The sequence below is a fragment of the Oncorhynchus clarkii genome, chromosome 3, assembly GCF_045791955.1.
Source record: "Oncorhynchus clarkii lewisi isolate Uvic-CL-2024 chromosome 3, UVic_Ocla_1.0, whole genome shotgun sequence".
Classification (NCBI taxonomy): domain Eukaryota; kingdom Metazoa; phylum Chordata; class Actinopteri; order Salmoniformes; family Salmonidae; genus Oncorhynchus; species Oncorhynchus clarkii.
This window is the reverse complement of record NC_092149.1, coordinates 59700132-59765376: the sequence shown is the minus strand read 5'-3', so window position 1 is coordinate 59765376 and position 65245 is coordinate 59700132. Positions and strand designations below refer to the sequence as shown.

At 43.4% G+C, this 65245-nt stretch overlaps 4 protein-coding genes and 1 pseudogene across 4 annotated transcripts in view; 3 read left to right on the top strand and 2 right to left on the bottom strand.

The window, feature by feature from the left end:
- Positions 1-14990: 14990 nt before the first annotated feature.
- On the bottom strand, positions 14991-22851 carry LOC139406060 (cell adhesion molecule CEACAM1-like). Its single transcript, XM_071148524.1, has 10 exons — positions 22625-22851; positions 21021-21347; positions 20522-20785; positions 20052-20357; positions 19560-19859; positions 18162-18263; positions 17968-18042; positions 17177-17260; positions 17041-17066; positions 14991-15417 (listed from the first exon to the last, which is right to left on the bottom strand). The coding sequence occupies exons 1-10, from the start codon at positions 22761-22763 to the stop codon at positions 15382-15384; spliced, it is 1659 nt and encodes a 552-aa protein (XP_071004625.1). The 5' UTR covers positions 22764-22851; the 3' UTR covers positions 14991-15381.
- A 684-nt stretch (positions 22852-23535) lies between these two features.
- Positions 23536-26959, bottom strand: LOC139406059 (uncharacterized). Its single transcript, XM_071148522.1, has 7 exons — positions 26876-26959; positions 26203-26511; positions 25741-26001; positions 25185-25502; positions 24767-25072; positions 24479-24574; positions 23536-24180 (listed from the first exon to the last, which is right to left on the bottom strand). The coding sequence occupies exons 1-7, from the start codon at positions 26937-26939 to the stop codon at positions 24122-24124; spliced, it is 1413 nt and encodes a 470-aa protein (XP_071004623.1). The 5' UTR covers positions 26940-26959; the 3' UTR covers positions 23536-24121.
- A 9742-nt stretch (positions 26960-36701) lies between these two features.
- LOC139400155 (putative methyltransferase DDB_G0268948) lies at positions 36702-50636 on the top strand. The gene is made up of 8 exons (XM_071145185.1): positions 36702-37450; positions 39491-39736; positions 40167-40327; positions 40784-40958; positions 46012-46050; positions 46525-46625; positions 46963-47100; positions 49303-50636. The coding sequence occupies exons 2-8, from the start codon at positions 39626-39628 to the stop codon at positions 49391-49393; spliced, it is 816 nt and encodes a 271-aa protein (XP_071001286.1). The 5' UTR covers positions 36702-37450; positions 39491-39625; the 3' UTR covers positions 49394-50636.
- Positions 50637-52126: 1490 nt separating this feature from the next.
- Positions 52127-60855, top strand: LOC139400145 (putative methyltransferase DDB_G0268948; annotated as a pseudogene).
- A 1478-nt stretch (positions 60856-62333) lies between these two features.
- LOC139400125 (putative methyltransferase DDB_G0268948) overlaps positions 62334-65245 on the top strand; it is a 7356-nt gene continuing 4444 nt past the window's right edge. Inside the window, exons 1-4 of the mRNA XM_071145155.1 lie at positions 62334-62753; positions 63221-63442; positions 64209-64369; positions 65025-65238. Coding sequence (XP_071001256.1) covers positions 63332-63442; positions 64209-64369; positions 65025-65238 — 486 coding nt within the window. The 5' untranslated portion in view covers positions 62334-62753; positions 63221-63331. The remainder of the gene's footprint in view (positions 62754-63220; positions 63443-64208; positions 64370-65024; positions 65239-65245) is intronic.

The window sequence follows — 65245 nt, the reverse complement described above, 5'->3', positions numbered from 1 at the left end:
GATCTACAGCTGAGGTGGGAGACTCTGTCCATAGGACAACAATCAGTCGTATATTGCACAAATCTGGCCTTTATAGAAGAGTGGCAAGAAGAAAGCCATTTCTTAAAGATATCCATAAAAAGTGTTGTTTAAAGTTTGCCACAAGCCAACTGGGAGACACACCAAACATGTGGAAGAAGGTGCTCTGGTCAGATGAAACCAAAATTGAACTTTTTGGCAACAATGCAAAACGTTATGTTTGGCGTAAAAGCAACACAGCTGAACACACCATCCCCACTGTCAAACATGGTGGTGGCAGCATCATGGTTTGGGCCTACTTTTCTTCAGCAGGGACAGGGAAGATGGTTCAAATTGATGGGAAGATGGATGGAGACAAATACAGGACCATTCTGGAAGAAAACCTGATGGAGTCTGCAAAAGACCTGAGACTGGGACGGAGATTTGTCTTCCAACAAGACAATGATCCAAAACATAAAGCAAAATCTACAATGGAATGGTTCAAAAATAAACATATCCAGGTGTTAGAATGGCCAAGTCAAAGTCCAGACCTGAATCCAATCGAGAATCTGTGGAAAGAACTGAAAACTGCTGTTCACAAATGCTCTCCATCCAACCTCACTGAGCTCGAGCTGTTTTGCAAGGAGGAATGGGAAAAAATGTCAGTCTCTCAATGTGCAAAACTGATAGAGACATACCCTAAGCGACTTACAGCTGTAATCACAGCAAAAGGTGGCGCTACAAAGTATTAACTTAAGGGGGCTGAATAATTTTGCACGCCCAATTTTTCAGTTTTTGATTTGTTAAAAAAGTTTGAAATATCCAATAAATGTCGTTCCACTTCATGATTGTGTCCCACTTGTTGTTGATTCTTCACAAAAAAAGACAGTTTTATATCTTTATGTTTGAAGCCTGAAATGTGGCAAAAGGTCGCAAGGTTCAAGGGGGCCGAATACTTTCGCAAGGCACTGTACATTAACATATGGCCTACAACAGTACCTCAACTTCTATAGCTACTGTATCACCACAACCATTACTGACTATTACTACAAACCTTACAACCTAGACCATAATCACTATAAGTGTGTAACCTGCTATACAAGCTAATCAGTATGGTAATCAGTAATGGTATGGTCATGCAATACACCCAGTTCTCGTGAGTGAGTGATGTGATGTGATGGCCAGGCAGCATACTCAATGTTCAACAAACTCTCACAGTCTCACTGCAGACTTAGATGTTTTTGCACTTTTCTCCGAACATCAAATTTCAAAGTTGCTCCAAATGTCAAATTTCAAAGTTAAGGTTTAAGGTTTTAGATAGGGTTAAAACATGAAGTTTAGGCATTCATTCCGAATGGTTAAGTTATAAGTTCATGTTTGGGATAGGGTTAAAACAAGTGTCTACCACTGGGATTGCATGAGGACCAGACAGTGTGAAATTCACTGTCTAGAACGTGACCATTATTTGATTCTGGAAATGGTCCTCTCAGGTGCTCTACCAACCAGAATGTTGAATACAATTATATTTTAACTTACTCTGCCGATTGTCCATGGGGTTGGTCCTTCAGCTGCTTGAAATTTGAGATAAAATATCCACAGGAAAGTATTTTTTACCTGACTTATTAGATAACCGGTACTGAAGTTGAAATTTTGATCACCTGGCACTAGCGCAAATCCATGTAAACAGCTGTAAGATTTCGGTTAGTATGCATGGTTCATGTTCATGCACTTCTTTCTGTCTTGTGCACGTGCCTTCAGTCATGAGCAAAACATCTTGATTGCCGAACACATAGACCCAAGTTTTGAAGTCGGTTTAATCATACTTTCCTGAGGATATTTTGTCTCAAATTTAGAACCAATACCACGGACAATCGTCAGAGTACATTTAAATACAGTATATTCAAAATTTTTGACAGACAAGGGACGTTTACAATTTGTCAATGTAAATGTGCGTGGTGTTGTCTAGATCGTTTTCAGACATGGTCATATTTTGTACCTACTGTAGCACTGGGGTTGGAAACGTGATCTTCGGATCCAGAGTCACGGGATTACACCCATCCACCACCCTCGTCCACAATACCCAGTCATGGGTTTACACCCATCCACCACCCTCGTCCACAACACCCAGTCATGGGTTTACGCCCATCCACCATCCTCGTCACAACACCCAGGCAAAACCTAAGTTTACTTGATGATAAGAGCCCCTAGTAGCTAGTTTTATAGACATTTCCCAACGTCTTCAGGACATGGACAGACGGCCACTTTCGAAGTCAATCTTGAGCGATCTGGCTTTCAATGTTCTAGGACCAGCCAGCCAGACAGAAGGATGGCCATTAGGCAACATCCTTAAGGAACTCCATCCCACACAGGGCACATTAGCGCCCGTCCAGAGGTGTGACTGTTGAAAACGGGATCAGGTTGAGAGGTCACTTACACCGGAATCCCCCTCCGCACCCACCCAATGGCACACACAAGCACCCGAGCCTAACGCACACACATACACACACCAAATACACACACCCCACCCCCTCTCCTGAACAGGGAACAGGAGATGCTACGGAAGACACTCTTTCCTCCCCCTCCTCTTTCCCCTCGCCCTCTCCTCCTCTCTTCCTCCTGAACATCTGTGGTAGCTACAGACGGCACTGTGCTATCTCTGCAGTACAGGAAGAGGCTGAGCTGAGCTACTGAGCTCTGATTAGATTACACAACAGCAGAGTCACACAGCAAGTGTATGGAACCGGTACAGGAACACAGGCAGGGGGAGGTGTGTGTGTGCCTGCACATCCTTCAGGGTTACCACTTTCTAATACCACAGAGGAGGCATTGAATAACCCTCAGGAAGCCTTCTCCATACACACACACACACAGACAACATATTACTGTCTCCTCCAATGAGAATCAAAGTAAAACTTCTTCAACACTTAATAGAAATGCATCCTTCCTCCTTCCTCCTAGTCCTTATCACCATCTCCTAAGGAAGGAAGTAGAAAGACAGAACCCCTGTCTTTTCTGTTTGATTTACTTTGTTCATTCTGCTCTCTTTGGGGAGATAACATACTCTGTACTTTGTGGCTGTGTACGGATGGTGGGATGGAGTGATTGAGGGATGCGGAGTGGATAGAGATATGAAGAGTGGATGAGTGTTAAGGTAAGGCTGTAAAGGAAAAGGAGCTGTGGCCTGCCTGCTATTCTACCCGGGTCAGCAGATGTGTGACTCTGTGCTCCAAAGACCTCTGTCTATATCACTCTCTGTCTCAGGCTCTGTCCCACTTTCCAAGGCTAGCCAGAGAGGCTTGCTTCCTTCAGCCCAGAAAAGACAACACAGGTCTATCTATTTTCTTATCTCTTCCCTCTTCCCCTCTCTATCCCTTTCATTTCCTCTCCTCCTGCCTTTCCTTCCTGTAGCTTCCTGTAGCTTCCTCTTTTATCTGTTATCGCTCTTGCTCTAACTCTAACTCTCTCTCTCTCTCTCTCTCTCTCCCTCTCTCTCTCTCTCTCTCTCTCTCTCTCTCTCTCTCTCTCTCTCTCTCTCTCTCTCTCTCTCTCTCTCTCTCTCTCTCTCTCTCTCTCTCTCTCTCTCTCTCTCTCTCTCTCTCTCTCTCTCTCTCTCTCTCTCTCTCTCTCTCTCTCTCTCTCTCTCTCTCTCTCTCTCTCTCTCTCTCTCTCTCTCTCTCTCTCTCTCTCTCTCTCTCTCTGTAGAGGTGTAAAGAGCCAGGAAGGTTCAGATAGCTCTATCTCTCCCTACTCCAAGCTGTCAGCTCCAGCCGTTGCCACGGCGACTGACTATTGTCATGGCAACCCCGGTGGGTTGGAGGAGGAGGGAGCGAGAGGCTGAGTGGAAAGAAAAATGAGAGAGTGAGAAGTCACTGTTTTTTCTCATTAAACGATAAAGAAACCACTGTGCCTCTAATCTGTGTTTCGCTGCCACTATCAGCAAAAAATATCAGGGCTGCTTCCTTCAGAGTAAATAGCAATGGGCCAGTCCATTTGGTAGTCTAATGATAACCATTTATTAATAGTGATGCCAGAATTAACTGGGCCTCAGCATACATACAGCACTACTCAGGCAGACTTTTCACTATTTCTCATTGGTGCGTAATGAGAGAGACAGGAGGAACAGTCGTCATGTTTGGTTAGGCTCCTGTTCTTTTTTCCCTTCCTCTAAAGAGCAGGGCTTTCGTCCTGGGTTTCAATTGGGCCATAACAAGGGAGAAGGGATGCAGGTCAGTGGCTCTGTATAAATACGTTTAACCCCATTACCGGCTGTGTGAACGTGAATACAGCCAGCCTGAGTCCACCGCCACCCACACTCTCCCCAGGGATAACCTCGGCGCTCATACACACAGAGACACAGGCACACACACACAGGGATACACACATGCGCTCACACACATGTACACACAGAGGCACACACACAAAGGTATTCACATGCATTTATGCAAGCACAAAACACACACACACACACACACACACACACACACACACACACACACACACACACACACACACACACACACACACACACACACTAAGAGGCGCTCTTACATTGGTCCTTCACCAGAATAAAGTGCAAGTCAGGCATAGAAAATCAATATATGATACATTTTCTCATTCCGCACAGCTGGGGCAACACGGCTCAGTGCCCCCCCCCCCCCCCCCCCCCCCCCCCCCCCCTCTGTGTGTGTGTTTGTGTGTGATGTAGGCACTCTATGTTGAAATAGCACCTAATAGAAATGCATTAAAAAGACTTCCGAGCTGCGGCAACCGTGCAGGCAAAGGAATAAAAACAGATAACCTATTAGGAAGATTGATGGCTATACTGAGCGGACAAGTCTATTCTCTGTCTGGCCAGTGTCAGGTTATGCACAGTAAGAAAAGCCAAGCCTATTCTCTCTCTTTCTCTCTCTAGATTTGTTGTCTTAATGTCTTTTTTTTCTTCTTTTCGCTGAGTCCTTGACTTGCAGTCTCAGTCGCTGTGGTCTAATTTTGTTTCAACCCCCTCCACCTCTAAATAACATTGATTCCTTGGCCTCACACAGGAAAGGCAGGCCACTCTTATTCCTCAGTCTGTTCTATGATAGTCATTTCACAGCGCTGAAAGATAATTATACCGACTCCCCTAACAAGGTCAGGGCTGTCCCAAATGGCACGTTACACAGTGCACTACTTTTAGCGCACTACATCGGGAATAGGGTGCCATTTGGGACTATTCCCTACACAGTGCACTACTTTTAGCGCACTACATCGGGAATAGGGTACCATTTGGGACTATTCCCTACACAGTGCACTACTTTTAGCGCACTACATTGGGAATAGGGTGCCATTTGGGACTATTCCCTACACAGTGCACTACTTTTAGCGCACTACATTGAGAATAGGGTGGCATTTGGGACTATTCCCTACACAGTGCACTACTTTTAGCGCACTACATCGGGAATAGGTTGCCATTTGGGACTATTACCTACATAGTGAACTACTTTTAGCGCACTACATCGGGAATAGGTTGCCATTTGGGACTATTACCTACATAGTGCACTACTTTTAGCGCACTACATCGGGAATAGGTTTCCATTTGGGACTATTCCCTACACAGTGCACTACTTTTAGTGCACTATATCGTTAATAGGATGTGATTTGGGTCGATTCCCTACATAGTGCACTATTTTTCACGCACTACATCGGGAATAGGGTGCCATTTGGGATGTAGGCCAGAGGCCATCATCCTCTGATGTGTTAACAATGTGGAATGGAAGGTCACCCAAGTACCACCATTGCAGATTTTATTACCCTTGAGCTCTGAGCCACCGACGTGGGCCACTAGGCCACCATTTTGTGCCTCACATCACAGTCGCGAGTGATGGCCAGGTTAGATGGATGGTCAGGCCTGCAACTGGCAGTTGGTCTCGGCTCAGTGAGATTAGCATCGTAGCGGATGGCATCCATCATATGGCTAGCTGGCCCCACACACACACACACACACACACACACACACACACACACACACACACACCTGTGCTGTATATCTCCTTAGTTACAGGGGGATGGAGGCAAGGCAGTGGGATTGAATGGGGGAATGGGTTGGGGATTCAGAGGCAGGGACACGGCTTGTTTAGAATACAACAGGGATAAAAGGGTTGGGGGGGGGGGGGGGGTCAGACAGAGTGGTAACACCACCGCAACACTGCCTAGACTTATTATAATCTGCCTGACGGGGGGGGGGGGGGGTGTGGGGTGTATCACATCACATCCCAGCCAGGGTTAATATAGCAGGGCTGCCTGTATGACGTTCCCTGTACTCTCCTCTCCTTTCCTTTTGATGTGACCGTCATGAAAGAAAACTCCCCGTTCGCATGCCGTCTTTGGAGGAAAGTAATTACATTCAGACATACAAAGGCCTTTCTATAATACCCAAAATTCACCCAGGCCCCTACCTCCCTTTCTCTCTCTCCATCCCTCCTAACCCCTCCCTCTACACTTCTACCCCTTCCTCAGTTGCCAAGTTTCTCCATATCTGCAGCTTCATGCTACTACAACGTGTCTGTCCATCAGGAATGCTGGCATGCTGCAATATGTAGCATACCCTCATCCTTCTCTCCTCCTCTCCTTCCATCATTTCACCATTCGTCCTCTCACCCTGCATCCCCCAGCCGCCCCATCCTCTCTCTCTCCATACAACCCTCTCTCTCTCTGACGTGGTCATGAAAGTACGGGCAGTACGGGCCGCAGTTCTAATCAGACTGATAATTAGAATAAATTAGGCCCACTGATTCAATTAACCTTTTTCAAATTTGTCTCCCTGCGATGTAGCCAGTCGTTTTTACATCCTGTCGACATGGGCTCCCACAGTACAGGACATCAATCAGGCTGGGACAGGCCACTGGAGGGTACGGGAGGGATAGAGAGGGTACAGGACGGTTACAGTGTCCCTGCCCATATTTACAATGGGCAGGGACACTGGAGTGATAGAGGTAGATATGTAGGGGTGAAGTGACCAGGCATCAGGTTATTCTGTATGATAAACAGAGTAGCAGCAGCGTATATGATTATTGTATGTGAGTGGGTGTGTATAGAGTCAGTATAAATGTATGTGCATATTACGTGTGTGAGCAAATGATGGAGTGAATGTTTGTATGTGTGTGGAGTGTCAGTGTGTGTAAGTGTGTAGGGCCCTGTGAGTGTGCATAGAGACAGTGCGAAAATTTGACACAGATAGTCAGTGTAGCCATTTTGTTAGCGATTTAGTTAGCTATGGACTGCTACACATTTCCATTTCTCCAATGCGCCATTCCTATCTTTCCCTTTTCTATTTTTTCTCAGTAGTTTTCAGCTTGAGTCAGAAGTTTGAACCTTGCATTCATCTCTGACTTTGCATCCAAAGCTGACTCTCTCTCCTCTGTTCTCATCCTCCTAGATCTATCCGCTGCCTTCGACACCGTGAACCAACAGATCCTCCTCTCCACCCTCTCAGGGCTGGGTGTCTCAGGCTCTATCAGATCCTCCTCTCCACCCTCTCAGGGCTGGGTGTCTCAGGCTCTGCACACTCTTGAATTGCATCCTACCTGGCAGGTTGCTCCTACCAGGTGACGTGGAGAGGATCTGTGTCTGCACCACGTACTCTTACGACTGGTGTCCCCCAGGGCTCGGTTCTAGTACATCTCCATTTCTCTTTATACACCAAGTCACTTGTCTCCATCGAATCCTCATATGGTCTCTCCTATCATTGCTATGCGAATGACACTCAAGTACTTTTCTCCTTCCCCCCTTCTGACACTCAGGTTGGCGACACACATCTCTGCATGCCTGGCAGATATCTCAACTTGGATGTCGGCCCACCACCTAAAGCTCAACCTCGACAAGACGGAACTGCTCCTTCCCTCAGGGAAGGCCTGCCCGCTCAAAGACCTACAAAGAACCTTGGCGTGACCCTGAACAACACCCTGTCATTCTCTGCAAACATCAAATCAGTGACCTGCTCCTGCAGGTTCATGCTCTACAACATCGGTAGAGTACGACCCTACGTCACACAGGAAGCGGTGCAGGTCCTAATCCAGGTACTTGTCCTCTCCCGTCTGGACTACAGCAACTCAATGTTGGCTGGTCTCCCCGCTTGTGCCATCAAACCCCTGCAACTTATCCAGAACGCTGCAGCCCACCTGGTTTTTAACCTTCTAAAGTTCTCTCATGTCACCCCTCTCCTCCTCACACCTCACTCGTATAAAGTCAAAGCTCGTATCCAACCTAAGACCATGGTACTTACCTACGAAGCAGCAAGGGGAACTGCCCCTCCCTACCTTCAGGCTACGCTCAAACCCTACACCCCAACCCGAGCACTCCATTCTAACACCTCAGATCTCTTGTCCCTCCCACACCTACAGGAGAGCAGCTTCCACGCAGCCCAGTCCAAGCTGTTTTCTGTCTTGCTGCCCAATGGTGAAACCAGCTTCCCCCTGAAGCTAGGACAGCAGAGTCCCTGCCCATCTTTCGAAATCATCTGAAACCCTACCTCTTCAAACAGTATCTTAAATAATCCTCCTCCCCACCTAGCTATTTTAAGATGAATGCCCTAACTGTAAGTCGCTCTGGATAAGAGCTACTGCTATATGACAAAACATTTAATGTAAAATGTAAATGTCGTAAAGATGTCCGTAAACTTCCCCAGTTTATCATGTCCACTAAATGAATGAGGTTGTCCGGTCCCCAGTTCATGTCCAGGGCAATAATATCACAGAAAATATTTAGTAATTTAGCTTTGAGGAATGGTGAAGACCCCTCATCCTCCGAGGGCCGGCTGGAGCCATGCATCTTACCCACCCGGCGTGCCTAGAGATGATCCATTCTAATCGCATCAATTGCATATTACTTTAGGGCCTGTGATGCATCGCTCGCCAATCCATTACATATTTATCACACACGCGGAAGGGCACCTGTGTCGGTGGGTCGGGCCCCTACCCCCACCACCTGCTATGGAGTGACAGGGAGCTGATCAGTAAGATTGATTTGGTGGGGGCCGGGGGGGGGGGGGGGGTGTATGTGGATAAGAGGGTGGGGATGGGTGTGGGGGTGGGAGGCATAATTTGGGGTTTTATGTGTGTGTGCAGGGGCGTCTGCGTGTGTAGTTGTGGGCCTTTAGACAAACCACTATAGCGCTGCAGAGCAGGGCGAAGGGCCTTCCTGTGGGATTGCACAGAGAACAGAGGCTTCTAATGGACCTTATTGATCCACACACACAGCCCAGTGACTGATGACAAAGTAAAAGCCCCCTCCTTCCATTCAACTGCCCCCCTCCATCCCATCCCTCCCCAGATCCCTCCCTCTATTCTATCTCTCCGTCCCCCCATCCCATCCCTCCCTCCATTCCTCCCTTGCATTGCTCCCTCCATTCCTCCCTCCCTTCCCGGGTCCGTCCGAGAGAGAGGGGGTTGTCTAACAGCTTGCCTGCTGAACATTTTATCACAGGGCATTTCTGGTTGGTAGTAGTGCTGTCTTGTCTGGGGCTCTAATGAGAAACAGGGTTGGATTCCAATATGTGAGCTGTTGTATATCACCACTGTGAATACATAAGCAGCTAGACAAGGCCAGGGCTGTATTTAACCAGAGATGTGTGTCATTGGTTGTTCAGGTACCAAACCGAGGGTCCTGAAGCACACACAGACAGACACAGACAGACACACCCACACACAGAGACACAGACACAGCGTTATTCAGGGTCTCTGTGGGAGCTGTTAGCTATAAACACACAAGACAGGAACCTGTCTCTGAAGACATTAGTCCCCCAGTGAAGCATCACCATCACCACCATTGTGGTGGGTCTGATTTCCTACCGTCATAAAACATTGACAGACATTAATGTCCAACGCAACGTTGTCATTGCTTCTGTTGACATGACAACAGTGGGGGGTTCATAAGTGTGTGTTTGCAGGCTCCCCCTGGGATTGGTGACGGCGGACGGTAACATGGACTCATAACATGGTATCCATGGTGATGATGAGTCAGTGCCAGTTTTCCAAACAGTCATAATTAAACAGAGAAGAAGCCACGTTTGAGTTGCAACAGACTAGAGAGTGAAAGGAGAGATTGCCTGTTATTGAGATGACGGTAAGGAAAACAGCTCACAAAAAGCCATTATGCTTGTTGGTGTTGTTGTATCAGGGCTCACTGTTATCAGATTAGGTAACAGTGGCAATTATAAAAGCCTCTCTCGCTGCTTCTCTCTCTCTCCCTCTTTCTCTTTCTGTCTCTCTCTGCTTTTTATTTCCAAATCAAATTAGTGGGGGGCAAAACACACTCCCCCGCTGTGACGCAAAACACACACGCACACACACGTTAACAAGAGAAGCAGGGGGGGGGAATCTATTTTATACACTGTACGTACCCACAAAAACACCCCGGCACACACATTCTACAGCCCACGACTCACACACCCCATCTCTGTTCTCCAATCAGAGAAAGTGGATCCCTGGCATATGCCTCCTCACCCTGGGCAATCACAACATTAACTTCCTCAGTTTCATGTTAATGAGAGATCCTGTTCCTGCTTAATAGCTGGCTGTGCTCGACTCACAGAGAAAATCAATTCTCAGTCATTTCCACATATCACGTCTACTACTGCTTTAGTCCCTTCAGCAGCAACAGGGACTGCCACAGAAAACCCATTATGGAGAACAGGATAAAGAGATACAGGGGGAAGAGATGGAGAGAGACAGAGAGACAGAGAGACAGGAGATAGAGATGGAGAGATAGAGGGAGATAAAGAGAGAAAGAGGGGGGGGGTGGAGAGAGGGAGAGAAAGAGGGGGAGAGAGAGAATGATGGAGGGAAAGAGGGATGCAGAGAGAGAGGGATAGGGATGAAGATACTGAGACATGGAAGGAGAGAGAGAGTTACAGAGAGAGAGGGGCAGAGAGAAAGAATGAGAGTGGGAGCATTTGTCAAGAAGAGAGACAGGGAGATGAGGGGATGGATGAGAGGATGGAGAAAGAGGAGGAGGATGGAGACAAAAGGAACAACCAATCCCTATGCTGTCAGGCTGATGGGGAGGGGGGGGGGTCTGGAGGAGGAAGGGATAGAGGGATGGACTGATGAGAGGTTGGGCCTATGTAGGCCCCTAGGGATGAAGGAGAGGAGAGAAGAGGAGAGGAAGGCACGGACCGATTGATGGGGAAAGAGAGAGACATAAGCATAATGACACATAATAGGCCCCTAACACTTAACAACAAACAGCCACATCGCTTCTTCTGCCACATGCAGCACGGCTCGCAGCATTAAAAAAGCATTTTTCTCAAGATGTCGGTACCGGTGAGCTGCATCACACACGTGGACAGGGAATCGTATCGTTCCTGGAGCACAGGGCTCAATGCAGGATAACACAGCAATAAGCAGTGTGTATTTATGTAATACTGGCCCAGCTAATATTCCCCATATACAGAAGTATGCACAATTGGGAAATTAGAACCATAATTGAGAAATGTGGAAAATCCATATTTCGAGGAAGAGGAGCATGAAATTCTAAATGAGTCATATGTTAGATGTTATTATTCACAGTGAAATGTAGCCATGGCTATGGACTCACCTAATCCCTAGGAATACATGAATGTTGTCATCAGTGATCAGATATCATGAGGAAGCTGATGGAGAGGGAAAAGGGGCAAAGATTGGGAGAGACGGGAAGCCACAGAGACAAAGGAGCAGTAATACAGAGACCATACATATACTGACCCAGGATCAGGAGCAGTACGGAAGCAGGGAAGCTAGATGAGCAGGAGTAGATGTAAAGGCTTCCTCGGAGAAGAGTCAGTGTACTGTAGCTAGGTTACACCGTGCTTTAGAACAAGACAAGTGGAAATTGATAGACTGGAGCGATTCACCAATTGGACTGACAAGATCCTTTGTCCGATTCAATGGCAACACTGCAGTGACCCAGATCAAGTGAAACCCTCCTATCTGCTAGTGCATGAATGGTAACCTTTGTAATGCCGAAGTGCTCAGACCCAGACTCATCACAGGGAGAAAAGAATGAGGGAGTTTCTGACATTTTTCAGAGTTTGGTAGTTTCTGAAAGACTGATAGTTACTACGGTGAAAAGGGGCGAAGACAGGCAATGACTGTACGATGATGACTCAACAGCATGCAACCACACAATGGTCATCGTCTTGGTTTCCCTGGCTGTGACACTCATAACGTCCAATCAAATCAGTGTCCTATTGGCTGAATTTGAATGTGAAGTGGATTTGCACTCCTTGTGGAAAGAGACGTGTATCATTGCGTGTGTCTATCTGTGAAAGTGACAGAGAGTAAGGAAAATAGGGGAGAGAGAGAGAGAGAGAGAGAGAGAGAAAGAAAGAGAGAAAAAATGAGAGAGAGAGAAGAGGCAGAGAGGAAGAGAATAACAAAGACATGTCTAGGTAGAGAACATTAGATAGACTGACAGTGGGACCATATTTTCACACTCACAGCAGTGTGGGAGTCCGTAGGGTCCCCCTCCTCGCCCCTACATTGCCATCGACCCGGCCACTTCCTAGTTCACCTGCTAATGGAGAATGAAGCTGACTGGTTTAGCAACTCACTGTTAACAAGCCCCCCTCATGCTGCTATATTGGACCATACCAATATGTCTTAAAGGGTTGAGGGTATAGATGCAATAAATACCCAAAGCAGACATCACACAGACATCAGTATGACTACTGTCTATTGGTTATTGATGGTCATGAAACAGGATGCGGGAGTGATTATAATTATACTGTGGCCCCTATGGCACCTGGTCAAAAATAGTGCACTGTAGAGGAAATAGGGTGCCTTTTGTGACGAAGCCTGTGTGTCCACAGTGTGATGGACGTCCTGTCAACAGTAGCCCACATTGCAGGGTTTTATTTTACTTCTACAGAATAACATAACACAGTGATGACACAATGCTCTATGTCCCATGGCACATTTGTCTAACTTCTTGAGAATAACACTCATTTTACTGTATGAGGCTCTCTGTGTCCCACTACCCCCAATGAGTAATCCATGTTTACACTCAGTCTGTCTGGCCCACAGATATCATACAACACAATACAATAGAACACGCCAGCAGCGTCATCCCAGTGGGGCAATTAGCAAGACAGAGATTAGAGATATAGCCCAGTTCTTTTACAACAATATGACTGTGACGATGACTCAGTGCCCACCCAAATGGCACCCTATTCCCTATGCAGTGCACTACTTTTGACCAGAGCCCTGTGCACTACATAGGGAATAGGGTGCTGTTTGGGCGGCAGCCAGAGTCATTCCAGTAGATGACGTTCCTTTCTCCTTAAGCACTCAGACACAAATCAGCACGGCGTTGAGTTTGGTCACCACACCTCCACTCCAGACAGCAGAGCTAAATGACTTTGCAGTTGGCAGGGAAGGATGTCTCCTGCTCTGTACCCGGAACAACTCATTCACTCACACTCTCTCTCTCATTTCCGGGATGTCGGTCGAAGGGACACTCACTGCGGTGTTCCTTGAAACTAGGGCTCTGCACAGGCTGAAAGACTCAGCGGATGGATGGTCATTCAGTGGTGACTGCTGTTGCGTTTGTCACTCTTTGGCCAAACGGGTTTTGTAACCAGGTTACCTGCAGTTGTTTCACTGTCACATAAAGGGTCCCTTCCCAGCCTCATCAGCACTACTGATCATTTTCCAACATCGTCTCAGCAAGTTTATAGTGTGCTATTATACCTATGCATGTTCACAGTAGTATTTTTCCAGTCCTCTGCAGCCCTTATTTTGTGTGTGAGGGTTTAGGTCCGTTGGACATCCTGACTTGTGTCAGTGGGAGTGAGACAGAGATGCAGACACAGTGCATCAGGGTAGGAGCGTGTCTGGCAGCCTATCTGTAAGGTAGCAGTGCATGATGTGATCTGGGTAAACATTGCCTTAAATAGAGAACACGCTGCACTGGTGACAGGAGACAGACCGACTGACAGGCATTCATCCATCCACTCTCCTACCTCTGTATGCTTTCCTATACAGAATACTGTGGTGTGTGTGTGCATATTTTTGGGTGTGCATATTTTTGTATGTGCATGTTCAGATGTATAGCTCTCTTTGTGTGTGTGTGTTAGCATGTGTTTTTGTGTAGATATGTGGAGGCGATCAAAGAGTTAATACTCTTTGATACTGTAAAACTGTACTGGCTTGCCCCCTATTGGAGGACAGCCTTCATACCAAATGAAGTGAAAATAAACATGAGTATAACACATTTCTCACACAAACCACGTTTTCTGCAAATAAGCGTTTCCACAATGGATATTTCAAAAATGACTATTACCTTGCATTGTCCTAACACAGAATGTAACAGAAGAATCTCCAGTCTGAGGCTACTGTAGCACCCAGTCTATTGCAGATGAGAGGTTTGCAGTGAAGGAGACCATGCAGGGTGAAAGGCAGAACATGTGTTCACCTTGGTTCATTCTCCTCTCAACGCCTGCAGCCTTCACTTCCTCCACGAGTCATTATGTATCAGTGTGAATTGAAATCATGTTTTGTTTCCCATTCCTTCTCTCGAAATCAAGTATAAAAGACTTCATTTCAGGAGACCTTGGATCTTTTCAATAGCTCCCAAATGTGCACACACACAAGCATGCTCATATTAGCGAGCATGTGTGTGTGAGTGTCTGCGTACACACACACACACACCTCTGCACAAAGCAGGAGGGATTTTGGTGCTACTCTGCACCTGTCTGTGCATAAAGACATTCCTTCTGGATGTGCAGTCTATTCATTGCATTTAGTGTGCCTACATACCTTTGTTGGGGAGAAAAGCATTGAATTACTACCTTTTCACTGCAATCCCTAAAGGAACTAGCGATAGCAAAGGAGAAGGAAAGAGGGCTGAAAGAAATGAATTATTCCCCTCCGCAAACCTCATGTACTGTATTCTCGCAAAATAATCATTTTCTTTCCAACAGTGCTATCTACTGGTAACATATCCAACTCCACTCACCTATGCAATAAGAAGACATCAAATGACGAAAAACATTTTTATTCAAACATATATCGAATGAAACATACAAAATGCACATGCATGAAAGACTACAAATATATAAAACTATTATTTGTAGGTTACAGCCATCAATATTTCAGACCAAAATGTAAACCCTCCAATTGGGCTAGCTGCTGTATTTACACAGCAGTCTTAGTAAGCATACATTACTGTATCATTAAATGCACGATTCAAAAGCAGTATAATAAACTAATTGAACAAATCTCATAGGTTTAAAATGAAAGGTAACTGGCATATAGCATAATTTCAAAAGCAATCAGTATTGTGGTGTCATTTTCTCTGTAGACTAATACACATTAAGTCATTGTCAAAATGTGGAACACAATCCCTGAAACTTAACATGGGTAATTGTCCTTATATGTTGAGAGTTGAATAGATCACAGCACTTTCCTGTATGTATGGACATGAACACCAGTTAAAAATAAAACAAGGAGCACACTACATTTAGACAGATACTATTTGTAATAAAATATATATATATATATATATAGTACCAGTCAAAAGTTGACACCTACTCATTCAAGGGTTTCTTTACTTTTACTATTTTCTACATTGTAGAATACTAGTGAAGACATCAAATTAACACATATGGAATCATGAAGTAACCAAAAAAAGTGTTAAACAAATCAAAATATATTTTAGATTCTTCAAAGTAGCCCCCCTTTCCATTGATGACAGCTTTGCACACTATTGGCATTCTCTTAAACAGCTTCCCCAACGGTCTTGAAGGAGTTCCCACATATGCTGAGCACTTGATAGCTGTTTTTCCTTCACTCTGCAGTCCAACTCATCCCAAACCATCTCAATTGGGTTGAGGTCAGGTGACTGTGGAGGCCAGGTCATCTGATGGAGCACTCCATCACTCTCCTTCTTGGTCAAATAGCCATTACACAGCCTGGATATGTGTTGGATCATTGTCCTGTTGAAAAATAAATGATAGTCCCACTAAGCCCAAACCAGATGGGATGGCGTATCGCTGTGGTAGCCATGCTGGTTAAGTGTGACTTGAATTCTAAATAAATCACTGACAGTGTCACCAGCAAAGCACCCCTACACCGTCACACCTTCATGCTTCACAGTGGGAACCATACATGCAGAGATCATCCGTTGACCCACTCTGCGTCTCACAGTAATGGAGGTTGGAACCAAAAATATCAACTTTAGATTCATCAGACCAAAGGACAGATTTCCACTGGTCTAATGTCCCTTGCTCATGTTTCTTGGACAAAGCAAGTCTCTTCTTATTGGTGTCCTTTAGTAGTGGTTTCTTTGCAGCAATTAGACCACGAAGGCCTGATTCACACAGTCTCCTCTGAACAGTTGATGTTGAGATGTCTGTTGCTTGAACTCTGGGAAGCTTTTATTTGGGCTGCAATTTCTGTGGCTGGTAACTAATGAACTGATCCTCTGCAGCAGAGGTAACTCTGGGTCTTACTTTGTGGCGGTCCTCATGAGAGACAGTTTCATCATAGAGCATGAAGGTTTGTGTCTGCACTTGAAGAAACTTTCAATGTTCTTGAAATGTTCCGCATTGACTGACCTTCATGTCTTAAAGAGATGGACTGTCGTTTCTCTTTGCTTATTTGAGTTGTTCTTGCCATAATATGGATTTGGTATTTTACCAAATAGGACTATACCACCCCATACCTTGTCACAACACAACTGATTGGCTCAAACACATTTAGAAGGAAAGAAATTATACAAATTAACTTTTAACCAGGCTCAAACATGAATTGAAATGCATTCCAGGTGACTACCTCATGAAGTTGGTTGAGAGAATGCAAAGAGTGTGCAAAGTTGTCATCAAGGCAAAGGGTGGTTACTTTGAAGAATCTCAAATTTATTTAGATTTGTTTAACACTTTTTTGGTTACTACATGATTCCATGTGTTATTTCATAATTTTGCAGTCTTCACTATTAATCTACAATATAGAAAATACTAACAATAAAAACTCTTGACTGTTTCTGTATATAAATAACAAAACAATAATTTTAATAAAGTGCTATTCTTACCTGATTTGACCTTGCTGTGTTGGTATCTGAAAAAAAGATAATCATATAGTTACGCTTCATCTACACAAGTTACATTCTTTGATCGCCTCACATTCAAAAACCATTCTGTTTTTCCACACACACACACACTACTCACCACCAAGCCTGGGTTCACCCAAAGCAAATTCAGAGTAATGAACTTCCTCATTCTCATCTTCCCCTGTTTGACCCTTCTGGCTCTCTGGTAGTAAAAAAAAAAGAAGCCAAAATGTTAACAGTTGTGATTTTTGTGAAACTTCCTATACATTGGTTGGCACTGTGGAACATTCTGGATGTCATCTTGAAAGTCATCTCTACTTTCTCCTTACTGTACCAGTGGAGGCTCCTCAGAGGAGGAAGGGGACTACCATCCTCAGTGAATATCATGCAAATAAACTGTTCAAATATTGTCTTCTCTCTCTCAATGAGTCAACTACTCACCACATTTTATGCACTGCAGTGCTAGCTGGCGGTAGCTTCTGCTTTCAGTATAAAATTCATTCTGATATTTTGATTGGATGGACAACATGTTAGTTCATGCTGCAAGAGCTTTGATAGGTTGGACGACGGCCTCCGGAAGTCGTCATAATTACTGTGTAAGTCTATGGAAGGGGGTAAGAACCATGAGCCTCCTAGGTTTTGTATTGAAGTCAATGTAAGATAACTGTACTCCGGCTACACGGTGTGACCCTACAGAGTACTGTTGAGGCTACTGTAGACTATTTCAAAACAGTGTGTTTAAATCAGTTATTGGTGATAATATTTTTATATATAATTTTATCCAAAAAGGATAACTTTAATGTTTCACTATAATAATAGTGGATGGTCCACCCCTTCCTCCTCTGAGGAGTCTCCACTGCCATATCTATATTGTACATCACATTAGACCCAAAGTGAATAAGTGTATACCTTGGTCTCTTCGTGGATCTGTGGCGTTATCGTAGACTGGGTCATTCTTCTGGGTCAGCGGTAGGTTCGTCACAGCTTTGAAAATAGCGATCATAGCAAAAATGTTCACACAATTGTTGACATAGGCCTAAATTGAAGATGTAGCAATCCAACAAGTTTGATCAGCAATAGTGGTCATTATCAGTGTATTTTACCTGTCTTCTTCCTCTTCAGGTAGAACACCAGAGCACCAACCAGGACCCCAGCAACAACCATAGCAATGCAGGCCACAATGGCCACAGTCCACAGATGGTCATCTGTGGTAAGCAAAAAGACATAAACAAAGAGTATGAGAGAGAACATGCTGGGATATGAGATACATGAGTACTTACTACACAGCTGACTCCATTTGCTAAGTGTAACGAGTGCGCTGAGAGTCGGGAAGCAAGTACAGGGAGTGAGTGTTTTAATAAATAAACACAAAAAACACTAAATACAAACAACGCACCGACATGAAATTGAGTCAATAACACCTGAGGAAAGAACCAAGGGGAGTGACAGATATCGGGAAGATATAACCAAGGAGGGGATGGAGTCCAGGTGAGTGTCATGAGGCGCTGGTGTGCTTGACGATGGTGACAGTATCAGCAGTCTGATGACCTAGAGGCCGGAGAGGGAGCGTGACAGTACCCCCTCCTCGACAAAGGTGATGAACCCGGGGATCAGGAGTGAACCGGTCATGCCGCCTGAAGCGCTGGAACCTGTCACGCCGGCGGAGGCATGAGAGCCCGACGAGCCGGCGGAGGCATGAGAGCCCGACGAGCCGGCGGAGGCATGAGAGCCCGACGAGCCGGCGGAGGCATGAGAGCCCGACGAGCCGGTGGAAGCAGGGGAGCCCGACAAGCCGGCGGAAGCAGGGGAGCCTGGCAATCCTGCGGAGGCATGAGAGCCTGTAGCGGCTCCCGGACCCGGCGTCATTTATATTGACACAATTTCTTCTTTTTTATATATATGCTTTCCTTAGGTGAGGTGTTATTCTGTAACGAGTGCGCTGAGAGACGGGAAGCAATTACAGGGAGGAAGTGTTTTAAAAAATAAACAAAACACAAACACCACACCGACATGAAACAGTCAATAACACCTGAGGAAAGAACCAAGGGGAGTGACAGATATAAGGAAGATAATCAAGGAGGTGATGGAGTCCAGGTGAGTGTCATGAGGTGGTGGTGCGCTTGACGATGGTGACAGGTGTGCGGGATAATCAGCAGCCTGATGATCTAGAGGCCGGAGAGGGAGTATACGTGAAACTAAGACTCTAAATTCATCACAGTTTAAATTGCCCAAGGGCAATCCATAGACATTGATTTGGTTACTTGTATGATGAACTGTCTGTTGTTTGTGATGATGTCATCTTACTGAATCTTTAATAGATTCCAATCATTCAGATGGAGTGATCTAATGTAATCTACAGACATGTGTTACCTTTTATAGAGATATTGATGTAATGAACTCTGATCTTCCAGCAGAAATCACTGAAACTGAGAGGAATGCTTGCACTGAGCATGCCCCCTGTGAACAGCATAGAATGCAAGTGCAGCAAAACAAGTTGTTACCTGTCATTGACGACATTGTTGTCTGTGTGGGGAGTGTGAAGGTCAGGGAGGCTGTCGTTCTGAGCATGCCCTCTGTGAACACAGCACACTGCCAGTGCAGCTGGTCGCTACGGAGGCTGGGCAGGGTCACACTGAGCGTCCTGTTAGGGTGACTCTTTGTCAGGACGTCCTGTTTGACCAGCAGCCACCTGCTCCCCTCCATCCTCATCCAGGCCAGGGTCAAAGGGTCGGTGCTCACCTCCGACACCTCACACCTCACCACCACGGGCTGGCCACCAGGGGGCCCTCCAGATTCAGATACTAAGATAAATAACAGAAAACAGTAGTGTACTGTACTGTACTTTGACTGAAAGAGCAGTAACTGTAACAATGTACTGAACAGCTGATTAAATTAAATTATTAAATGAAAAATGTATGGTTGTCATAGTAACCAACAGTATAAGTGAACAGAGTGTCTGCTCTCTCATTGTTAAAAGACTAAAGCAAAGTTACCTCGAATGGTTGTGATTTTAACCGAGCTGAACCTGTTGTCTTCAAAGAAACATGTGAAAACTCCACTATCCTCAAATGTCACTGGTGAGACCTGCAGTGGGAAATCATATCCGTTGAATGAGGGAGATGAGAATCGGTCACTTCTGACTTTGTCTGATGAAGTCAGAGTAACAGATGTTGGTGATCTGCTCATGGTCCATGCGGCTCTGCTGTATGAGGAACTTGGGGAACTTGACCTGCAGATCAACTTCACCTCACTGCTGTTGCTGCTCTCTCGAAACAGATGATATGGTTTATTAAATGTGTCTGGAATAAAGAAACGTTAAAAGGAAAATGCTGATGATATTGTTTGCCTGTATAGTGCAGTTGTATCACTCTTTTCTTTGTATTATTGAGGACCATCTTCCTGAATATTTAACATTTGGTCAAGTCATGTATTAATATATTACATTCATGTTAATAAATCTTACCTGTTTGTACAGACAGTGTAGTATGAACTCTAAACAACAATTCTCCATTCAGTCTGAAATTGCAGTTAGATCTCCCCTGGTAATTCTGATCGACAGTGTGGATGATCATATGGGCCATTTTGTTGTAGAACAGCGTGGTGTTAGATGTGGAATCTCCATGTCTTTCCCACTGCAGTGTGGCCCCGTCTGGTATGTGGGACACCTCGCAACGCACACTCACATCAGAACCCAGATACACTTCATTACCATTATAGTTTGGTGTCGCTGCAAAAAGGAGATATATTACTTTACTTCAATTTGTTAAAAGAAGATAAAACGAGGGGAAATGTGGAAATCAGTGGTTTACATTTTTACAAATCTAAAATGCTTGAAAATCAATAATGAAATGATTATAACAGCAAAATTTTGTCTCTAATTATGATATTGACGAGGCGATATACATTGATATTTAAAATGATTCAAATTATACACATTGAGAAACTGAACATGATCAATATACCTTTAACCACAAAACTAAACACCTCAAATCTCGCCAGAACTGCTGAAGCTGGTTTGGTTTGCATGAGCACAAACTCTCCAGCATTTTCATATTTTGTTTGCATAGACAGATATCCTGTTCCTTGTGAGAAAGGAGCCTGTGTGTTCCATGAAGGATTTCTACTCATGGAGGAAGTGATTTGGGCTACTGAAGTGTTTGAGTGTCTGCCATCATGTGAGGTCCACATCCATTGGTGCGCTGTCCCTTTCAGAACTGCAGGGGGAACTTGGAGAGTGACTCTGTTATTGTTATTGGTCTCGGCAAGGAAAAATATCTTCGTTGACAATTCTGTGGAGGGAAGATATTCAAAACGATGGGATAAAAAGCTGCAAAATATCTTTATATTAATATTATTCACTGTTCAAATCACACATTTTCTCTCGCTCTCTTTCTCAGATGGCTCCTCAATAGCTTCATCATACTTGTATGTCATGCTTTAAAGGGGCAATCTGCTGATAGAACAACAACAAAGCAGTTAACCTGCTACTGATTTGGGAAACAGCTGAGGGATGGGCCTGGAGATATTTATAAAAATGTCTATAATATTTATATTGTTTACAACTTATATTTGGGATACAGATGGGGTACAACAGTTGAACTAAGCTCATTAGGCAGTTCAAATCTTCAAGAATCAATGGATGTATATCAGGGATGGGCAACTTGGTGGGTGGTGGGGGCCACTAAAACTGAACTCATCATGAGTGGAGGGAAATGCCTTGCAGGTCTGCATAACCACATATGCATAATCCCCCCCCCACCACCACATAGTGAGAAAAACATTTCAGCAGAACCCATCTTGGCAGCAGAGAGAAAAAACATGTTTTGGAGTAAATTTTCTACAATTTTACAAGTTGATTTTGTTTTACTCATTTCCTGCAATTCTACACATTTTGCCATATGGTGAGGAGAAATGTGTGCAGTTTTTAATATGATATCTGAGTGAGACTGACTAACAAAATCAATGTGTTCCCCCCGGATGGTAATTTGACCATGATTACTAAATTTAGAAAGCTAGCAGCAAGACTAACTTACCAATAAAAAAATGTTTAGCTGACATGGACTAATTGACTGACAATCAGTGTCTGCATCATAGAAAAACTGCTGATGCACAAACATATTTAAAAAATGTCACATTGTATATTATCCTATTCTAACTTGCAACAGTAGGTTGAGACCCCGACTGAGAAAAAACTTTCTTTTTTTTAAATGTACTTCTTCTTTCGACCCGAGGGCCGTCAAAAGGGGCGAGTTTCCCATCCTGGGTGTTCACAGCTGCAGGAAGTAGGAGTGCTGAGGCTGCTGTAGCACCCCCTGAAATATCTGATTGAAAATATCCTTAAAGATTCACACAAAAATGCGACCCCCTTGACAAGACATTCTCAGCCCCTCCCCCATCCTCCATTGCTGAAAAAATGTACTGCGTTCCACCCCAAACTACTTCCCGTGGCTATGCTGGTGTATATCATTCATTTAAAGGTCTCCAAATGGATGTAGCAACTACAGTTTACCTCTTTAAATGGTGACTCTTTTATGTCAAATAATTCAACCAGAAACACGTTACTCACGTTCAGCTGAGAGTCCCTGACCGGATCTAGATATCCACAGCAGAATCCACAACAACGTTACACCCATAGAGCCACTGTACTGCCCCATGTTGCTGTATGTTACTGTTCTGTTCCCGTATCTACTCAGTAGCCAACTCATATCATTACTGACATCTCTGATAAATAGGTTCAGGAAATGACTGAAGAAAAGAAGAAGTTCAAGAACTACAGATGTGATGCAATTTAAAATGAGTGCAAATCTGAGGATATAGTACTTTATAAAATCTCACTTTACTTGTATCAGCCATATACTGAATGTAGCAAGCAGGGATTACGGAGCAGGATTAAAGGTTAAATGATCAATGCCACACCACCACCATAATTTTTTTTACATTTATATAACTAAGCAAGTCAGTTAATAAGAAGAAATTCTTATTTTCAATGAAGGCCTTGGAACAGTTGGTTAACTGCCTTGTTCAGGGGCAGAACAACAGATTTTTACCTTGTCAGTTGAGGGATTCGATCTAGCAACCTTTTGGTTACTAGTCCAACGCTCTAACCACTAGGCTACCTGCCGATAATAGGCATCAATGGGATCAAAACAATAGTCAAACATGTCACAGTTTAGCAACATGTAGCAGAATATAATGTAAATGCTGTGCAATTTAAATAATAGAAGTAGTGTTATAACAAGGATGTTACACATATTATAATTAATATGGAAACAAGACATTTTCCTCTTGAAGCAAACAGTGAATATTTTGAAATTCCAAAGACCATGATGTCCAAATGCAACCAAAGGCTTTCAAAACCAAAAGGCCTAACTTGCTACATTATAGCCAGTCTCTTACAACAGTCCATTCAAAGTTCAAAGCTTTCCTAATACAGGACAATCAGATGGTAAAATAAACTGAGACACTGTTGACAAACTAGTATTAACATCCCCATTTATTGTGTACAAACATTACAGACTGAGGATGAATGGAAATGTACATTTCTAGGATGAACTAAATAATATACACTGAGTGTAAAAACATTACTATTTTGTCTTGACCGTTCACCCTCTGAATGCCACACATACGCAGTCCATGTCTCAATTGTCTCAAGAATCCTTCTTTAACCAGTCTCCTCCCCTTTATCTACGCTGATCAAAGTGGATTTAACAAGTGACATCAATAAGGGATCACAGCTTTCATCTGGATTCACCTAGTCAGACTATATCATGGAAAGAGCAGGTGTTCCTAATGTTTTGTGCAGTCAGTGTAAATTATTTAGGTCTTTTGGAAAGATGCTTACAGTATCATAACATGATCATGTTTTCAACATTAGTCTTTGAGGGGAAGGTTGTTGGTGGTTAACACATTATTTTAACACCAGTGAAGTTTCTATTGCCAGACCTTTTGACAGAACACAGTGTGACATGTGGTAATTCAGTGTGAAAGACGTCACTGGTTGGTACAGACATGGGTGGGAAAGCTATATTTCAACACAGCCACAGGCCATAGGCTAGCAACAAGGCTATACACTAGTCTCCTCCAGTTGAGCAGGTTCCTCCTTTTGTCTCTGTGTCTGGGTGCCTGGATGGAAGACACAACAACACATCAACCAGAATGTTTCGTCATAATGTTAATTTAAGTTGTAGTTCACTACAAAATCAAAGTTGGTCATATGTTTGGAGACTTTAAAAGCTCTCTAATGCAGAGAAGGATCCACGTCCCATTTGAAGGCTAGCTCTGCCTCAGTCCAAAACGAAAGAGAAAGGTAGGTACTGTCTAAGGCAGACATTTTAGATGATTCCTCAATGTCCCGTTCCTTTGGGATTGGGTTGGATGTCTTGTTTATGGAGAGTCTACCCAAGAGGGAGTGTCTCTTTACCGTTTGGTCTTCGACAGTAGAGCCCAAGAAGTCCCAGAATTCCTACGGTGGCAGCCATTGTAATCACCCCTCTGACCACTGTCTCGGTGCCCATCCCTATGAAACAGAGACTTCTGTTAGATTATATTAAACATGGGAACCTCTCCAGCATGGTAACCTATTTATTTTGTTACACTAGGCCTATGCCAGGGGAGAGCAGAGGTCCAGTGAGGAAAAATGTGTTTGGTTTGAGATAGGTTGGAACAGATTAGATAAATTTGAAGAGAGTCTATCATAACAAGTTGTTACCTGTCATTGAAGACATTTTTGTCTGTGTGGGGAGTGTGAGGGTCAGGGAGGCTGTCGCTCTGAGCATGCCCTCTGTGAACACAGCACACTGCCAGTGCAGCTGGTCCCTATGGAGGCTGGGCAGGGTCACACTGAGCATCCTGTTGGGGTGACTCTCTGTCAGTATGTCCTGTTTGACCAGCAGCCCCCTGCTCCCTTCCATCCTCAGCCAGGCTAGGGTCACAGGGTCGGTGCTCACCTCCGACACCTCACATCTCAGGACCACCGGATGATTCCTGGGGAATCCACTAGGCGGAACTGCAGAGACTGAAATGGAAATCTGGAGATCATTGGGGATCTGTCATCTGTTCTCTCAAAGATTAGTAAAATAGATTATTCTGAAAAATGCACTGTAGATATTTAAAATGATAATGCTCACCCTTTAGGGTTACCACATTGATAGAGGCAACTAGGAGGTTTTCAAAATAGCAATTGAACCTTCCAGAATCTTCAAACTTCACTGGTGAGAAGTAGAGAGGGAAGTAGTATCCATTGAAGTCCCCGTATGAAAATCTCTCATTAAACGTGTCATTGGATCCGTACATTGTAGTTCTCACAAGGTGAACCTCTTTAGCTGTAGATAATGGGGTCCAGGACCATGATGCATGTATGTACTCATCTGATGTCATACAAAGCAGTGTCACCAGAGAGCTGTTGGAGCTCTCTCTGTACATTGTGAGAGTGGCATCAGACGAAACTGTGGAGAAAACCATAGCGTTGTTCAGTCAGAGGGGAAAGTTTAATTTTATTTCAATCCAAAGTCTAAATGGCATTACGGGTCCATTTTATTGTAAATGTATCACATGTGATCACCATTTATCCATTTAAAATCAGACCAATATTATTGATTGTCAATGACTACTGATCAAGAGGACAACATTCACATTTCACATAAAAGTTTTGATATTTCAGTTAGATAAGAACACATTTTGTACCTTCCTCAATTCTGACAGCATTAGAGACATTATATAACAGTGTTCCATTCTGTCTAAAAGTGCAGTAGTATGCCCCCTGACTGTTCGGATGAACACTGCGGATGATCATGTGGACAGTGTTGTTGTAGAACAGCATGGTGATAGAAGTGGAATCTCCATCTCTTTCCCACTGCAGTGTGGCCCCATCTGGTAGGCTGGACACCTCGCAACTAACACTCACATCAGAACCCAGACGAAATGAAGGCCAAAAGGAAGGTGTAACTGAAAAAACATGCAATTTAAAGATGTTTACAATGTAAACTTACTGTCCAAACTAAAACAATAATGTGAATGAACAATTACGGTGAAGAAATTAATTTTGGAAGCTGGCTTTCGAAATGATTTAATCATTGGAAAGTATTTTGTCATTATGGAAGATTCACGATGGCGTGTCTGTACAAAACAGACACAGAATCTACTTACTTGTTGTGGCGAAGATCTCAATCTTAACCAATGGGACATTTGCTCTTACCAACAAAAACACCCCTGCACATTCAAACTTCGGCTTCACTGTTACGTCAAAGTCTTTGCTGCAAGAAAAGTACTCTGTGAAAGGTGGACTAACCACTAGCCTAGAGGATATTGCTCTGGCTATTTGAATCTCTGAGTATCTCCCATCATGTGAGGTCCACTCCCAGCTGAACTCTGACCAGTGAGGTTGAGCCAGGTCTGACACAGACAGGTGCACACTCTCTGTCTGACCAGAGATCAAGAAGATGCTCCTCTTCATCACTGTGAGTGGACAATGAGACACAGATCTGGTCAAATGACAGTATTAATTCACCCCATAACAGTTTCAAAATGCACAGATTATTTATTGTGAATCTGGTTTAAAGCCCCTTATTTGTTTTAAAAATCAAGGACAACCGATTCAAATTAGAGAATAGGTTTTCAAAGTCTAATCGGTATACCAGTTTCCCTCTGATAGTCATAGAAACTGTCCATACTGTACATGTAATCCTTTAATTTACATTGAAATTGCTTGTCCCAGATATTTGGGTTTTGAATGAAACATTCTGCTTGTAGAGTTTTAAACAAGATGTTCAGAGCAACAAAAGAATGATGATGAAATACATACAGTAAGAACTGAACTCACCCTCAGCAGAATTCCCTGATATGCATAACAGGATCCACCACTGAATAACCATAATGTGGTCCATGACCTGACATTTAACTCCAGTTCCACCAATATCTGAGAAACAACTCCAGACAAAGAGACGGAGCAGAGCACATTCTTACATTGAAACAGCAGCTTGCACAATTTCCGCTATCTTGTTCAGTTCCATCTCGTCATCTCACTATTGCATTCCTCATTGTAGCAACTTGTTCTCTTGATCTGATAACGTGAAGGTTTTCTCAGTTGATTTGAACCGTTAGCATTTGAGCTACCCATTTTGACCATTGAATGCCATTGAACGCCTGGCCAAGCCAGGCGAAATGTCTGATATCTAATTTAATTATAGTCTAATCTAATTTGGGTATAGTTACAGTAATGGAATGGACCCAGAAAATTGTACGTGGTTTTATTCTCAATTACGTTAATAATACTTTAACAAAAACACACCATGGGAAAAAGGTCAAATTTAAACTGGAATTGAACTGGAATTGGAATAGAATCAACTCAAATTAGGAACAATTTTACTTAACATGATCTAAACTGGTGTTACAGGAAGCAGTTTGTTCGTTATATCACCAGACCTATACACTGATTCATTAAAAACATATGGTATGGTAAAGTGCAGTGCATAGCAATGTTATAATGGGGTTACGTCCATTAAGGTTCATTAGCATTAAAGGCACAATGCAGCTTTTTAAACATTTATATTAAATCATTTCTGGGTAACAATTTAGAACTTTACTGTAATATATTTCCATTAAAAGGGTCAAAAAACACTTTTTGGGAGTGGTCTGAGTGGGAAGGGAAAAACTGAAACATAGCCATTATTGGCAGATCGTTTTGGAACTCTTTGTTATTGGTCTAATAACCAATTTACCACATGGTGATGTCATGATGGAAAACCCGAAACTTCCACCCATTCAAACCCGCTGATTAAAAGGTCCTTTGTGGATTGTATTTTCAACCAGAAACTTTCAGGAATTGAAACTTATGATTATTTTTTCAAACTTTTACAGTGTTAGTTTCATCAGCTGTTTTAAATGAACCTTTAAATGGCGGCAGGGTAGCCTAACGGTTAGAGCGTTGGACTAGTAACCGAAAGGATGCAAGGTTGAATCCCCGAACTGACAAGGTACAAATCTGCCGTTCTGCCCCTGAACAAGGCAGTTAACCCACTGTTCCTTGGCCATCATTGAAAATAAGAATTTGTTCTTAACCGACTTGCCTAGTTAAATAAAGGTAAAATAAAAAATAGAAGTTAGAGCCATGGCTCAAATTGCATGGGTTTTGATACTGTTTGATTCCTGAAAGTTTAGTATGAAAAATAGCTATATGAAGCAGGATTAGCATGATAAACATAATACATACATAGCTTAAATGTATTTGATAGACAATCCAATGCTGAAAGCCTTTGATAGTATAGGTCTATGTACTTTCTCAGCAGAGAAAATCTCCCCTCCTTGGTTCCTTATCGGTATGGTACAAAGCATAAGCATGACAAGAGTGTATAAGATCATCCACTCAGTAGCGTATTCATCACAGTCACTGAATGTAGACAGCATAATTATTTTACAACTTTTATGTTTTAAGCAGACCACCATAGTGCCTGTGCCCAAGAACACTAAGGTAACCTGCCAAAATGACTACCGACCCGTGCACTCACGTCTGTAGCCATGAAGGGCTTTGAAAGGCTGGTCATTGCTCACATCAACACCATCATCCCAGAAACCCTAGACCCACTCCAATTTGCATACCGCCCCAACAGATCCACAGATGATGCAATCTCTATTGCACTCCACACTGCCCTTTACCACCTGAACAAAATAAACACCTACGTGAGAATGCTATTCATTGACTACAGCTCAGCGTTCAACACCATAGTGCCCTCAAAGCACACCAGTAAGCTAAGGACCCTGGGACTAAACACCTCCCTCTGCAACTGGATCCTGGACTTCCTGACGTGCCGCCCCCAGGTGGTAAGGGTAGGTAACAACATATCCGCCACGCTGGTCCTCAACACGGGGGCCCCTCAGGGGTGCGTGCTCAGCCCCCTCCGGTACTCCCTGTTCACTCATGACTGCATGGCCAGGCACGACTCCAGCACCATCATTACATGGTAGGCCTGATAACCGACAACACCTGACACAACAGTGGTAGGCCTGATAACCGACAACAACGAGACAGCCTATAGGGAGGAGGTCAGAGACCTGGGCATGTGGTACCAGGACAACAACCTCTCTGTCAACGTGATCAAGACAAAGGAGATGATTGTGGACTACAGGGAAAAGAGGACAGAGCACACCCCCATTCTCATTGACGTGTCTGCAGTGGAACAGGTTGAGAGCTTCAAGTTCCTTAGTGTCCACATAACCAACAAACTAACATGGTCCAAGCACACCAAGACAGTCGGGAAGCGGGCACAACAAAACCTATTCCCCCTCGGGAGACTGAAAAGATTTGGCATGGGTCCTCAGAACCTCAAAAGGTTCTACAGCTGCACCCTCGAGAGCACTGGTTGCATCACTGCCTGGTATGGCAACTGCTCGGCCTACGATCGCAAGGCACTACAGAGGGTAATGCGTACGGCCCAGTACATCACTGGGCCCAAGCTTCCTGCCATCCAGGACCTCTATACCAGGAGATGTCAGAGGAAGGGCCTAAAAATTGTCAGACTCCAGCCACCCTAGGCATAGACTGTTCTCTCTGCTACCGCACGGCAAGCGGTACCGGAGCGCCAAGTCTAGGTCCCCAAACCATAAGACTCCTGAACATCTGGTCAAATGGCTACCCAGACTATTTGCATTGCACCCCCCCCCCCCCCCCCCCTCTTCACACCACTGCCACTCTCTGTTGTCATCTATGCATAGTCACTTTAATTAACTCTACCTACACTTACATACTACCTCAACTACCCGGTGCCCCCGCACATTGACTCTGTACCGCCACCCCCCTGTATATATTGTTATTTATTACTGCTGCTCTTTAATTACTTGTTACTTTTATCTCTTATTCTTATCCATATTTCTTTGAACATTCTCTGTTGGTTAGGGGCTCATAAGTAAGCATTTAACTGTAAGGCTGTTGTATTCGGCGCGTGGGACTACTACAATTTGATTTGATTTGAAAAATGTGTTTTGTAGATGTGCTTTTTTAAGTGTGTGATGATGATGAATGGCTCACACTTGTGACGTGTTCTTAGTGGGTGTTTCATAAATGTTAGAGTTGGGGTTGTTTTCATAGATGTGCTCAGGTATGTCTTGGTCTTAAACAGACAGTTACAAAAATAAAGAAGATCAAAAACAGAGTTACATCTAACATTCCAGTGTCACAGCATCCACTGGAAAAGTTTTTTTTTTTTTTGTGCAAGTATACTGTACTGTAGATACCTTTGTCTCTCTTTGGATCATCTCAGTCAGTGGTAGGTCTGTCATACCTTCAAGGTAGAAACAAAATATTACTTGAGACAGGTCCATCTTAATATAGAATAACATTACATTTAGGAACACAGTATAAGTTAGAAATCAGTGTGGCTACCTGCAGCTGCAGCTGATCCCCCTCCTGTGGAAATCACCAGATCTCATCAGGATCACAGCAACGGCACACACCAACCTAAACAGGGAACAATGATCACAGGCTACAGATTACTCTGTCAATGGCACAGAGAGAGAGAGAGAGAGAGAGAGAGAGAGAGAGAGAGAGAGAAAGAGAGAGAGAGAGAGAGAGAAGGGGAGAGGGAGAGGGAGAGAGAGAGAGTGGGAGAGAGAGAGATACATGTGTGATATGACGGGTTGACACCAGTGCCTCACATTCAATGGAGGCTACTTTTCCAAAAGGTACAAATGATGAGGCTAGAACTGTGGCTGTAGGAACTATGGCTATAGACACCTGTAAATGTATTCTTTGTAATAATGTTTCAGGCAAAACCTTTTATATAGGATGTTCTACGCATAAAATGTCTGTGAGCTACGTACCTATTTCGGCGGGCATTGTGAGGGTCAGGGAGGCTGTAGCCCTAAGAATGCCCTCTGTGAACACCACACACTGCCAGTGCAGCTGGTCTCTACGGAGGCTGGGCAGGGTCACACTGAGCGTCCTGTTGGCATGACTCTCTGTCAGGACGTCCTGTTTGACCAGCAGCCACCTGCTCCCCTCCATCCTCATCCAGGCCAGGGTCATAGGGTCACCGCTCACCTCCGACACCTCACACCTCAGGACCACTGGCTGGCCTCAGTGGTCTACCTTGAAACCCCAAAATGAGAATCTCTGAGGATTCTCCTACATTAATACCCCGTTTGGATGTTCTCTCTCTGCTGAAGCCACCTTCACCGATGTTGCATGTAGTGGTTTTGGGTGCCCAATACCAAGCTGTTCTGTTAGGTTCATCTCCAGAGCTGCAGTTCAACGTCATCTCACTGATGTTGGAACTCTCTCTATACAGAGTGTAGGGAGGATTCTTTGTATCTGAGAAGACATAAGAAAACATACATATTGCTATTAAAAGCATGCCCTGATGCCTCTCGGGTGGCGCAGTGGTCTAAGGCACTGCATCGCAGTGCTAGCTGTGCCACCAGAGACTCTGGGTTTGAGCCCAGGCTCTGTCGCAGCTGGCCGCGACCGGGAGGTGCATGGGGCGACGCACAATTGGCCTAGCGTCGTCCGGGTTAGGGAGGGTTTGGCCGGTAGGGATATCCTTGTCTCATCACGCACTAGAGACTTCTGTGGCGGGCTAACTAGGTCACCAGGTGCACAGGGTTTCCTCAAACACATTGGAGCGGCTGGCTTCCGGGTTGGATGCGCGCTGTGATACCTTCTTAGGGCTGGAATCCCGTTAACAAGATTGATATGACAACAGCCAGTGAAAGTGCAGGGTGCCAAATTCAAATCAACAGAAATCTCATAATTAAAATTCCTCAAACATACAAGCAAGTATCATATACCATTTTAAAGGTAATCTTGTTGTTAATCCCACCACAGTGTCCAATTTCAAATAGGCTTTACAGCGAAAGCACCACAAACGATTATGTTAGGTCAGAGCATGTAAGTCACAGAAAAACACAGCCATTTTTCCAGCCAAAGAGTGGATTCACAAAAATCAGAAATAGAGCTATAATTAATCACTAACCTTTGATGATCTTCATCAGATGACACTCATAGGACTTCATGTTACCCCATACATGTATGTTTTGTTTGATAAAGTTCATATTTATGTAAAAAAAATCTCAGTATACATTGGCGCGTTATGTTCAGTAGTTCCAAAAACTACTATTTTGCAGAGAGCCACATCAATTTACAAAAATACTCATTAGAAATGTTGATGAAAATACAAGTGTTATATATGGAAATATAGATAAACTTCTCCTTAATGCAACTGCTGTGTCAGATTTCAAAAAAGCTTTACGGAAAAAGCAAACCATGCAATAATCTGAGTACGGCGCTCAGAGACCCAACAAGCCAAAAATATATATAAAATATATATATAAAATATATATTGTGCAGTCAACAGAAGTCAGAAATAACATTATAAATATTCACTTACCTTTGATGATCTTCATCAGAATGCACTCCCAGGAATCCCAGTTCCACAATAAATGTTTGATTTGTTTGATATTGTCCATCATTTATGTCCAAATAGCTACTTTTGTTAGCGCGTTTGGTAAACAAATCCAAACTCACAAAGCGCATTCACTAGTTGCAGACGAAATGTCAAAAAGTTCCGTTACAGTCCGTAGAAACATGTCAAACGATGTATAGAATCAATCTTTAGGATGTTTTTAACATAAATCTTTAATAATGTTCCAACCGAAGAATTCCTTTGTCTTCACACCTCTCATGTGAATGCGCATGACCAGCTCGTGGCTGCTGGCAGACCTCTGACTCATTCCCCTCTCATTCAGCCCCCCTTCACAGTAGAAGCCTCAAACAAGTTTCTAAAGACGGTTGACATCTAGTGGAAGCCTTAGGAAGTGCAACATGACCAATATCCCACTGTATCTTCAATAGGGGCTGAGTTGAATATCGACCAACCTCAGATTTCCCACTTCCTGGTTGGATTTCTTCTCAGGTTTTTGCCTGCCATATGAGTTATGTTATACTCACAGACATCATTCAAACAGTTTTAGAAACTTCAGAGTGTTTTCTGTCCAAATAAACTAACGATATGCATATATTAGCAACTCGGACTGAGGAGCAGGCAGTTTACTCTGGGCACCTCTGGGCACCTTATTATCCAAGCTACTCAATACTGCCCCCAGCAATAAGAAGTTTAAGAAGCAGTGCGGCTTGGTTGGGTTGTGTTTCGGAGGACGCATGGCTTTCGACCTTCATCTCTCCCGAGCCCATAAAGGAGTTGTAGCGATGAGACAAGATAGTAACTACTAAAAACAATTGGAGACCACAAAATTGGGGAGAAAAGCGGGTAAAATATAAATTAAATCAAAAGCATGTCCTGATTTATTCCGTTCAACAAGAGGAGAAAATATAAGAAATGCTGAAAATGAACAAAGCTATAAGACATTTGCTGAAAATGTTACTCTAAAAACAAGGAAAACAATACTGACAAAAAATATGTATCATCTACAAAGCCAAATAGTGATAATAGTAACTTTTATACAATTTCACAAGGTACAAACAACAAATTCCTAAGAGATAACGTATTATTCACCATTTGTGATATTCAGTGTGTTGTAGACATAGAATATATCCACTCCATTCCGTAGGATTCTGCAATAATATCTCTCCTGGCTGTGCTGATCAACATTGTGCATGTTCATGCAAGTAGGATTGTTGTAATGTGGTGTTAGAAGTAGCACTTTCATCTCTAACCCGCTGCAGTGCAGTTGAATCTGGCAGAGGAGAAAACTCACAACTCACTCTCGGATCTGAATCAGCTGTCAGTTTGGAATTAACAGACAAAATAAAGTAATTTGAATTGAATTACATAATAAATGTTGCAATTACTCTATGACGGAGATGATCGTGGACTTCAGAGAAGTTAGATATTACTGCACGGACGGAACTAGAAGCACAAGCATTTCACGACACTCGCATTAACATCTGCTAACCATGTGTATGTGACCAATAAAATTGTATTTGATGACCCGTATGTTCTTGAGTCCCTTCGCTCATATCCTATAATATATAGAGTTAGGCATATTGCATTTGAAAAGGTTTAATATTGACAGTCACCAAATGGAAACATTGAAAATATACATATACATTTGACAGCAAAGTTCATACTGAGCCAAGAGAAAATGGTTTGGTTGGCTCTGAGAGAAAGAATCAACTCCATGTTAAAAAGGTTTTTTGTTTTTTTGTTTTTTTAAGAACAAAAAAGTTGTCTTTCTACAGATCTGCACAACCTACTCCCCATTTTCAAAGTGAAGGAAAGTTATAGAATATATATATAACAAATTAAAAAACAAAGATGTCTAATTGCGTACTTCTTCACACCCTAGAGTTAACACTTGATGAAATCACCTTAGGTAGCCATTACAGCTGTGAATCATTTTGAATAATATTCTGCACACCTTTTAGTGCAGAGATGGGCCCTTGGATCAATTTCCACAAAAAAAACTCAGTCGGGAGTGAAGACATATCACATCAAATCAAATGTATTTATATAGCCCTTCGTACATCAGCTGATATCTCAAAGTGCTGTACAGAAACCCAGCCTAAATCCCCAAACAGCAAGCAATGCAGGTGTAGAAGCACGGTGGCTAGGAAAAACTCCCTAGAAAGGCCAAAACCTAGGAAGAAACCTAGAGAGGAACCAGGCTATGTGGGGTGGCCAGTCCTCTTCTGGCTGTGCCGGGTGGAGATTATAACAGAACATGGCCAAGATGTTCAAATGTTCATAAATGACCAGCATGGTCAAATAATAATAAGGCAGAACAGTTGAAACTGGAGCAGCAGCACGGCCAGGTGGACTGGGGACAGCAAGGAGTCATCATGTCAGGTAGTCCTGAGGCATGGTCCTAGGGCTCAGGTCCTCCGAGAGAGAGAAAGAAAGAGAGAAAGAGAGAATTAGAGAGAGCACACTTAAATTCATACAGGACACCGAATAGGACAGGAGAAGTACTCCAGATATAACAAACTGACCCTAGCCCCTCGACACATAAACTACTGCAGCATAAATACTGGAGGCTGAGACAGGAGGGGTCAGGAGACACTGCATATGCACATATGCAATCAATACAGCCTCATTTTATATTTCTTAGTCTTTTGGAAAATGTTCTATAATTTTTCTTTTCTCTTTAAAAATGTGGACTTGGTTGTGTAGATCAATAGAAAACAATTATCCTTTTTAGATGTAATTTTAAGGCAGCAAAATGTGTGCAAGGGGTGTGTAGACTTTCACTAACGACTGTATGATATCAAGCCAGTTGCAAACATAAAAATTGCAACATTATTGAAACGTGACTTTTTAAGTGAATAATTAATCTTAAGATCTACCGTCGGCAAAGTTTTAAATGGACATAGACTTACCTTCTGCAGGAAGTCCATGATTATATCCTGATACCCACAAGCGCAGGATCTGTCCACTCTCTCCGTCTGAAAGGATCATTGACTGGGTGGTTTCTGACAAGACGTTTGGTGAGAATGTTGGTAGTAAACACTTTACCCTTTTATGTATTTCTTATACAGTAATCCTCAGTGACATATGCTATCACTTAACCGGCCACTCGAATGGCAAAATTATTGAAAACTTTGCTTTGGAAGAATTACTCTTATAGTAACTGTCCATTAGTGTCTTTTCTCCAATTTATGCTTTGGCCACAAATACGAGTAAAGGATGAGTCAATAACATTATTTGGGTATTAACAGAATATTAACTTTTAACAGTGAGATTTTCCCTGGACACTTATTTTAAGACTCCCCTCAGCAATTAATGAAATTGTATTGGCTCGAAGGTTTCATTCAATGAACTGAGACTTCACTTCTGCAGAAATGCCATGATTATACCCCCAAACACATGCCAGCAGGATTCACCAGAGTATTCTTATTGAGCTGAGTCTCATTGTCATCCACATAGTCAGCTCTTTTTTCACCATAATTGTAAAGCCATAGTAATTTGTTGCTTTGACAAAGTTATTTCCGAAGATTATTATTCAGTTCATGTAATTAGTGTGTCATTTACGTCTGTCCTTCATTTTAAAGTCAACCCTTTTATGTGTTACTGTTCTGTAGTTCTAAAATGGTGAAACTATAATATATATATTTTTTAAACATTGAACATAGTCAAATCATAGTGTGAAAGCAGGTGAGCTGGTTGTACTATTTTTGGCAATTTGCTGGTGTTTTGTGGTGGCAAACTGAGCAGGTCGAGCGTAACATGTCAACTCTGTTACCCATAGATAGACAGGCTAGAAATGTTTGAACAATTTAACACTTGTTGTGAAACTTTAAGATAAATAATTAAATTGTCAACCCTGTTACGGTCAACCCTGCTTCTTTATTTGCCATTTAAAGTGGAAATCAGCAGTAGAAACAATTACAAAGCTGTTCCCCTCCCCTGTTTCGGTAAAAAGCTGAGGGATGGGGCTGGAGAACTGTAACCACTCTGAAATATCAAAATTATCGTTTAACTGTGTTTTGAGGCTATATGGCGTTTGTTAAAATGTACTTTGTTTACCAACATTGGAATAGAGCAAGTTTATATTTTTGGTTCTGTTGGTGTATGACAGTTAAACTAAGTTCATGAGGCATTTGCAAGTTATATTCTTCAAGAATCAATGGTAACATATCATTAATTTATAAGTCCAAAAATGGATGTAGCAACTGCTGATTGCCCCTTTAACAGTCACTTACTATAGTCATTTTTTTTAACCTCTTGAATTGGGTAAAGGGGTTTTTATGAAGTTGAACATGTGTTATTTATGAAATAATGTTAAAATGAGGTGAAATCAAACCAAGTTACATTTCTCAAAATGCAGCAAATTGGTGGAACAACGCTATTATGAGCAGCATGATGGAACACAGATTTTTACATTGCACTAAAATCTGAACTATCAAGGCATGGACACATAAAACTGAAAGTTACTGTAGCTTCATGTTTATTGTCAGCATGTATAATTATTTTATTTATCTTTCTGTACAAGTGTAATCTAAAAAAAACAACAACATAAAAACAAAAAATAAACATAAAGGCTGCAAATAAATTCAGTGCAGTTCCTTCCTATTTCTATAGCCCTATATGCTGTCTTATATTGCATGTTTGTCATCACTATGTTCCACCATTCACTCCCTCTAGAAATGATTTAGTCATGCTTCTAGGGGGGGTTAAATCACTTGCTTATCATCACATAATTACTGTCAATTTAAATGTAAACATCTCCAATGTTATACATGCTCTGGGTCAGCAAGGGTTTACAATAGGTTCAATATTCTGGACAGTCAAGGGTTAACACTGAGGCCCCAGCATGCATATGGCTATTTGGACAATCTGGGCACACTTCCGGTAATACCGTGAGAGGGACCTGGCAACTTTGCTTACGTGGAATTTTCAGCTGAGAGAGAAACACATATGGCTTTACAAGCTCCATTGCATTTTGGAAGGTGATTTTGTTATATTTGACATTACAACTGAATATGACTTCATTGCAAACTTTCAGAAGACTATTTAAACGTTTCTGTACTTGTTCTTGTTTTTTGTTATTGTTCAGGAAACTGTTCTGTTCGATAACCTAATCCCTGCATCATGGGATCCAGTCTAGTTTCACAACTTTTGTCTTAAATGCACAATCTAAATGAATGCGGTACCTGCATAATACATAAGACCTACTCTAAGACACTATGACATGTTTTAAACCACTAGTCTATCTATGGGCATGTCATTATTGTGGCCCTTATCGGATGTTATCGTTCCACACATCACAGACAAATCAACAAGTTATTTTATCTTAGCAGCCCAGGTGTCATAGAATCTCTTTAAACCTCTCCTCTATGTGACTGAGTGACTACTACCAGTAGCCTCCTCTGTCCTACTCCTTATACAGTGGGGCAAAAAAGTATTTAGTCAGTCACCAATTGTGCAAGTTCTCCCACTTAAAAAGATGAGAGAGGCCTGTAATTTTCATCATAGGTACACTTCAACTATGACAGACAAAATGAGAAAAAAAATCCAGAAAATCACATTGTAGGATTTTTAATGAATTTATTTGCAAATTATGGTGGAAAATAAGTATTTGGTCACCTACAAACAAGCAAGATTTCTGGCTCTCACAGACCTGTAACTTCTTCTTTAAGAGGCTCCTCTGTCCTCCACTCGTTACCTGTATTAATGGCACCTGTTTGAACTTGTTATCTGTATAAAAGACACCTGTCCACAACCTCAAACAGTCACACTCTAAACTCCACTATGGCCAAGACCAAAGAGCTGTCAAAGGACACCAGAAACAAAATTGTAGACCTGCACCAGGCTGGGAAGACTGAATCTGCAATAGGTAAGCAGCTTGGTTTGAAGAAATCAACTGTGGGAGCAATTATTGGGAAATGGAAGACATACAAGACCACTGATAATCTCTCTCGGTCTGGGGCTCCACGCAAGACCTCACCCCGTGGGGTCAAAATGATCACAAGAACGGTGAGCAAAAATCCCAGAACCACACGGGGGGACCTAGTGAATGACCTGCAGAGAGCTGGGACCAAAATAACAAAGCCTACCATCAGTAACACACTACGCCGCCAGGGACTCAAATCCTGCAGTGCCAGACGTGTCCCCCTGCTTAAGCCAGTACATGTCCAGGCCCGTCGGAAGTTTGCTAGAGAGCATTTGGATGATCCAGAAGAAGATTTGGAGAATGTCATATGGTCAGATGAAACCAAAATAGAACTTTTTGGTAAAAACTCAACTCGTCGTGTTTGGAGGACAAAGAATGCTGAGTTGCATTCAAAGAACACCATACCTAATGTGAAGCATGGGGGTGGAAACACCATGCTTTGGGGCTGTTTTTGTGCAAATGGACCAGGACGACTGATCCGTGTAAAGGAAAGAATGGGGCCATGTATCGTGAGATTTTGAGTGAAAACCTCCTTCCATCAGCAAGGGCATTGAAGATGAAACATGGCTGGGTCTTTCAGCATGACAATGATCCCAAACACACCGCCCGGGCAACGAAGGAGTGCTTTCGTAAGAAGCATTTCAAGGTCCTGGAGTGGCCTAGCCAGTCTCCAGATCTCAACCCCATAGAAAATCTTTGGAGGGAGTTGAAAGTCCGTGTTGCCCAGCAACAGCCCCAAAACATCACTGCTCTAGAGGAGATCTACATGGAGGAATGGGCCAAAATACCAGCAACAGTGTGTGAAAACCTTGTGAAGACTTACAGAAAATGTTTGACCTCTGTCTTTGCCAACAAAGGGTATATAACAAAGTATTGAGATAAACTTTTGTTATTGACCAAATTCTTATTTTCCACCATAATTTGCAAATAAATTTATTAAAAATCCTACAATGTGATTTTCTGGATTTTTTTTGTCATTTTGTCTGTCATAGTTGAAGTGTACCTATGATGAAAATTACAGGCCTCTCATCTTTTTAAGTGGGAGAACTTGAACAATTGGTGGCTGACTAAATACCTTTTGCCCCACTGTATACAGTATCTCTCCTCCTTCCATGTAATGATTGACCGATCCTAGTGAAGGAGTAGATCAGTCTCTGTGTCTGTGTCTCTGCTGAGTCACTGCAAGCTGGAAGGAGCACTAAGCTAGCGGAGCAGACGACAGCAGAGCACCATGACCTGCCGGATGTTTGAGGAGAAACACCATGCCGCCATCTACCAGAGGTACCGCTTTGTACCCCCAGAGGAGATCAGAGACATCATCCTGCATTACCTGGAAAGGAAGGTGATACCAGAGTTTAATATTTTTTTTAACCTTTATTTAACTAGGCAAGTCAGTTAAGAACAAATTCTTATTTTCAATGACGGCCTAGGAACAGTGGGATAAATTCCTGTTCAGGGGCAGAACGACAGATTTGTACCTTGTCAGCTCGGGGATTTGAACTTGCAACCTTCCGGTTAATAGTCCAACGCTCTAACCACTAGGCTACCCTATCAAAAGTTTGGACAAACCAACCAATTCAAGGGTTTTTCTTTATTTTTTATATTTTCTACATTGTAGAATAATAGTGAAAACATCTAAACTATGAAATAACATATACATAACTGGTAATGTATATTATCTGTATTGAACATCACATTTACACTATCACTATCTATCACTCTCCTTTAGTGAAGGCTAATTATATAGTGTCTCACTGGTCCCCTCTCTTCAGAAAGTCCAGCCTCATGCCCTAGCTGTGGACCTGGGCTGTGGGACGGGGCAGAACTCACGCCTGATGGCCCCACACTTCCAGGAGGTGGTGGGCATTGACATCAGCGAGTGCCAACTGGAGGAGGCCAGGGCAGTGGCAGGGTTCAACAACATCACCTACAGGTATTTGAATGTGTGTATGTGTGTGTTTAACCTTGCTATCCTTTTGAGGTCCAAAAGTCCTCACAAGGATAGTAAAACAAGAAAAATGTGATAAGTGGGGACATTTTTCAGTTCCCCATACATTAAGAAAAACTGCTATTTTAGAGTTTGGTTTTGGGTAAGGGTTAGGATTAGGGATAGGGTTAGGTTTAGTTAGGGGTTAGGGTTAGAATTAGGGTTAGGGTTTAGGGATAATAGGATTTTGAATGGGAGTAAATGTTTGGTCCACACTTGGCTCGTTTTACAACGTGTATTTTGTTTAAAAAGAAACAGTGATGACAATCTGCAGAGACGGTCAATTACACTCAGCACAAAGGTCAGCAGTAGCTTCCCACTTTCAATAGGCCCCTAGTTAATATGTTAGTTTATGTAGAAATCCTCAATGTTTGGTGCTGTGTCTTAATACTTACTATACAGGAAAGGGACAGCTGAGGAGCTGCCGTTTCCGGATGCTTCTGTGGACCTACTGACTGCAGCCTCAGCGGCCCATTGGTTTGACCAGCAGCGGTTCCTCTTGGAGGCAGTCCGGGTCCTGAAGCCTTGCGGCTGCATGGCTCTGCTTGGCTTTGCTGATAACTTCAGACTCCATTACTGTTACGGTGAGTGAATGAGGACCCAAAAGCGAACTAACTTAAACAGAGCTTCTTTAATAACCAAACATAGGTAGGCTCAGATAGACCGGCAGATTCCGACAGGACAGGACAAGGTTACAGCAAACATGACGATAGTCTGGCTCAGGCATGAAACACAACAAACAAGAATCCGACAAGGACAGGAACAAAAACAGAGAGAGATATAGGGGACTAATCAGAGGGAAAAAGGGAACAGGTGGGAAAAGGGGTGACGAGGTGGTTAGGAGGAGACAAGGCACAGCTGGGGGAAAGAGGGGGAGAAAAGGTAACCTAACAACGACCAGCAGAGGGAGACAGGGTGAAAGGAAAGGACAGAAAGACACAACATGACAATACATGACAGTACCCCCCCACTCACCGAGCGCCTCCTGGCGCACTCGAGGAGGAAACCTGGCGGCAACGGAGGAAATCCTCGATCAGCGCACGGTCCAGCACGTCCCGAGAGGGAACCCAACTCCTCTCCTCAGGACCGTACCCCTCCCAATCAACGAGGTACTGGTGACCACGGCCCCGAGGACGCATGTCCAAAATCCTGCGGACCCTGTAGATGGGTGCGCCCTCGACAAGGATGGGGGGGGGGGGGGGGGGGGGGGGGGGGGAAGACGAGCGGGGGCGCGAAGAACGGGCTTAATACAGGAGACATGGAAGACCGGGTGGACGCGACGAAGGTATCGCGGAAGAAGAAGTCGAACTGCGACAGGATTAATGACCCGAGAAATACGGAACGGACCAATGAACCGCGGGGTCAACTTGCGAGAAGCCGTCTTAAGGGGAAGGTTCTGAGTGGAGAGCCAAACTCTCTGACCGCGACAATATCTAGGACTCTTAGTTCTACGCTTATTAGCAGCCCTCACAGTCTGCGTCCTATAACGGCAAAGTGCAGACCTGACCCTCTTCCAGGTGCGCTCGCAACGTTGGACAAAAGCCTGAGCGGAGGGGACGCTGGACTCGGCGAACTGAGATGAGAACAGCGGAGGCTGGTACCCGAGGCTACTCTGAAAAGGAGATAGCCCGGTCGCAGACGAAGGAAGCGAGTTGTGGGCGTATTCTGCCCAGGGGAGCTGTTCTGACCAAGACGCAGGGTTGCGAAAAGAAAGACTGCGTAAGATGCGACCAATAGTCTGATTGGCCCGTTCTGCTTGACCGTTAGACTGGGGGTGAAAGCCGGAAGAGAGACTGACGGAAGCCCCAATCAAACGGCAAAACTCCCTCCAAAATTGAGACGTGAATTGCGGACCTCTGTCCGAAACGACGTCTGACGGAAGGCCATGAATTCTGAAAACATTCTCGATGATGATTTGTGCCGTCTCTTTAGCAGAAGGAAGCTTAGCAAGGGGAATGAAATGAGCCGCCTTAGAGAACCTATCGACAACCGTAAGAATAACAGTCTTCCCCGCTGACGAAGGCAGTCCGGTGACAAAATCTAAGGCGATGTGAGACCACGGTCGAGAGGGAATGGGAAGCGGCCTGAGACGGCCGGCAGGAGGGGAGTTACCGGACTTAGTCTGCGCGCAGACCGAACAAGCAGCCACGAAACGACGCGTGTCATGCTCCCGGGTGGGCCACCAAAAACGCTGGCGAATGGAAGCAAGCGTACCCCGAACGCCAGGGTGGCCGGCTAACTTGGCAGAGTGAGCCCACTGAAGAACGGCCAGACGAGTAGGAACGGGAACGAAAAGAAGGTTCCTAGGACAAGCGCGCGGCGACGGAGTGTGAGTGAGCGCTTGCTTTACCTGCCTCTCAATTCCCCAGACAGTCAACCCGACAACACGCCCCTCAGGGAGAATCCCCTCGGGGTCAGTGGAGGCTACTGAAGAACTGAAGAGACGAGATAAAGCATCAGGCTTGGTGTTCTTAGAGCCCGGACGATAAGAAATCACGAACTCGAAACGAGCGAAAAACAGCGCCCAACGCGCCTGACGCGCATTAAGTCGTTTGGCAGAACGGATGTACTCAAGGTTCCTATGGTCAGTCCAAACGACAAAAGGAACGGTCGCCCCCTCCAACCACTGTCGCCATTCGCCTAGGGCTAACCGGATGGCGAGCAGTTCGCGGTTTCCCACATCATAGTTACGTTCCGACGGCGACAGGCGATGAGAAAAATACGCGCATGGGTGGACCTTGTCGTCAGAGAGGGAGCGCTGAGAAAGAATGGCTCCCACGCCCACCTCTGACGCGTCAACCTCGACAACGAACTGTCTAGAGACGTCAGGTGTAACAAGGATAGGAGCGGATGTAAAACGATTCTTGAGGAGATCAAAAGCTCCCTGGGCGGAAACGGACCACTTAAAGCACGTCTTGACAGAAGTAAGGGCTGTGAGAGGGGCTGCCACCTGACCGAAATTACGGATGAAACGACGATAGAAGTTCGCGAAGCCGAGAAAGCGCTGCAGCTCGACGCGTGACTTAGGGGCGGGCCAATCAATGACAGCTTGGACCTTAGCGGGATCCATCTTAATGCCTTCAGCGGAAATAACAGAACCGAGAAATGTGACGGAGGAGGCATGAAAAGTGCACTTCTCAGCCTTCACAAAAAGACAATTCTCTAAAAGGCGCTGGAGGACACGTCGAACGTGCTGAAGATGAATCTGGAGTGACGGTGAAAAAATCAGGATATCGTCAAGGTAAACGAAAACAAAGATGTTCAGCATGTCTCTCAGGACATCATTGACTAATGCCTGAAAGACAGCTGGAGCGTTAGCGAGGCCGAAAGGAAGAACCCGGTATTCAAAGTGCCCTAACGGAGTGTTAAACGCCGTCTTCCACTCGTCCCCCTCCCTGATGCGCACGAGATGGTAAGCGTTACGAAGGTCCAACTTAGTGAAAAACCTGGCTCCCTGCAGGATCTCGAAGGCTGAAGACATAAGAGGAAGCGGATAACGATTCTTAACTGTTATGTCATTCAGCCCTCGATAATCTATGCAGGGGCGCAGAGACCCGTCCTTCTTCTTGACAAAAAAAAACCCCGCTCCGGCGGGAGAGGAGGAGGGGACTATGGTACCGGCGTCAAGAGCTACAGACAAATAATCCTCGAGAGCCTTACGTTCGGGAGCCGACAGAGAGTATAGTCTACCCCGGGGGGGAGTGGTTCCCGGAAGGAGATCAATACTACAATCATACGACCGGTGTGGAGGAAGAGAGGTGGCCCTGGACCGACTGAACACCGTGCGCAGATCGTGATATTCCTCCGGCACCCCTGTCAAATCACCAGGCTCCTCCTGTGAAGAAGAGACAGAGGAAACAGGAGGAATAGCAGACATTAAACATTTCACATGACAAGAGACGTTCCAGGAGAGGATAGAATTACTAGACCAATTAATGGAAGGATTATGACAAACTAGCCAGGGATGGCCCAAAACAACAGGTGTAAAAGGTGAACGAAAAATCAAAAAAGAAATGGTTTCGCTATGATTACCAGAAACAGTGAGGGTTAAAGGTAGCGTCTCACGCTGAATCCTGGGGAGAGGACTACCATCCAGGGCGAACAAGGCCGTGGACTCCCTTAACTGTCTGAGAGGAATGTCATGTTCCCGAGCCCAGGTCTCGTCCATAAAACAGCCCTCCGCCCCAGAGTCTATTAAGGCACTGCAGGAAGCTGACGAACCGGTCCAGCGTAGATGGACCGACAGGGTAGTGCAGGATCTTGAAGGAGAGACAGGAGTAGTAGCGCTCACCAGTAGCCCTCCGCTTACTGATGAGCTCTGGCTTTTACTGGACATGAAGTGACAAAATGACCAGCAGAACCGCAATAGAGACAGAGGCGGTTGGTGATTCTCCGTTCCCTCTCCTTAGTCGAGATGCGGATACCTCCCAGCTGCATAGGCTCAGCTCCCGAGCCGGCAGAGGAAGATGGTAGTGATGCGGAGAGGGGGGCAACGGAGAACGCGAGCTCCTTTCCACGAGCTCGGTGACGAAGATCAACCCGTCGCTCAATGCGAATAGCGAGTTCAATCAGGGAATCCACGCTGGAAGGGACCTCCCGGGAGAGAATCTCATCCTTTACCTCTGCGCGGAGACCCTCCAGAAAACGAGCGAGCAAAGCCGGCTCGTTCCAGCCACTGGAGGCAGCAAGAGTGCGAAACTCAATAGAGTAGTCTGTTATGGATCGATTACCTTGACATAGGGAAGACAGGGCCCTGGAAGCCTCCTCCCCAAAAACAGATCGATCAAAAACCCGTATCATCTCCTCCTTAAAGTCCTGATACTGGTTAGTACACTCAGCCCTTGCCTCCCAGATTGCCGTGCCCCACTCACGAGCCCGTCCAATAAGGAGAGATATGACGTAGGCGACACGAGCAGTGCTCCTGGAGTAAGTGTTGGGCTGGAGAGAAAACACAATATCACACTGGGTGAGGAACGAGCGGCATTCAGTGGGCTCCCCAGAGTAACACGGCGGGTTATTGATTCTGGGCTCCGGAGATTCGAAAGCCCTGGAAGTGGCCGGTGGATCGAGGCGGAGATGGTGAACCTGTTCTGTGAGGTTGGAGACTTGGGTGGCCAGGGTCTCAACGGCATGTCGAGCAGCAGACAATTCCTGCTCGTGTCTGCCTAGCATCGCTCCCTGGATCTCGACGGCTGAGTGGAGAGGATCCGAAGTCGCTGGGTCCATTCTTGGTCGGATTCTTCTGTTACGGTGAGTGACTGAGGACCCAAAAGCGAACTAACTTAAACAGAGCTTCTTTAATAACCAAACATAGGTAGGCTCAGATAGACCGGCAGATTCCGACAGGACAGGACAAGGTTACAGCAAACATGACGATAGTCTGGCTCAGGCATGAAACACAACAAACAAGAATCCGACAAGGACAGGAACAAAAACAGAGAGAGATATAGGGGACTAATCAGAGGGAAAAAGGGAACAGGTGGGAAAAGGGGTGACGAGGTGGTTAGGAGGAGACAAGGCACAGCTGGGGGAAAGAGGGGGAGAAAAGGTAACCTAACAACGACCAGCAGAGGGAGACAGGGTGAAAGGAAAGGACAGAAAGACACAACATGACAATACATGACAATTACGGCTCATGTGGGGACAGACTCACTGGCATCTGTGATGAGGTGAAAAACACAGAACTAGAATGACATTCTATCAAACCAATGGCACTTTTTTATTTTTTTATTTGACCTTTATTTAACTAGGCAAGTCAGTTAAGAACAAATTCCTATTTGGGTTAACTGCCTGTTCAGGGTCAGAATGACAGATTTGTACCTTGTCAGCTCGGGGATATGAACTTGCAACCTTTCGTTACTAGTCCAACGCCCTAACCACTAGGCTACCCTGCCGCCACTTAATTGGTTTAGTGTGTCATATGTTTATTTTCATTGGGTACTAAGTACAATTGTTTTTTTCAAGTACAGCATGCTTACAAAATGTTTGTTTGCGGCCCTATTGAGACATTTCTCTTGTGAAAAAAAGTTTAATTTCCATGGGCTCACCTGTATGATACAAGAGACCCTCACAATTCTTTGTTTGATATAAGTACCACGTTTGCTGACTGTTTCCTGACTGAGATTTGACTTTGCTATCCCCAGTTCAAGAAGGTGCTGTTACCATACACCAGCACACAGGTAGCAGTGGCCAACATCAAACTACAGGAGCTTTACACTGCTATCCCCTTCCCTGACAAAGAGAGGTAACTCATACAGCCTCTGTGAGAACCCAGTAGAACAGCCTGTTACACATTAAAACATTTCTCATGGTGTGACTTTGACCCCGTGTCTCTGAGTTTCTATTTGAGAATTAAATATTATATATATATATATATATATACATACATACATACAGAAGTAATGTACTCACATCTAGTGACTCTCAGGTGGTCAAAATCAAATGTTGTACTCAATAAACTGCAGGAGTATTCAATATTATGACTTACTTGACTTAAACCTCTAGGCCCCCTGGGTAAATAGGTCATCCACTATGACTCTCCTCTCAATTTAACAGTGTGCGTGTATCTGTTCTTCTTACAGGGTTGAGTGTATCCCACTGAAGCAGCAGATCTCAGTGAGGAACATAGTGGGCTTCATGGAGTCCTTCTCCATGTACCAGGCCTTCCAGAGGGCCGAGCCTGATGCTGCCACCGCACTGCTGCAGAGAACACTCGACAGGTAACAACCCTGATCAATCAATGGATGAATGAATGACTGATTGGATGAATGAACCAATGACTGAATGGATGAATTAATGAACTAATTAGCTAATTAGCCCGGTGGAGTCGATTGATAAACCGGTGTGTCAGTCTAAGTTACATAACAAATAAATACCCATCAAAATCCATCAGTTTACGCTAGAGATACGCATCCGCCAGTGTCACACTTCAACATCTGCAATGAAAGGTGACAGAGCTAGAGCCGTGTTTGTCAGACCATGAGACATCCCGAAAATCATCTGTAGCATCCGAACAGTTTGACCTACAAACTATTGACCATTGTATGGATAGACTCTCGAACACGATGGTGTTCTCTTCTTTGCTCTACGACCCCCACAAGTGCCAGGAGTCTCGTAAGTTCTCCCACTTAAAAAGATGAGAGAGGCCTGTAATTTTCATCATAGGTACACTTCAACTATGACAGACAAAATGAGAAAAATATCCAGAAAAATCACATTGTAGGATTTTTTATTAATTCATTTGCAAATTATGGTGGAAAATAAGTATTTGGTCAATAACAAAAGTTTCTCAATATTTTGTTATATACCCTTTGTTGGCAATGACAGAGGTCAAACGTTTTCTGTAAGTCTTCACAAGGTTTTCACACACTGTTGCTGGTATTTTGGCCCATTCCTCCTTGCAGATCTCCTCTAGAGCAGTGATGTTTTGGGGCTGTTGCTGGGCAACACGGACTTTCAACTCCCTCCAAAGATTTTCTATGGGGTAGAGATCTGGAGACTGGCTAGGCCACTCCAGGACCTTGAAATGCTTCTTACGAAAGCACTCCTTCGTTGCCCGGGCGGTGTGTTTGGGACCATTGTCATGCTGAAAGACCCATCCACGTTTCATCTTCAATGCCCTTGCTGATAGAAGGAGGTTTTCACTCAAAATCTCACGATACATGGCCCCATTCTTTCCTTTACACGGATCAGTCGTCCTGGTCCCTTTGCACAAAAACAGCCCCAAAGCATGATGTTTCCACCCCCATGCTTCACAGTAGGTATGGTGTTCTTTGGATGCAACTCAGCATTCTTTGTCCTCCAAACATGACGAGTTGAGTTTTTACCAAAAAGTTATATTTTGGTTTCATCTGACCATATGACATTCTCCAAATCTTCTTCTGGATCATCCAAATGCTCTCTAGCAAACTTCCGACGGGCCTGGACATGTACTGGCTTAAGCAGGGGGACACGTCTGGCACTACAGGATTTGAGTCCCTGGCGGCGTAGTGTGTTACTGATGGTAGGCTTTGTTACTTTGGTCTCAGCTCTCTGCAGGTCATTCTCTAGGTTCCCCCATGTGGTTCTGGGATTTTTGCTCACCGTTCTTGTGATCATTTTGACCCCATGGGGTGAGATCTTGCGTGGAGCCCTAGATCGAGGGAGATTATCAGTGGTCTTGTATGTCTTCCATTTCCTAATAATTGCTCCCACAGTTGATTTCTTCAAACCAAGCTGCTTACCTATTGCAGATTTAGTCTTCCCAGCCTGGTGAAGGTCTACAATTTTGTTTCTGGTGTCCTTTGACAGCTCTTTGGTCTTGGCCATAGTGGAGTTTGGAGTGTGACTGTTTGAGGTTGTGGACAGGTGTCTTTTATACAGATAACAAGTTCAAACAGGTGCCATTAATACAGGTAACGAGTGGAGGACAGAGGAGCCTCTTAAAGAAGAAGTTACAGGTCTGTGAGAGCCAGAAATCTTGCTTGTTTGTAGGTGACCAAATACTTATTTTCCACCATAATTTGCAAATAAATTCATTAAAAATCCTACAATATGATTTTTCTGGATATTTTTTCTCATTTTGTCTGTCATAGTTGAAGTGTACCTATGATGAAAATTACAGGCCTCTCTCATCTTTTTAAGTGGGAGAACTTGCACAATTGGTGGCCGACTAAATACTTTTTTGCCCCACTGTATATATCTTTATACCTAAAGGGGTCCTACAATTCTCAATCAAATAGCTAAATGATCCATAGGTATGACCAACTTAAAACAATTCCATCTGTCAGATTAGCCCCCCCCGTCTTAGACTAAAGATTAAATGAAAAAAATAAAATAATGAACAAATAATCAAAATGATTAATTTTATTTACTTGTATGCCACTTTTACGGTCCATCCCACATGGAATTATTTTATCAAATATATTGACGTCGTATTGCAGGTTTCTGAAGGAGATGGGAGTCACATCACCAGACACACTCATGGAAGTGACGCTGGAGTATTTCTGTGTCCTGGCGTCTAAACCGGAGTGAACACTCTTTACAGTGTGAATGTGTTTGTGTATAGACAGATGTTTCTTAAGCTTGTGTCAATCATGTTTAAGATGTTGTTAAGTAGTATTCTGTTCACATAAGGTGTCATTGAAGTCCCTTTGGTTGTCTCTTTTATACATTGTAATGTAGAGCAAACTATTAGCCTTAGTCACATCATTATCAAAATGGTTGCCACATTTAGTATCTTCCTTGCCTGAGATTTACAATAAAATGTCTGCAGACACAATCATAACTTTTGAATATTATTTAACTTCAGGGCCGTATCAAGTGTCTCAGAGTAATATTAGGAGTGTGGATTTCAGGATCAGTTTTTCCTTTTAGATCACAATGAAAAATATAACATGGGCAAGGGGGTATCTGATCCAAGATTAGCACTCCTAATCTGAGACAATTGATACTTACGCAGCCCAATTCTGATATTTTTAACTAATTGGTCTTTTGATCGATCAGATCAGGTCTGAAAAAGATCTGATGTGAAAAGATCTGATTGGTAAAAATATCAGAATCGGGCCGCCTGTCGAAACACAGCCATACTGCCCCAGATATTCTGATGGTTTCTTTTTAATATGCTGTATGCATGGGTTCAACCCAATTCATCACGTTACGCAAACTAAGAGGAGACCTTTGGTCGGTTCTTGGACCAGTCCTTCAGATATTGTTTATAATTAACTCTTTCAGTGATCTAGTACTAGTGCAGCTCAGTACAAAGCCTGTTGTTGTTGATCTATTGCTCAGTGATCAGTTGGAATAGGGTTTTTATCTGAATAAGAAGACCGAACTCAGGCTTTTGTATTTTCCCACATCAATCACAACAAGGAAAGCACTTCATAGCAAAGTAAGTTCCTGATCCCTCCCTCTCCCGTCCCATCTCCATGGGACTTCTTATTGGTTCTGACACACCACACAGCTCTTTGACCCCATGTAACCCTGACTCCCTTCATAAACAGCCTCATTTGCAAACACACATTCCCATGAAGCTGCTGCTCCGCCCCTTCCTCTCTATCTGGGGCCTGTCTCATACTAGCCTGGCCAAGCACCTAGTGGTTTCCCTGTAACTGGCCCTCTGAAGAAAGGGAATCTCCTGTGATGAGTGTGGTAGTGTGTGTGATCACATTCCTTAACGTAGCCTCCACAACCCAGTGAGAAAGAGAGCTTGCATGAGTTTTATTAAAATCTGTAAGAGAAACAGGTCTCTTTCTGGGCTGGAGAATACCTTTTGTATTCCTGTTTTCTCCTGTAGTATAGCTCAGTGTCATGGCATGGCCCATCATCTGTTTGAAGGTAAGGAGCATGCTGCCTCCTACTGGAAATACAGTCTCAGCTCATTGAAGAGGTCATGTTCTTCCTGAAGAGAACGGTAGGAGTGACATATACCTGTTACACATTTTCAGACTTGGTTTTCCTAAATCAAATACCATGGATTGTGCATGCTCAGATTAAATGGTTACAGTCTTCTGTGGATGTAAAATAGTTACAATGGAAAATATTGCGAAACATTACAGAATTATATCAATGTATGTTTAATTCCAGGTCTATTTACATTCTAATGCCTTTAAAAATGTGTGCATGTACTAACAATGTCTCATACCTGTGTGTGATGGGGATGTGTCCTGTTTGACAGAGGGGCATGCAGCCCTTTGACCTGGCAGTAGATGTAGGCTGTGGGTCAGGGCACCTTGCCTCCTCCTCGGTGTTGGGGACCGACGTGAGCCCTGACCAGCAGGAGGTGGCCCTAGAGAATGCAACTGCCGCTAACGTCTCCTACAGGTCAGAGCCTCCGCCCCTAACATCTCTTACAGGTCAGAGCCTCCGCCCCTAACATCTCTTACAGGTCAGAGCCTCCGCCCCTAACATCTCTTACAGGTCAGAGCCTCCGCCCCTAACATCTCCTACAGGTCAGAGCCTCCGCCCCTAACATCTCCTACAGGTCAGAGCCTCCGCCCCTAACATCTCTTACAGGTCAGAGCCTCCGCCCCTAACATCTCTTACAGGTCAGAGCCTCCGCCCCTAACATCTCTTACAGGTCAGAGCCTCCGCCCCTAACATCTCTTACAGGTCAGAGCCTCCGCCCCTAACATCTCTTACAGGTCAGAGCCTCCGCCCCTAACATCTCTTACAGGTCAGAGCCTCCGCCCCTAACATCTCTTACAGGTCAGAGCCTCCGCCCCTAACATCTCTTACAGGTCAGAGCCTCCGCCCCTAACATCTCCTACAGGTCAGAGCCTCCGCCCCTAACATCTCTTACAGGTCAGAGCCTCCGCCCCTAACATCTCTTACAGGTCAGAGCCTCCGCCCCTAACATCTCTTACAGGTCAGAGCCAACCCCAGAGGGGAGAGGAGGAAGGTGCACTGGACTGGAGGGTCATGTTTTGTTTTGACTGACACTAACGTGGACTCTAACCCTTTACATTACAGTCAAATAATTAGTTTTTTATAAGTAGGCCTACTAGACTTGTAGGTACAAAATAATTTTATTCAGGGTGAAATTGACATGGATTTACCAATACCGTCTCACTCAGAACAGTCTTGCCTTATGTAACAGTACCACAATGTCATGGGAGAGAGGACTGTAGGGTTAAAGTCTTTTGTTGATGTGGATACAGTGAAAATAGGCCAAGGGCCAAACCGGACAATGGGACCCTTGTCTGCTCAAACTTTTGCACGTCTTCCTGTAATGAGCAAACATAAAAGCTACAACTACTGATACTATTCTGGAACAGTGCCATCTGAACTACATCTCAGGAACGAAACCACAAAGTCGTGTGCAAATTCTAGCCTGGTTCCCATCGGTTCTTGCTGTTTTGCCATTTCCTGTAGTGGAGGTGACAAGTTACTTGAAATTAGCAGCCCAGTTGTCATAGTAGATCTTTTAACCTCTCCTTTATGTGACTACTAACATTAGCCTCCTCTATCCATGTAATGATTAAAAGGTCATAGTGAAGGAGCAGGTCTGTCTCTGTCTGCTGAGTCACTGCAAGCTGGAAGGAGCACTAGGCTAGCTGCGCAGACGACAGCAGAGCACCATGACCTACCGGCTGTTTGAGGAGAAACACCATGCCTCCATCTACCAGAGGTACCGCTTTGTACCCCCAGAGGAGATCAGAGACATCATCCTGCATTACCTGGAAAGGAAGGTGAGCCAAGCAAAAGTAGTATTACTGTTATAGACTGTCTTTTACATGACGTTAGACTTGTACAGTTGGCAGCTAAGACAAATCTTAGGTTGTCTAAGATAAGTCTTTGGTGTAATGCTGCCACAGTGTCTGAGATATAAATTAAAGTAAAAAATGCCCTCTATTGCATAACATTTTAGGATTATGACATTTTAAATTGGATATAGAAACCGTATCTCAACCATTTCCTGTTTCTAAATGCTTTTAAGTATTGTGACAATAGGTTACTAAACTGTCATCCATTATGTTACGTTATTATCGTATGCTTGAAATTCAGCATGCAATGTGTCATACCTATAGAGCAAAGACCAGAGTGTAAAATATATATAATATCTGTATTGAACATCACATTTACACTATCACTAGCTATCACTCTTCTTTAGTGAAGGCTAGTTATATAGTGTCTCACTGGTCCCCTCTCTTCAGAAAGTCCAGCCTCATGCCCTAGCTGTGGACCTGGGCTGTGGAAGAACTCACGCCTGATGGCCCCACACTTCCAGGAAGTGGTAGGCATCGACATTAGCGAGTGCCAACTGGAGGAGGCCAGGGCAGTGGCAGGATTCAACAACATCACCTACAGGTGTTTGAACGTGTGTGTGTGGGATCTAACTTTACTATCCTGTTGAGGTCCAAAAGTCCTCACAAGGATAGTAAAACAATGAAAGTGGGGATATTTTGCCGATCCTATTTTAAGCTTAGGGGTTAGGTTTTGGTTAAGGGTTAGGAGTTAGGGGTAGATTTAGGTTAAGTTAGGGGTTTGGGGTTAGGCTTAAGGTTAGGCGTTCGGGAAAATAGGATTTTGAACGGGAATAAGAGATGTTGTTCCCACCTGGATAGTAAAACCAACGTGTATGTTGTTTAAAGATAACAGTGATGACAATCTGCAGAGACGATCAATTACACTCAGCACAAAGGTCAGCAGTAGCTTCCCACTTTCAATAGGCCCCTAGTTAATATGTTAGTTTATGTAGAAATCCTCAATGTTTGGTGCTGTGTCTTTTTTTTTTTTTTTTAACAGTATTTTTATTGGAATTTTACAATTTTCACCCATATTAAGAGATACAACAACAGAGACAAAGCACACAGAAAGCTTCTCTCACCACATCACCATCATTGCGTCTCTCAATACATACATTTTAAACAAACTTACAAACAGAAATTAAACAAAAAAGCTCAGTTTAAACCAAGAGGTTAGGTTCCACACATGGAACGTACAGTGTAGTTCTGAAATACACACATCCCCGTCTTTCTACGAGAATCCTTGCAGCATAATAGCTGATACCTCAGGTTCTAGGTAATTTAGATAAGGTTCCCATACTTTGTAGAACTGGTCTGTTTTAGAATGCAATGTACATGTCAGATATTCCAGAGGCACCCATTCAAATAGTATCTTATGCCAATCTTTAATAGAAGGAACCTTATCACTAATCCACTGTAAAAGGATGTTTTTCCTCGCTGCGAAGGTAAGGATGTTGTAAAGCCTCCTTTTACCCACAGAAGTAACCTGCCTACTAGGGAGACCTAACAGTAAAGAAACTGGGTCCAATTCTAGATCAACCCCTAGGATCTTTTCAATTTCTTGCAGAACACCAGACCAGTATCTTTGTATTTTGGTACATGACCATAAACAATGTGTTAGGGTGCCTGTATCAGTTTTGCATTTAAGACACTGAGGGGAAGAGGAGGTGGGGCTAAAAGCATGTCTGCGATTTGGGGATATATGCAATCTGTGTATTATTCTTAATTGGATTGCTCTAGTACGATTACATATAGATATTGTTTTTGCATATCTCCAAATGTCCTCCCACATCTCTTCGTCAATAGTAACAGACAATTATTTCTCCCACACTTGTTTCACCCTCTGTGTGTTGACAGCAGAAAGGGACCTTAAAGTATCATAAAACAGACTTACAGACATTTTCCTTTGTGGGAAAAAAAGCATTATTTCAATGACAGACACATCAGGGTTACCAATTAAGGTGGTGCTCTTCAGGATATAATGTCTTACTTGTAGGAAGCGGAGAAAGTCCTGCTTTGGGAGTCGATATTTCTCGACCATCTGCTCAAATGACAACAAAATCTTATCAACAAATAAGTCATTTAGCCTGCGTATGCCCTTATTAAGCCAAGAGTTAAAGCCGGCATCCAGCAATCCTGGACTGAAATCTGGATTGTTAAGAATTGGGGTAAGAGCAGAGGTTAGTTTGGACCTTCCCAGGAAGCGTTGAACTGACCTCCATACTTTGAGTGTGTTAAGTGTAACGGGATTATTGCAGTGATCTTCTACAGACTTGAAACTTCTGAAAAATAAAAGATCCTGTAAGGGGTATTTTGAAAGAGAAGTCTCAATGTCTAACCAAATAGAGGAGTCATCATTTGTGATCCAGTCAGAAATATAACAAAGGTGGGCACACCATTGATAGAACCTGATATTGGGCAGGTCCAAGCCGCCCATAGAACTTGGCAGCTGCAATATTGCCATCTTAAGTCTTGGTTTGCGTTTACTCCATATAAAGGAACTTAGCCATCCATTTACATCCTTTATTACCTTATTGGAGAGTAATACTGGGATCATTTGGATTGGGTAAAGTAGTCTAGGTAAAATGTTAATTTTCAAGAGGGATATTCTACCCAACCAAGAAATCGGGAGAGAGTTCCAGCGCTCCAGATCCTGTCTTATTGTATCAAACAAGGGAACAAAATTGGCTTTGTACATTTGCTGGAATTTAGGAGTTACAAATATACCCAGATACATGAAACCTGAGGGAGACCATTTAAAAGGGAAGGGGGGAGAAGTATTAGGTACAGAGTGCAGGCTACCAAGTGGCATAGCCTCTGACTTAGTTAGGTTAATCTTGTAGCCTGAGAATTCGCTGAATAATTCAATAATATTAATAAGAGCTGTAATTGAAGTCTCGGGACTAGAGATGAATATCAGGACATCATCAGCATACAAGCTTATTTTATGGTGAACATCACCAATGAGCAGCCCCTGTATAGCAGGTGTTACCCTGATGGCCTCAGCCAGTGGTTCCATAACGAGTGCAAAGAGGAGGGGGGATAAAGGACAGCCCTGTCTGGTACCTCTGTGTATAGAGAAGTTATTTGACCTTAGCCCATTAGTAAGGACAGCAGCCTGAGGATCATCATATAAAACTTTCACCCATTTTATAAAGTTGTCGCCCAGACCAAATTTATTTAGAGCAAATAATAGGTAAGACCACTCCACACGATCAAATGCTTTCTCAGCATCTAGGGAGAGCACCAGACCATCCACAGCACTTTGTTGGTAAGCTTGAATTACATTAAGAAGCCGCCTGACATTGTTGCATGACTTACGGCCCTTAATGAAGCCAGTTTGGTCTCCTTTCACAATTAATGGCAGTGAGTCCTCTAATCTTGTGGCTAGAATTTTAGAAAGCAATTTTCTATCCACATTCAGAAGGGAAATTGGTCTGAACGAGGAACAAGACTCTGGACATTTTCCCTTTTTGAGAATAAGTGAAATGTTGGCTTCTCTCAGCGTTTGAGGGAGTTGGTCATTTGAAAATGAGTGATTAAACATATCACGCAATGGCTCAAGGATCAGGCCATGGAACTCTTTATAGAACTCACTACAAAACCCGTCTGGTCCTGGGGCCTTACCATTTTGCAGATTCTTAATTGCGAACATTATCTCTTCCTTGGTAATAGGGGCATTAAGGAGGGACCGCTGCTCTTCGGAGATAGTAGGGAGCTCAATCTTACAAAATAAGTTCTCCATTAATTTGGGTGCATCATTTGGCAGTTCTGAGGCATAAAGATTTGTATAAAATTTCTTAAATTAGTCACTTATCAATTTATTTTCATATAAATGATTACCATCAGAGTCAGTAATAGTAGCAATTGACTGAGAGTCAGCTCTCTTTTTAGCTAGGTATGCCAAGTACTTTCCTGGCTTATCGCCATGTTCATATAGCTTTTGCCTCACAAATCTCATTTTCTTTTCAGCGTCCTGTGTTAGGAAAGAGTCTAACGTTGATCTAATGACTGATATTTCCTTTAATAGGGCAGGAGTGGGCGTTTTAATGTAGTCCTTCTCTTTAGTTCCTAATTCACCCTCTAACATTTTTTGCTTTTCACGCTTTTTCCGTCTCTTAGTAGCTGTGTATGACATAATCAGACCCCTGGCATACGCTTTACAGGTCTCCCAAAGGAGCGAGGGGTTATCTGTTGATTGAGAGTTAATAGAGAAAAATGCTTTAAACTCTGTAATGAAATATGATGTGAATGTATGGTCTTTAAGAATGGTTGTGTTCAACCTCCAATGTCTTGACCGATTGAATGCCCCGTTGAGTTTTATGTCCAGGATCACCTCAGCATGATCAGATATGACTATGCTTCCTATCCTAGCGGATAGAACAGACTGTAGAGATGTCCTGGGCACAAAAAAATAATCTATTCTAGTCTGACATCCATGAGGTGCAGAGAAAAAAGTGAACTCTCTGTTAGAGGGATGAAAAGCTCTCCAGACATCCGCATACCCCAGATCATCACAAATAGCTTTAAGTGACTTAGCTTGAGGAGAGAGTGAAGCTATACCGCTGGGGAACCTATCAATAAGGGGGTTCAACAAGCAGTTAAAATCTCCTCCAACCACTGCAGTGTCCGAGTTTAATTCTGAAAAGTCTAGAAAAACCTTAGTGAGGAAATCAGGGGGGTGAGCAGGGGGGAAGTAAATATTCATTATAGAAATGTTCTGCCCTTGTAAAGTACCATTAATTATAACAAAGCGACCAAATTTATCTTTCACACAATTCAAGACCTTAAGTGGTAAGTTCTTTTTCACCAGAATTGCTACCCCTCTACTTCTGGATGTAAATGATGAGAAAAACACTTGACCAAACCCCCCTTGTTGTAATTTCAGGTGCTCCCTATCATCCAAATGAGTTTCTTGCAACAGGGCAATATCAATATTTTCTTTTTTCAAAAAAGATAGTACCTTCTTCCTCTTAATGGGGTTATGGCTCCCTCTAATGTTCCATGTACATACACGCAGTCCGTTACCTGCCATTGTATCTTGACCATTCAATATCCAGACTGGATCCCACTGTAAAAGTGGGGTGGTACCTTTTTCCATGTGTTGAACTCTCCTCCATCTCACTGAGCATAAACAAACGATATGAACCCTGAACTCGAACTATAATAAACCCAAAAATTAAACATGTAAAGATCCAAAAGGGGGTTTTCCCACTAGCTAACATGCAGGGGATTTCAACTCTCCAATGTAGACTCTTAAGTCTGCATCGCCGCTCCATAGCCTCATCCTTTATATGTATGGAAAAGAAAATCAATAGGAGAATATTGAGGCTCTTCCACCTAAAACCAAACCTGGGCACCAATATGGATTCACACATATCTCAGCCTGAGCTATAGCGGCTATTACTTTAGCAAGAAAAATAATAAAGATACGAATATTACTGAGCCGAAGTACGTGAGGACTCACGTCACTGTTTCATGATCAGATTCAACCAAAAATAAACAAAGTTATCCAATGCTGCTGAGGTGCAGCTTAAAAGTTATTTACCCGAGAGAGTCAATAAACGCAGCAGCCTCTTCAGGTGTGTAGAGCTTTTTAGGTGATCCGTTGACCATAATCTTCAATGTGGCCGGGTACAACAGTGCGTAGTCCATCTTCATTCTCCTGAGTCGACCCTTCGCCTCATCAAACGCTTTGCGTCTTCGTACAACCGCCGTGGAATAATCATTGAAGAATGAAACCTTAGGACTTTTACGTTGACTACCATCAGAGCCGATGTTTCTAGCCGCATCCATGACCCGCTGCTTGTCGGTGAAGTTGTGGAACTTTATAACCACCGGCCGTGGGCGCTGATTGGGACCGGGTATCGGTGCTTGAGAGCGATGGGCTCTGTCCAGCTTCACACGGCCAGCCTTAGTGTCCATTTGTAGGTAGCCAGGGATCCATTCCTCAAAGAATTTTACTGAACGTGTCCCTTCAGAATTTTCCGGGAGTCCCACAACACGAATATTGCATCTGCGTCCTCGATTATCCAAGTCGTCAATGTGCTCCGCCATTTCGCGCACCTGTTTCTCAAGTGCTTTTAGCTTAGCGTCCATAGATGTGGTTGAAGTTTCCACTGCGTCAATTCTTCCTTCCGCCTCAACAACACGTTCCACAACCCTCTGTAGTTCAGCTGAATGGCCTGCTATTGCTTCCAAGACCGTTCTTATCTTAGCATCGATCACTTTAGTAATGTTATCAGTCATCTTTTGAATCACCAGGTCCATTGTGCCTGTATCCGCAATGGTGCTAGCCTCGCTAACGTTAGCTAGCTCCTCATGCACATCCACAGGGGTGGGGGTTTTGGTCGACTTCTTAGTAGTTCTGTTGGGCATGTTGTCGGAGATTTTTGCAAAAAAGTCGTCAAGACTCATTATATGGTAACTTATTTAGCCAATTCTACCACTTTTTCAAGCTAGGAGATTAATGTAAAAATATAAATTTACGAATGCCACGAGAGCTCGCTGAAACACTATGTTCTCTCTACGGCGCCATTTTCATCCCCCCCTGGTGCTGTGTCTTAATACTTACTATACAGGAAAGGGACAGCTGAGGAGCTGCCGTTTCCGGATGCTTCTGTGGACCTACTGACTGCAGCCTCAGCGGCCCATTGGTTTGACCAACAGCGGTTCCTCTTGGAGGCAGGCCGGGTCCTGAAGCCTTGCGGCTGCATGGCTCTGCTTGGCTTTGCTGATAACTTCAGACTCCATTACGGCTCATGTGGGGACAGACTCACTGACATCTGTGATGAGGTGAAAAACACAGAACTAGAATGACATTTGTTTTTATGGTAACAAACCAATGCCACTTAATCAGTTTAATGTGTCATATGTTTATTTTCAGTGGGTTATAAGTACAGTTGTTTTCATGTAAAGAATGCTTATTTATTCAGACATGTGTAGAATTGCAGGAAGTTAGCTGCAAAACATCTAATTTCTCTCAACACCTGTTAGAAAACCACTGTGTGTCTTTGGCATAAAAATAAGTGTAATTGTCTCGCTGAAAATAAACCTCTATCCCAGGGTTAGGTTTTCATAAGACTGAGGTGGGTTTTCCTTTAACTTTTTACCTGGGTTTTGCTCCCTTCATATTTTTTTTTATCCTGACAAACTGTGGAGGCAGTATTATGTTATGGGTATGCTTGTCACGGAAGGGACTGGGGAACTTGTTAGGATCAAAAGATATGTGAATGGAGCAATGCCCAGGTAAAACCTTAGAGGATAAGGTTGTTAGAATCTTATTCAAAATTATTCATAGCTGTAATGGGTATGAAAGGTGCTTCGATCCACCAAGTATTGACTCTGGGGTGTGACTGAAAACATATGCAATCAATACAGCCTTAATACAGTCATTTCGAAAATGTTCTATAATTTCTCTTTCACTTTCAAAATGTGGAGTAGGTTGTGTAGATCAAAAGAAAACAATTATCATTTTTAGATGTAATTTTAAGGCAGCAAAATGTGTGCAAGGGGTGTGTAGACTTTCACTAACGACTGTATGCTATCAAGCCAGTTGAAAACATAAGAATTGCATTATTGAAACGTGACTTTAAGTGAATAATTACTCTTAAGATCTCCCATCGGCAAAGTTTTAAATGGACATAGACTTACCTTCTGCAGAAAGTCCATGATTATATCCCGATACCCACAAGCGCAGGATCTGTCCACTCTCTCCGTCTGAAAGGATCATTGATTGTGTGGTTTCTGACAAGACGTTTGGTGATAATGTTGGTAGTAAATACTTTACTGCAACAAAAAAATGCATGGTTGACATTTCAACAAGCCCTTTTATGTACTTCTTATACAGTAATTGTAACGGCTTTCGTCGTCAGATGAGGAAGAGTAGTCGGACCAAAGCGCAGCGTGGTAAGTGTTCATGTTTGTTTATTGAACTGACCACTAATACAAAAGACTAAATGAAACCGAAACAGTCCCACAAGGTGCAAACACTTAAACAGAAAATAACTACCCACAAAACCCATGTGGGAAAAAGCTACCTAAGTATGGTTCCCAATCAGAGACAACGCTAGACAGCTGTCCCTGATTGAGAACCATACCCGGCCAAAACAAAGAAATACAAAACATAGAAAAAGGACATAGAATGCCCACCCAAATCACACCCTGACCAAACCAAAATAGAGACATGAAAAGCTCTCTACGGTCAGGGCGTGACAGTTATCCTCAGTGACATATGCTATCACTTAACCGGCCACTGCATTTTGACTCTGACTTCTAGGAGGAATTTAACCCTAACATTTCTCTCTTTTTTTCACCATAATTGTAAAGCCATAGTCATTTGTTGCTTTGACAAAGTTATTTCCGAAGATTATTAATAATTTCATGTGATTAGTGGTTCATTTGCGTCTGTCCTTCATTTTAAAGTCAACCCTTTTACGTGAACTAAAATGGTGAAAGTATAATCTTTTTTTTTTCTTCTTGGCATTCTTTAAAAAAAAACATTGAACATTGTCAAATCATAGTGTGAAAGCAGGTGAGCTGGTTGTACTATTTTTGGCAATTTGCTGGTGTTTTGTGGTGGCAAACTGAGCAGGTCGAGCGTAACATGTCAACTCTGTTACCCATAGATAGACAGGCTAGAAATGTTTGAACAATTTAACACTTGTTGTGAAACTTTAAGATAAATAATTAAATTGTCAACCCTGTTACGGTCAACCCTGCTTCTTTATTTGCCATTTAAAGTGGAAATCAGCAGTAGAAACAATTACAAAGCTGTTCCCCTCCCCTGTTTCGGTAAAAAGCTGAGGGATGGGGCTGGAGAACTGTAACCACTCAGAAATATCAAAATGATCGTTTAACTGTGTTTTGAGGCTATATGGCGTTTGTTAAAATGTACTTTGTTTACCAACATTGGAATAGAGCAAGTTTATATTTTTGGTTCTGATGGTGTATGACAGTTGAACTAAGTTCATGAGGCATTTATAAGTTATATTCTTCAAGAATCAATGGTAACATATCATTCATTTATAAGTCCAAAAATGGATGTAGCAACTGCTGATTGCCCCTTTAACAGTCACTTACTATAGTCATTTTTTTTAACCTCTTGAATTGGGTAAAGGGGTTTTTATGAAGTTGAACATGTGTTATTTATGAAAGAATGTTAAGATGAGGTGAAATCAAACCAAGTTACATTTCTCAAAATGCAGCAAATTGGTGGAACAACGCTATTATGAGCAGCATGATGGAACACAGATTTTTACATTGCACTAAAATTAGAACTATCAAGGCATGGACACATAAAACTGAAAGTTACTGTAACTGTCACGACTTCCGCCGAAGTCGGTTCCTCTCCTTGTTTGGGCGGCATTCGGCGTTCGACGTCACCGGTCTTCTAGCCATCGCCTACCCACCTTTCATTTTTCCATTTGTTTCCCATATCTGTGTGTGAAATTGTTTCTTGTAGTGTGTTTGTGCACTCTGACTGGTTCGCGACGGGTTATTTTGCACCCATATCTTGTTGTTCTGGGTGCCGTTGGTTTTGCATATTAAACTGCTCCGGTTATTACCCAGTTCTGCTCTCCTGCGTCTGTCACCCCTGCAGCCAGTCAAACACCACTTACAATAGCTTCTTGTTTTTTGTCAGCATTTATAATTATTTTCTTTCTCTTTCTGTACAAGTGTATGTAATGAAAAATAATCGAACAAAATATAAACATAAAATTAAAAAATAAACATAAAGGCTGCAAATAAATTCAGTGCAGTTCCTTCCTATTTCTATAGCCCTATATGTTGTCTTATATTGCATGTTTGTCATCACTATGTTCCACCATTCACTCTCTCTAGAAATGATTTAGTCATGCTTCTAGGGGGGGTTAAATCACTTGCTTATCATCACGTAATTACTGTCAATTTAAATGTAAACATCTCCAATGTTATACATGCTCTGGGTCAGCAAGGGTTTACAATAGGTTCAATATTCTGGACAGTCAAGGGTTAACACTGAGGCCCCAGCATGCATATGGCTATTTGGACAATCTGGGCACACTTCCGGTAATACCGTGAGAGGGACCTGGCAACTTTGCTTACGTGGAATTTTCAGCTGAGAGAGAAACACATATGGCTTTACAAGCTCCATTGCATTTTGGAAGGTGATTTTGTTATATTTGACATTACAACTGAATATGACTTCATTGCAAACTTTCAGAAGACTATTTAAACGTTTCTGTACTTGTTCTTGTTTTTTGTTATTGTTCAGGAAACTGTTCTGTTCGATAACCTAATCCCTGCATCATGGGATCCAGTCTAGTTTCACAACTTTTGTCTTAAATGCACAATCTAACTGAATGCGGTACCTGCATAAGACATAAGACATACTGTAAGACACTATGACATGTTTTAAACCATTAGTCTATCTATGGGCATGTCATTATTGTGGCCCTTATCGGACGTTATCGTTCCACACATCACAGACAAATCAACAAGTCATTTTATCTTAGCAGCCCAGGTGTCATAGAATCTCTTTAAACCTCTCCTCTATGTGACTGAGTGACTACTACCAGTAGCCTCCTCTGTCCTATGTACAGTATCTCTCCTCTTTCCATGTAATGATTGACAGATCCTAGTGAAGGAGCAGATCAGTCTCTGTGTCTGTGTCTCTGTGTCTCTGCTGAGTCACTACAAGCTGGAAGGAGCACTAGGCTAGCGGAGCAGACGACAGCAGAGCACCATGACCTACCGGCTGTTTGAGGAGAAACACCATGCCTCCATCTACCAGAGGTACCGCTTTGTACCCCCAGAGGAGATCAGAGACATCATCCTGCATTACCTGGAAAGGAAGGTGAGACCAGAGTTGAATAAACAGTACAGTACAGTTTGGACAAACCAACCCATTCAAGGGTTTTTCTTTATTTTTAATATTTTCTACATTGTAGAATAATAGTGAAAACATCAAAACTATGAAATAACACATATGGAATCATGTAGTAACCAAAAAAGTGTTAAACAAATCAATATATGTTTTATATCTGAGATTCTTCAAAGTAGCCACCCTTTGCACACTTGGCATTCTCTCAAACAGCTTCATGAGGTAGTCACCTGGAATGCATTTACATTAACAGGTGTGCCTAGTGAAAAGTTAATTTGTAAAAATTATTTCCTTCTTAATGTGCAAATCAGTTGTGTTGTGACAAGGTAGGTGTGGTATACAGAAGATAGCCCATTTGCACTCCATATGCGGGAACTCCTTCAAGACTGTTGGAAAAGCATTCCAGGTGAAGCTGGATGAGAGAATGGCAAGAGTGAGCAAAGCTGTCATCAAGGCAAAAGGTGGCAACTTTGAAGAATATAAAATATATTTTGATGTATTTAACACTTTTTTGGTTACTGCATATGTGTTATTTCAGAGTTTTGATGTCTTCACTATTATTCTACAATGTAGAAAAGAGTAAAAATAAAGAAAAACCCTTGAATGAGTTAGTGTGTCCAAACTTTTAACTGGTACTGTATATTATCTGTATTGATCACCACATTTACACTATCACTAGCTATCACTCTCCTTTAGTGAAGGCTAGTTAAATAGTGTCTCACTGGTCCCCTCTCTTCAGAAAGTCCAGCCTCATGCCCTAGCTGTGGACCTGGGATGTGGGACGGGGCAGAACTCACGCCTGATGGCCCCACACTTCCAGAAAGTGGTGGGCATCGACATCAGCGAGTGCCAACTGGAGGAGGCCAGGGCAGTGGCAGGGTTCAACAACATCACCTACAGGTATTTGAATGTGTGTATGTGTGTGTTTAACCTTGCTATCCTTTTGAGGTCCAAAAGTCCTCACAAGGATAGTAAAACAAGAAAAATGTGATAAGTGGGGACATTTTTCCATTCCTCATACATTAAGAAAAACTGCTATTTTAGAGTTTGGTTAGGGTTTAGGGAGTGTTTCTTTTTGTATTGGTGTCAAACCTTGGGTTGCATGGGTATATTGCACCTCTGACCAGTCTGGAGAAAGTGGGAGGACATGAGAGGCCGAGAGCTCTGAGGGGTCACCCACAACAATTCAAAAGCAGGAGGAAGACAATCATAAAACAACCTGGGAGTAAAAGTTTTAACCTTAAACCAAATCTCATATAAAATTAGGGTTAGGGTTAGGAGTTAGGGTAAGGTTTAGTTAGGGGTTAGGGTTAAGGGTTAGGGTTAGATTTAGGGTTAGGGTTTAGGGATAATAGGATTTTGAATGGGAGAAAATGTAAAACCAACGTGTATGTTGTTTAAAAAGAAACAGTGATGACAATCTGCAGAGACGGTCAATTACACTCAGCACAAAGGTCAGCAGTAGCTTCCCACTTTCAATAGGCCCCTAGTTAATATGTTAGTTTATGTAGAAATCCTCAATGTTTGGTGCTGTGTCTTAATACTTACTATACAGGAAAGGGACAGCTGAAGAGCTGCCGTTTCCGGATGCTTCTGTGGACCTACTGACTGCAGCCTCAGCGGCCCATTGGTTTGACCAGCAGCGGTTCCTCTTGGAGGCAAGTCGGGTCCTGAAGCCTTGCGGCTGCATGGCTCTGCTTGGCTTTGCTGATAACTTCAGACTCCATTACGGCTCATGTGGGGACAGACTCACTGACATCTGTGATGAGGTGAAAA

Coding starts and splice junctions, on each gene's coding strand:
- LOC139406059 (XM_071148522.1), bottom strand. CDS start 26,939: ATGGACCACATTATGGTTATTCAGTGGTGGATCCTGTTATGCATATCA. Junction 26,512..26,875: donor ATCAGGGAATTCTGCTGAGG/GTGAGTTCAGTT, acceptor GTCCACTCACAG/TGATGAAGAGGAGCATCTTC. Junction 24,181..24,478: donor CTACTGTCGAAGACCAAACG/GTAAAGAGACAC, acceptor TCTTCCATCCAG/GCACCCAGACACAGAGACAA.
- LOC139400155 (XM_071145185.1), top strand. CDS start 39,626: ATGACCTGCCGGATGTTTGAGGAGAAACACCATGCCGCCATCTACCAG. Junction 40,328..40,783: donor TTCAACAACATCACCTACAG/GTATTTGAATGT, acceptor CTTACTATACAG/GAAAGGGACAGCTGAGGAGC. Junction 46,626..46,962: donor CCCTTCCCTGACAAAGAGAG/GTAACTCATACA, acceptor TTCTTCTTACAG/GGTTGAGTGTATCCCACTGA.
- LOC139406060 (XM_071148524.1), bottom strand. CDS start 22,763: ATGAGTTGGCTACTGAGTAGATACGGGAACAGAACAGTAACATACAGC. Junction 17,067..17,176: donor GGGTGAACCCAGGCTTGGTG/GTGAGTAGTGTG, acceptor TCTTTTTTTCAG/ATACCAACACAGCAAGGTCA. Junction 15,418..17,040: donor ACACAGCAAGGTCAAATCAG/GTAAGAATAGCA, acceptor CCATACATACAG/GAAAGTGCTGTGATCTATTC.